Below are 72,089 nucleotides of genomic sequence, written 5' to 3'. Positions count from 1 at the left end.
GTAAAGACCGCATTTTTAAACGGAGATTTAGATGACAAGAGGCTCAAAACACAAACGATAAGGTTTTGGCCGGAAACGACCATGCACGCAAACGTAACTTACTTATTTGGACGTGCTACAATGGTCCACGACTTAAAAATACCACTGATACAAAATCCGACCCCCCAACGGGCAAAAAGGCAAAAATGGACTTGGAATGGAAAACATGGAATCCAAAAATGTAAAATGGAGTCAAATGACCGTTTGGCCATTGGCCACACTTCATACAAGATTAATAAGACCCTATGAAAGAATGAAAATGGAATTCCCACACTCGATGCAACCATGGTGAAGCAATGACTTGCGATTTTTCAAGGTTTTCATAATATTTCATGAAGTTAAAATGTTGCATAGAATACAATATACATGTCATTGGCCTCCGACCTCATCTCATACATATCAAATACATTGAAAGGAGTGTACTTAAATACACATTACATACATGGAATCAAATATACATATTTTAACATATAAGTCTACAAAATGACATTTCATGCTAACATTTGCATGAAATAGAAACTTGAAAACTACACGACATCTAAGGAATGCTAGGCTTCACGAACCAAGTCTTCGTACCTAAAATATACCCCAGTATTGTAGGGGTGAGTAACATAAAGCTACTCGTAGGAGATGAGCATGCATCGACCTAGCATTTTACAAATTTATCACCTTAAGGAGAAACATGTTAAAGGGGTTCATGCCACCTAATGTCTATATCGAAATGAGACTCAGGGAGCATCTTAAGCTACCTTAGAGTGTTTCTAGCATAAGTCACATCATCTATGCCATTTAAACAATATGGAAGCACGTTATACAAAGCAATAAGATATAAGTTCTTAAAGGTATTCACTTGCAATCTCGAATACCGAAACAACTAAAGTGATCATGTCACCTAACGTCTATATTCTAAATAAGTCTAAGGAATCACCCTAGGCCATGCTGAACAATCAAAACGCAAATTACAACTTCAATGCAGTCTAACAACATAAAAGCATATTATACAAGACAAAAAAATACAATTTCTTAAAGCTATCAGCTTGGAATCTAAAGCACGAAAACAACAAAAGTGGGTCATGCCACCTAACGTCTATGCTATAAATGAATCAATAAGATCAATCATAAACTTTATTAGAACGTCAAGACGCGATTTTCAATATCGATGCAATTTAAGCAACATTGGAACTTCCAATACAACGCATAAAGCACAATTTCGCAAAGTTAAAATCCTGTAACTTAAAATGGAACAACAAATAAGGAACAACAAGTTACAACATCATCTAGTTATTAACTTGAAAATGAAATGCGAAATCAAACAAAGTGGATACTTGGACGTCACGCCGGATCAGACCGACAACATAGTTACTTTAGGGTTACTAGCCCATGGGTAACCTCCCTATATGCGCACTAGACTATATATAGAGGGACTATCCCTCGTACTAGAACCACGTCCTAGCCAAAGTCAAACAACGACATCCCCAAGTTTCCAAAATCAACAAGTTGTGCAACAACGCATATATCAACAGGAATATGCAATATAATCAACTATCTACTAAGCACAACCAAATTTGGAAACCTATACAATACATGCTCTAAATCTACAACTAATATGATATGATGAATGTCAAATCTTCAGTGTGCGATTCGTTACACGCTATGCATGAAAGATGTTAAACACGAAGTGTGCAAATCATTACACAAGGCAACAATATATTCAATAAGGAAAACATATTCTCATGAATATAAACATAGCAACTATGTTATCCAATGCTCAAAACATAACCAAATGAATATACAACAAGTCCATGTCCAGGATTTTGATATAAAAACGACTTTCAAGCACAATTAAATCCATGACTCAATTCGATAGAATTTAATTAAATAAAAATAATTAAATTCCCTAGATTCTAATTCAATTCCAAATAACCTGAAATTAATACATATTAAAGAACATGGCATGGTCATCACCTATATCCATTCTCAAACTCAATTAGGTTATTGGAACAACAAAGTAGAACTCTAATTAAATTATGCTAATTTAATTACCAAGGTTCTAAAGCAACTTCAAATGGTCCACAATTAATATATACTAGTAAACAAGTCATGACCAATACAAATATCAAGTTAAAATCTTAATTAAGCTAATGGGACCACAAAATAAATTTTAATTAATTCTTTTAATTAAAATCTCTAGATTTTCAAACTTAACCAAATGCTCTCAATTTAACATATCTTAGAGAACATGCCAATGACTAAGTAATATCACATTACAAGTATATTTCATCCAAGTTACACCTATGTAAATTAAACTTTCACTAAAGTTAAATATAAAATAAAGGTTGTAATTCTCATGCAATTAATCCCAATTTAATATATGTGAACAACCACACCAAAGCTTAATTTTCTAGCATGCCACAATTCAATTCCAAGTTATATATCACCATGAGGATTAAATCTTAAACAAGGAAATTAATTAAATGAAAGGTTTCAAAACCTCACCGAATATTCTAAATCAAATATATGTGAAGTTATATGGCATGTAGATCAAGAATATCAAGTCAGAATTCAAATGGAGTGAATAGTGCACTCGGGGCAAATTAATTAATCAAATTAATTAATAATTACTAATTTTTAAAACACCTCCAATTACTTTCAAATTCAACTATATTGAAGAGCATGCTAAGTCCTAATTTAATATGATAACACATATTAATTTCAAGCTAGTTAAGGCCATGTGAATTAATCTTTCACCTAAGAAAAATATTAAATAAAATCTTTAATACTTATTCAAATGTTCCGATTTTAATACACGACAATGAACATATCAAGGGGCAATATAAAATCATGCTACATATTTAAACCAAGTCATGAACAACCGGGAAAATTAGATCCCGTACAAGAAAAATAAATAATAAAATCTCTAGATTTTATATTTTATCATGCAAATAAGTAGTATAAGCATCACAAGCATGCTATATAACAAAAATTTAAACCTAGAACATCTCCCACCTCAATTTGAGATAAAATCTCAAAGGCCCACCAAAATAAAAGTGCTCTGAATTCGACAATACCAAGAGGTTTTGTCGGGGACAACACCGTGAACAAGAATCCGCAAGAAGCCCCATGAAAATCTCAACTTGACTCCAAACCCGAACTCAAAAAATTGTCGGAAATGGATTCTAATAAGGGCAAAAGGTAGAACACGACGAGGCGAACTACAAATGCTAAGGCCGAAGGATTTCTACCAAGGAAATCAAGTGGAGGAGAAGAAAGAGTGAAGGCAGCCCCTTGGGCTCCCACGGCTGCCAGCCAAGAGGAGGAAGAAGGTCTGAAAATCTGATTTTAAAAATTAGGGCAACCTATTTATAGAAATCTTAAAAAGTGCCCCGAAAGGGCCCTGCCGGTTCCGGAAAGTGGATTTTGAGCAAACGCGCTCAAATGGCTAAACTCTGTGAACAAAAAATATTTAAAATAAGAAAATATGAATAACGGAAGAAACGGCATCAAAAGTCAAGTCCCGAGCAGAAAGTTATGCCCCGAACAAGTTCGGCGGCAACCGGGTCCTGAAACTGGAGAAAAATGAGCAGAAGGAAATTCTAAGAGTCCATGACTCAATGAAATATGAAAATGAATCCCGTACGAGAATCTAGGCCCCAGATGAGACATTTTACAATAACTTTCGTTAATTACACAATGGCCCCTACAAAAAGGGTTAACTACGAAACTATCCCAGAATGAAAATATCTTCCAAAAGATATTTTCTTAGATGCCCCTGAAATAAAATATCTTCAAAAGATATTTACGAAAAACATCCCAAGAAATGAAAAAGATTCTGAATAATTGTACATCCATGCCCCTATGGATACCAAGAGCAACCCGAGTACTTTCTTGCAAAAGTGAAGATAAGTATTTCGAGGAAACCACTCAAGATGAAGACACGTGAAGTCAAAAACTAACTCCGAGCACGAAAAGTGAGGTTGTGCCAAAAACTGACAAACGGAGATAGGACGAAATAAGGAAAATGACAGAATAGGGAAAAGACGAAATAGCGCATAGTGTCCAAAAATAAAAAATACGAAAATGACTCGGTCCTTAAAGGAAGTTGTCAATTCACATGAAAGAGTCTCAGAAACCATTTCCGAGCACTCGAGATGACACTAAGCGACACAAAACAGAGCTCAGAAAGGAAAATTAATCGAAAAAAATTCATTCGTAAAATTTCAGGAAAAAAGGAAAGAAAGGCAAATAACTGGGTCGTTACAAGGTCTATCTAGGAGCGTAATCCTAGATTTGTCGAGGGGGATAGGCTTAAGCCCATAAGGAAGTCACCTTCGAAGGTAACCCATCCTTTGTGATTGGAGATCCCTTGAAGAAGGTTCATTGGGTAGAAACAATCCGTACTGCGTGACTCGTTTACAACTCTTTATTTAGGAAGTTTCTCACGAAGATTCTCTCCTACCCATCCCTATGGCATTTGTGCTGTCTAATGTGATGTTAGGAAGGACATTGCCCTAAATGAGCTGAGGTAAGCATACTCTTGTAAGGTATCTGTCACATGTACCTTTGGAGGACTCACCTAAATGGGAGCCGTCGTGAGGCCACGACTATGAGAATTGGGTTGTTCTTTAGTGACTCTCATGAGAATCAAGATACAAGCGTATGGCCGTTAATAGTACTAAATCGTGAAACCAAGTTTATCATCAATACTGTGTGTGTGATATGTTAAAGTTTGACTCAAGGGCCGAGTTCAAGACCTAGTCTCTCATGACCTTCAAATGAAAACTATCGACACTAAGTGCAAGTTCAAGTCTGGAAGACTCTTGCACCTATTGCATAGTATTCAGTTACCCCAGTATGATATGATGAACACTACAAAGGGTGCATTTAAACCTCTTAAGCTCGAGTATTCTAGGACCTTTATCTATCTTATTTTTCCATTTTAGACTAATTTCATGTTATTGCCCTTTTTAGGAACTTATCCCCAAAATAAGTCAATTTAGCCAAATTAGAGCATAAAAGAAGCAATCTCAAGCTAAATTGAAGAATGGAGCAAAGTGGAAGCAAAGTGGTGAAAAACACCAAGCTTCGATCGATCAGACATATTTTTGATCGATCTCACATTGATCGATCCAGCCCTATTAAGATGGATCAAACCCCTTGTCCTTATCCTCAAGAATTTCTATCTTCGATTGATTCAACTTTCTTCAGATCGATCGAACTTCCTTGATCTTATCCCCACCTACCACTTTTGTCTTTTCCCAAAATATCCCAAAAATATCTCAGATTTGTCTTATTCCAAAAAAACGTTCCCAAGGATTGATCGATTTGGCCTTACTTCGATTGATCTGGCCAGAGTTCGATTGATCTCATCTGAATTCGATCGATCGAACCTCCTCAAGTCTGAAATAAAACAGAGTCCAGCTCATTAAAAGATAGCTCGTGGTGCAATCATTGAGAGGACCCTAACGTACGAGACTTGACCATTGGGTGTGACATTTGAGCTACCTGTATAAGGATTTTGAGCCATTTTTACATATATCTCATATTATATCATAGATATCATATACTATCTTAGAGAGGAGGCTAGAGATTAGAGAGACATACACTATTTGGGAGTTCTTCCATTCTTCTAGGGTTTCCATCAAGAATAAGATCATTCATACCATGGAGATAGCCCTTGAGGGTTGGATGACTACATCAATAAGTGGCTAAACATCTTCTTGGGGCTAGAGTTAGCCCTAAGTATTCTTTCTAGACCTTAATGTTTTGTATTTTGAAGGGATTTGTGTTATAATCATGTCTTGACATTTGATTTATATATGAATCTTGTTTCTACAATGATTTGTGTTGTCTAATACTTTCAATTAATCATTTCATTCTATTCATATATCTATGTATGCTAGAATAGATGGTCATGTGTTTATCTCTTGGTTTTGTGATATTGATGCATATCTATGTGTGTTGATGCTATGAATCTAGAGATTGTCAAGGCATAGTGCTTAAATAGAATACTCTTGTGGTTTGTTTGATGGTTTACACTCATTTCTTGATGGATTGTGCCTCTACCTTAGTTTAGTTAGTTTAATTTTCATGCCTCTAGCTTAGTTATAGTGTAGTTGCCTTATTTTCTTAGATGTGAGGACAATCCATGCTTGTTGTTTAATGTTCCATACTTATGAATGCAAATAGTATAATTCTCTAACTTGTTAGTGGATTGATTGTGAACTTAAAGGAAAGAATAATGGCTTAGTTTGATATATTGTGTTATTCACTCAGTTGTTTAGACATTGTATACTTAATTAGTCAATCCATACTTGTTGATTCAATCAATCACACCTCTTTGTATTGCAACACATATTTCCCCTTATTCATTACACATTGAGTATCTAGAATGGTGATGTTTAGTGGTGACCTCTAGATCCCAAGACCTCTCTCTCTTGTTCTCTACCCTTTATTTATTTTAATTGCTTTGTATTGAATTTATTTACATTGTAGTTTAATTAACCAATCAAAACACCTTTTGATCACTCGACCTACTAATCCGACATTATTTCCATACTAATATTGTCCTCAATCCCTTGGGACGATCCCTACTCACCCTTGCTATATTAGTAGTTAGAGGTAGTAGTGGCACTTTATAAATTTAAACTTGGCCACACTTTTATTGCAATTTGGGGTGTTACGACACGACTGCACCAAGTTTTGGCGCCGTTGTCTGGGATTGATTTGGCAACGCCGTGTTTTAGAAACAATTAGGAATTAGTACTCTTTTGATCGTGTTTTTACTTTATTTATTTTTTTAGTTACTTATTGTGTTTGTTCTTGATTGGCTAAGTGAATTGAGCAAAGGAAGTCAAGCAAGGGTGAATTGAAAAGCAATGAGCTAAGCTAAGTATAAAAAGGCTAAAATATAAAAAATTACAAGCTAAGCAAAAATTAAAAATTGAATTGAAGTTGCTTAAGGACCCTTTGTGAGCTCTCTTAACTCAATCTCTAGTTAAATCGTCGGCCCGCGTGGTGACAAGTTCTTAAATTCTTAGATAAATCGTGAGCCCACGTGGAGGCAAATTTACTTTTCTTTGCATATTGTTGAAAGCATGGGAGTATGGGATCAATGTATGTGGAGGATGTTCTTTGATTGATTTGTTGTGGGGGGCGAAGTGATTGCTATTTGATTGATTACTTGTTATTTGTTTTGTTAGTGCATGCATGGTCATAGGTCATTAAATCCTAATCTTATCCCTCCTAATTTGAATCTTGAATCCATTGTTCGTAATCCTAAGGGAAGAGGTAGTTCTCATGATGACCATGTGGAGGACCTTGGTCACATAAACCAACAAGGCATCCTCCACCCTAATGTGCATCATGACATCATCCAAGTACCATTAGGCATGCCTAGACCATTCATTCCACCACAACAATAAGGCCAAATTCCATTGGGAATGCCTCGGCCAATTTTTGCTCCACAACCTCCCATGGTTCAAGCTAATCACGGTGTTCGTTAAGCACCACTGGTTAGGAATCCTCCCATTGCTTTGTGTGATCATTATGTTCCAAATGAATACAATGTACCGACATGCATTCAATTGCCCCCATTTAGAACACATCATTATGAGATTAAACCGCAAACCATTCAAATGCTTCCTAACTACCATGGACTTCCAAGTGAAGAACCTTACAAGCATTTGGATGAGTTTCTTGAAGTGTGTTCCACCGTGAAATACACGAACATGCCGGAAGAAGTGTTAAGACTCAAACTTTTTCCTTTTACCCTTAAAGACAAAGCAAAATATTGGTTCAACAATCTTAGGCCTTTTTTGATAACTTCTTGGGCAGAAATGCAACAAGAGTTCTTGAAGAAGTACTACCCAGTATCAAAGACCAATGCTATGAGAACTTCCATTCATGAATTTTCTCAAGGGGAAGGGGAATTGTTTCATGAGGCATGGGAAAGATCTTGATTAACATGAAAATGATGTTTGACAATTGTATGAAAGTATGAGTGAAAATTACATGCATAGATCTTTGTCCTCTAAAAATGGTAGAATTCTAGGTGGAAGGAAAAATGTCGGCTTATATCAAGTTGAGAATTCAAATGACATAGCCACTGAGGTGAAATCCTTAACTCAAAGATTTGATCAATTTTTTATCAACCAAAATTTGGCAAATCAAGTGTCTTCCTCCCCTAATCATGTTCATCATGCATCTAATGAATCTTGTATGACTTGTTCTAGTGTCTTACATTCTACTTCCAATTGTCCCCATGGACATGTGCAAAGTGAGCATCATGAACAAGTTAATGCTGCATTTATCAACAAAGGGAATAATCTCTATGGCTCACATTACAATCCCGGGTGGAGGAACCATCCAAACTTCTCTTGGAAAAGCCAAGGGGAAGGCTCAAACCCTCCCCAAGGTAGTTTTCAAGGAAAGTATATTCCACCTCTAATATAAAGCCAAGGTTCCCAAGGTTATAGATCTTCGTTTTAATCATTACATGGAAACCAATTTTCTAATTCTCATTTTCCTAATCAATCATCTTATTCCCAAGGAAATTCTAGGAGTCCCGCTTTTGAGGAGAAAGTGTTAACCGCTTTGGGTACTCTAGAGGCAAACACTCAATTGCTTCATTCCCATTCTCAATCCATTGCTAAGTTAGAAACCCAAGTCGGGCAAATAGCTAGTACTTTGAATGCTAGAGAGAAAGGGAAGACGCCTCTAAATGCCTCACCAAAGCAACAATTTGTTGTAGAAACCAACGAAGGTCACACAATTGAACATATTAATGCGGTGACGTTGAGAAGTGGGAGAATTATTGATGACCAAGTTGGTGTCAAAAATGAAGAAAGTGAACCGGTGCAACCAAAAGTTGACACCCATCCCGTTTCACATTCTATTCCTCCTTCATTGCATGTGCACGATCATTTTGTTGAGACAGTGGTGAAAAATGATTTGAACAATGATTTGAAAACTTCTTGTATTGAAAGTGATTCAAGAAAAGATTTTGAAAAGGTTTTTGAGCCAAAGGCTCCATTTCCAGATGCCTTAAAAGGGTCCATTTTTCTTAAAAAACAAAAAGACCAAAGTGAATGAAATCATTGAGGTGTTTAGGCAAGTGAAGATCAATCTTCCACTTTTGGATGCAATTAAGCAAATTCCGGCTTATACCAAATTCTTGAAAGATCTTTGCACCCAAAAGAGGAAGAACAAAAACCAAGCACCAAAGAAAGTGGTCTTGACCGAGCAAGTGAGCTCTATTTTGCAACACAACACTCTCCCAAAATTTAAGGACCCCGGTTCACCCACTACTTCTTGCATCATTGGTGACTATGTCATTAATCGGGCACTTTTAGATTTAAGAGCAAGTGTTAACCTTCTTCTGTACTCGGTATATGTTAAATTGGGCTTAAGAGACTTAAAACCGACGTCGGTAGTTTTGCAACTTGCCGATCGATCCATTAAAATGCCCCGGGGTATCATTGAGGATGTTTTGATTAAGATTGATAAGTTCTTCTTCCCCATTGATTTCGTTGTCATTGACACGAAACCGGTTCCAAATCCCAATAGCCAAATTCCCGTTATCCTTGGCCGTCCCTTCTTGGCAACCGCAAATGCCAACATCAATTGTAGGACGGGGATAATGAAAATCTCATTTGGCCACATAAAAGTGAAGTTGAACATTTTCAACCCAACCCTGAATTCAATGGCTAAACATGAAGAAGTTTGTGTTGTTGAAAAATGTGTTGAAAATGAACTTGATAAGTTAAGTCTTTGCTTCATGTTGAATATTCCCATGGTTTGCTTACCAAAAAGAGTTCAAAGAAAAATGTGTGCAAAGCTAGTGTTGAAAGGGCATGGAAGCCTAACAATTGCATTGACAAAGGACCATCAATCTCCTTTGAGTCAAATCCAACAAGTTATTTAGGGAACCATTTGTTGGGTTGGATTCAAGGTGCCATTCACCTCGTCAAGGAGGGGATGCACAACAAGATTTTTTATCCGGACTAAAAGAGCTCAACGTCTTGCTAGAGACGTTAAACATTAGTGCTTCATAGGGTTTACAACCCTATTCCTCCCCTATTTCTATTTTACCTTTCATTTCTTACGTCGTCTAGATATATTCTGGGTTCATACACATGGCTAGGGACTTTGGTTGAAAGTGCATGCACTGTCATTTTCAAATTAAGCATTTTGTGCCTTTTTGATCGATCTCAAAATAAGTTCGATCGATCGAACTGCCAACCCTGTATCCAATCATCTCTCTGTCCAATCGAGCGTAAATTTCCTGCATATTTCAGCTTTTTATGTATCATGCGAACTTCATTTTCGATCGATCTGAAATTCTAAGATCGATCCAGTTTTCCCTTGGATCGATCTTCATTCCGTACTTAGAAAAAATTTTGAAGCCTTGAAAAATCACCTCTCTATGTATCGATCGAATATGTCTGCAGGTTTTCACTTGTTGGATCGATCGAGATTTGATCGATCTAAGTTCGATCGATCTCAGTGTTTCCTGTTGACTTTGACTTCTCTTTGAATTTTGTTTTTAATTTTTTATTTATTTAAAAAAAAAAAAACCAAAAATCCGAAAACATTTTGTTTTAAGCTCCAAAAACTCCAAAATTATTTGAAATTTTGAAATTTGTTTTACTTTCAAAAATTCAAAAATTTTCAAAAATACTATGTCATTTTGTGGATTCGATCGATTTGAGTTCCTTCATGATCGATCTTAGTTCGATCGATCTGATTTCTTAGTGATTGTCGAACATGTCGGAGAGCGTTTTTAAAAATATGACCCAAGGGTCACTTGGATCAATTTCAACATCGATCTCAGACCCCATCTCTCTCCCACCACTGTTCATCATCTCTCCCACCTCCGGCAAGTCTCCAGCGACTTTTTCAAAGCTTACAAACTCTTCCTCGCTTCTAGATCTACTCTCTCTCTCTCTCTTTCGGTCTCCACTTTTCTCATTCGATTTGGTAAGTTTTGGATTCTATTTTTAGGTTTTGTGCTTCAATCTTGAGTTTCTATGTTTACCATGCCTAGCTCTAAGCCTTCAATGTTCCATTGTTGCCATTTTGGACTTTTCAAGCATGTATATATATATATCTTTGATTCTAATTTTGATTTAGGGGGTCACGTGCTAGGTTAAGTGACCAATCTTGATGTGTTGAGGTGTAGAGGGACCCACGAGCTTGCTTGGGTGCCCCTGTGTTGTCCACGTCACAGATGTGTGACTTTTTGTATTTTTGCAGAGTTTGATCAATCACATTTTTTTTTGATCGATCAGAGAAAGATCGATCTCACCATGTCCAAATCAATCTAACCTGGATCGATCTCATCTTTTTCCTCATCGATCGAATTTCATCACTTTGCATTTTCATATCTCTGCACCCTCTATAGTGTTCATGCTAGTTTATTTATGCCCAATGCCTGTGTTTTCCACATTGAATGCATTTCATAGTTATAATGTTCAGCATGCTTCACTTATTTGAACATTCGCTGTCCATACCTGGCTGCATTATCACTTGTATAGATTCATATCGATTATTTTGAGTTGTCTATCTTACTTGACAAACATGTTTCTATTTGTGTGCTTTAAATTCTATATTTCATATGTTATTCCTATTACTGACTCAAGTTGCAAGTGTTTCTTTCTTTTGCAGGCCATGGCCTGAGTCAAGACTGTTGTTTGTCAGTAGTATGAACATCGAGTGTGACAACGTGTTGAAGAGCATAAAGAGCCAGCTCCAGCTCAGTCTGAGTGATCTTCTTCTTTTACCTCTGCATCTTCATCTTCATCATTGGCCGATGAGGCTGATCATGTTCCACCTCCTTCATCACCACTAGCACTGCCTCGCCAGGTCCGAGATAGACCTTTCACGAGATATTCACGCCTTCAGGTGGCGCATGAGTCTATCTTCGACATTGCTTTCTTCTCCCGGTCGATTCTGACCAGGGCAGCTTTTAACGATATTGACCGCCGCGGCATCTCAGCTATTTTGGCCCCGGTAAACTACCGGGTTTACCCGCGGCTCGTTCGGTTGTTCTACCAGAACCTTAGACCGGCCCCGAGTAATCTATTAAAGTTGCGGACTACTATTGATAGCCATCTTATCCGCATTACTGTTGAGTCATTGGCCACATCTTCTCGATGCTCACACGTCTGCCCTCCCGGCCTTCATTATCCTATTCTCCGAAGGCCATCCGACGTAGATATGGCTGTTGTTCTGACTGGCCATTACAGTGATGGCAAGACATTCGCTACTCGAACTTATTTACCTAATGATTTATGGTTCTTTGACTTGGTTCTGTACTGAAATGTATTTATGGCGGGCCATAAGATCCAGAGGCATTCAGATTTTCTTGTAGCCCTCTACGCTTTCTATACAGGCCATTGGTTTTCTGTTCTTGCACTTTACTAGAGTGTTATGATGAGGTTATATGCGAGTTATATCAGCAAGGCCAAGCCCAGGTGAGCCACTTTCCTCATATTCGGACATCTTATTACCCAGATCCTCTGAGACCAGCACTATCCTTTCCATGCGGAAAAACATACTGAGTCAAGAGCTTGCCACTATAGCAAGAAGGATTGGAACAAGAGCTATAATACTCTTATAAAGAGTTTAGAGCAGGAAGCCATCTTAGCAGCAGAGGAGGCTGTAGAGGCAGAGTTAGCAGAGATAGAGGAGTAGGCAACAGCTGGAGCAGCAGCAATAGATGATCCAGCAAACCCACAAGTGGCTGCGGATGCATATATGGATGTAGACTTGGAGCGAGAGCCTCCAGCAGAGTCACCACATCACTCTCCAGCAGGGCCGCCATTACATTCTCAGGATCCTAGTTAGGATGTACCTCAGTTTAATGATCCAGTCATCCCTGACGCTCCAGTCCAGACACCTAGCCTAGGAGAGCGTATCCATACATTGGAGGATGCGGTTGTCTCTCTCTGAGTAGACGTGACTACTCTCCACTCTGGTATACTGACTACGCTGCAGGGTACTTCCAGAGATATCCGAGGATCATGCCCCGTTCGCCCGATCTTCTCTGCTAGATCTATATCTCGATCTCTTTCATTATTTTATATATATTTGTGATATATGACTGTTATTTTGATATTGTTATTTTTGCGGCCAGTCTGTTCGCCTAGATCCTGTGTTGTACCTTACATTACTTTTATTTTCTTTATCGTATACATAATATTTTTGGATGTTAGGTTATTATATTGATATATTTATTTGTGATTGACTCTATCATCAGGTACCTTCTAGTGACTTTAGTGAGAGAGTGCTAACCAAAATTTTTCAGGACCATTCTTATTCATCTCTCTCTTTACCTCATTTCTTATCCCATTTACACTTGCATGTCCACTGTGCACTGTTATTATCCCCTTTGTTATCTGATCAGCTTTTCACCCAGTGCCATCTTTTCAGGACCACAGTCAATCCCAAGTTTGGGGGTTATACCACCCACTTCGGATACTTGTGTCCCGGCCATTCTTTGCCTTAGCTGCACTGGTATACTTTTTCTTTTGTTCTCTTTACACATTGAGGACACTGTGCCATTTAAGTTTGGGGGTAATGGGTGTTATTTACAGTGTTTGCTTTCAATTCAAAATTTTGAGCATGACTTATGTAAGAAGGATTTTCTATGATTGGTCTATGGCTAGCTATGATTTTGATCTTTTGAGAACTATATTGCTTAAAATTTAAAATTTGCTTGACTTGAGAGTTCAAAACTACTTGTATGCCTTGTGGATGCCATTTAGGAGTGAATTTTTCGAAAGATTGATATCTTGCTTGCTCTTATGGTCCACATCATCCTGATTTTGTGATTATTTTAAGATTCACTCTAAGATTCTACACCAGCACAGGCGCACACTAGCATTCATTTATGGGGTACATGCTTTGTTGATTATTGAATTAGTTATATCCCAATTGGGATGGTAGTGCATTGAAAGCTTTCATTTTGATAAAGGTGGATAACAAACCCTTTTCATTGAGTAGCCGGGATTCTAGCCTCATCAAGCATTGAACTTCTCGCACCGAAAGGTGGAGGGCCCAAACTCTAGGTTAATAGTTGAACTTGTTTTTACACAAAAATAAATAAATAAATAAATAAGGTCCACTCGATTTTTTTTAGGGATAGAAAAAAAAATCGAGTGAAAAGAATAAGCGCACCTAGATCAATAAAGCTTTAATAAAAGGTTCACTCTTTGTCTTGACGATCGGTACTAGATTTGTGTGCTAGTTTCAGGGTAAGGATGTTATATTTTCTTTAGTTGGCTTAGATAGCAACATATTTGATGTCGGTCCACTCAAAAAGGATTCTAGAGTTGTTTTGATTTGCTTGATCATTTTCTTGATGTGTGGAAGACCATACTTGTTTGCTTAATGTTGAGACTTTGGGAGATTGCTTGGAAATGATTGAAAAATTGCATACTTGAGGTAGTTTTCTCCCAATGCTTGTTTGTAATATTGGTGCCTCTTTAGTGAGAAAGAGCTTAATGTTTGTGGGTATTATTTCTGGAAACTCTCACGAGACTTCACTCGTCCACTAGGGGTAACCTAGGGGTTTAAAAGGCTTGTTGCATACGCTATATGCAATCGTGTTCCCTACGAAAGTGGCATTGTCCATTTATTGCTTTCTAGTTCATAGTTGTATAGTCGTTCATTTCAATCATTTACTTTGTAGTTCATTGCTAGGGACTAGAAATATTTAAGTTTGGGGGTGTGATGAGCACTGAAAAATGAGCATTTAAACCTCTTAAGCTCGAGTATTCTAGGACCTTTATCTATCTTATTTTCATGTTTTAGACTAATTCATATTATTGCCCTTTTCAGGTACTTATCCCCAAAATAAGTCAATTCAGCCAAATTAGAGCATAAAAGAAGTAATCGTAAGCTTAATGGAAGAATGGAGCAAAGTGGTGGAAAACAGCAAGCTTCGATCGATCAGACATATTTTCGATCGATCTCACATTGATCGATCTAGCCCTGCCAAGATGGATCAAACCCCTTGTCCTTATCCTCAAGAATTTCCATCTTCGATCGATCCAACTTTCTTCAGATCGATCGAACTTCCTTGATCTTATCCCCACCTACCACTTTTGTCTTTTTCCCAAAATATCCCAAAAATATCTTAGATTTGTCTTATTCCAAAAAGGCGCCTCTAAGGATTGATCGATCTACCCTTAGTTCGATTGATCTGGCCAGAGTTTGATCAATCTCATCTGAATTCAATCGATCAAACCTCCTCAAGTTTGAAATAAAACAGAGTCCAGCTTATCAAAAGATGGCTCGTAGTGCAATCATTGAGAGGACCCTAGTGCACGAGACCTGATCATTGGGTGTGACACTTGAGCTACCTATATAAGGATTTTGAGCCATTTTTACATATATCTCATATCATATCATAGATATCATATATTATCTTGGAGAGGAGGCTAAAGATTAGAGTGACATACACTATTTTGGAGTTCTTCCATTCTTTTAGGGTTTCCATCAAGAAGAAGATCAATCCTACCATGGAGATGGCTCTTGAGGGTTGGATGACTATATCAATGAGTGGCTAAACATCTTCTTGGGGCTAGAGTAAGCCCTAAGCATGCCTTCTAGAGCTTGATGTTTTGTATTCTAAGGGTATTTGTGTTGTAATCTTGTCTTGACATTTGATTTATATATGAATCTTCTTTCTACAATGATTTGTGTTGTCTAATACTTTCAATTGATCATTTCATTCAATTCATATGTCTATGTATGCTAAAATAGATGTTCATGTGTTTATCTCTTGCTTTTATGATATTGATGCATGTCTATGTGTGTTGATGCTATGAATCTAGAGATTGTCAAGACATAGTGCTTAAATAGAATACTCTTGTGGTTTGTTTGATGGTTCATACTCATTTCTTGATGGATTGTGCCTCCACCTTAGTTTAGTTAGTTTAATTTTCATGCCTCTAGCTTAGTTGTAGTGTAGTTGCCTTATTTTCTTAGATGTAAGGACAATCCATGCTTGTTGTTTGATGTTCCATACTTATGAATGCAAGTAGTATAATTCTCTAACTTGTTAGTGTGTTAATTGTGAACTTAAAGGAATGAATAATGACTTAGTTTGATATATTGTTTAATTCACTAGATTGTTTAGACAAGGTATACTTAATTAGTCAATTCATGCTTGTTGATTCAATCAATCACACCTCTTTGTATTGCAACATATATTTTTCCTCATTCATTACACATTGAGTATCTAAAATGGTGATGTTTAGTGATGACCTCTAGATCCCAAGACCTCTCTCTCTTATTTTCTACCCTTTATTTATGTTAATTGCTTTGTATTGAATTTATTTACATTGTAGTTTAATTAACCAATCAAAACACCTTTTGATCACTCGACCAACTAATCTAACCTTGTTTCCATATTAACGTAACCCCCAATCCCTTGGGACAATCCTTACTCACCCTAGCTATATTAATAGTTAGAGGTAGTAGTGGCACTTTATAAATTTAAACTTGGCCACACTTTCATTACAATTTGGGGTGTTAGGACACAACCACACCATGATATTTTTTTTTTTTTAAATTACGTATCTATTCTATATGATCTTTATTTTTTCAAGTTTTAAAACTTGTGGGGGATTGTTAGAGTTATAAGAGAAGTTTTAAAGCTTCCAACTCTAGAATTTCTATTGGTTGGAAATTCAAAAGTCCTTAACTAATTAACTGCAGATGATAATAATTAAATTGAAGGAAATTAAATTAAATGTTGTAACTGTTAATAACGTTAACAGTAATTTAACCAAACGACACATCTAGGTTTATACCTGTTGATGAAAAGACGTGATAAATTCTATTAATATGTAGGTTTTGATTAGTGGAGAAATTAATAGAACAAGTTATCTTCTACTCTTAGAAAAACTATTGTAATTATATTCTCTCTGTAATCATATAGTCTACTCTTACTATATATATATATATATATATATATATATATATATATATATATATAATCTATTTCTCTGGCGAAACGTGACATCAAAACTTGGTGAAAGCTTCTCTGTGATCGTGCGCATAGGGAACGATTGTAGTTGTATCTTGGAGTCTTTGGTGGATCGTAATTACCTGCGCGTAAGGGAGACTTCAAAGGCTTTAGGATAGCGCATTTCATGCCTCTCCATCTAACAAGCCAGAACTATCTTTCTCTGTTTTGATCTGTTTTCTGTTATGATACAATTATATTTGTTGTTTAATTATTTTTAAGTATTAATTGTTTTATTATAATTACTCTCTTATTTTGAAAACACCATTTCCATTCCATAAATAGAAGTATTTTACAATCTAAAAATTAATATCCCTAACACATACTTCTATCAATTAATTAACATACTTGCCTTCAAAAGAAAAACATATCATCATAATCATCCACGAAATCTCAAGATATCGACTTGTACACATAGCATGCTCTTTAACAAATTTAGTATTTCAAATATACACCCAACAACATCAATAACATAATTTCTTCACTAAGCACATAAATATCATTTCAATTTCCAAAATCATCATTTTGAACATATTTAGCATGAAATCAAAACAAGAAAACTCAAAAGAAGTCAAAACATAATGAGTTAGACATCCCTAACTTAACAAAGCAACTCCAAGCTCCTAGATCCCGAACTCGAATCTCACCAAATGCATGCAAGACCGGTACCAAAACATAGGCCTTGAAAAGCTCTACAACCTTGCTAACTACGGCTTGGGTCAAATCCTTCTCTAAGATATGGACATCTAGAGAGAAGGGAGAGGATTATAGAGAGGAAAAGAAGTGAAGAGAGAGAGAGGGAGTGTGTGGCCAAAAGAGGAGGAGAGAATGAGTGACCCAAAATGAAGCCAAGTCATTGGCTTCTAACACCTTCCAAGTCAAAAGTCAAAAGAACCCCACATTACCAATAATGCCCTTCAATGATCATCATAACTACCATTATGCCCCAAAATATCTCCTCTTCACATAACCACACCAAAAACCACATAACAACTATATATATCTTAAATAATTAACTAGTAAATGAAATAAAATAGAAAAGAATATCGGGACCCACATGGCATGCAAACCAATGTGCAAAAAATAATTAAAAAAATAAAGTTTCATAAAAATCACGAAATGTTACAAAGCTGTACTCATTGTTGTCTATACGATTAATCGAGTTCCATATCATGTGATTAATAACCAGTCACCCTATGAATGTTTATATGGTATCCTTCAAGTTTTTGAATATGTTTGTTTTGTCTTACTTCAGCCTCACTTGGGCTCATATTCATATTTTTTTAGGTTACGAGATTAAACACAAAAGATACAGGTGGTGGGATCCTTATTCCAAACGTCTTCTCATATCTTGTCATGTCATCTTTTGGGAAGACAAAATGTTTTTCTCCATGTCAAAATTTCATCTACCATCTAACTCTCATACCTCTTTATTCACAAATACTTCTGTTGGACAATTTCCTACTGACTTTGCTAGAGGATCTTCCTGCAAGCTCACCAGTATGGTCTCTCCAGAGTTGTCTGCTCAAGTTGATGGTCCTGCTCTTGATTCATTTGGATTCTCTCATCTAGAGACTCATTCATCGTTCTTTTTTCTTGATGTTGATACTACTGATACTATCATTTGTCATTCTACTCAAGCAAGAGCACCACTTACTCATCTTCGTGATTTTCACTACTTTTCTACCATTCTTTCTCACCATAAGCCTCGATCTTATTGTGAGGCTAGCTCTACCCCTCTTCGGCAGCAAGCAATGGTAGAAGAGTTACATGCATTGGATAAAACTCACACATGGGATTTGGTTAATATCCCTTTTGGTAAATTTACTTTAGTGGTGCAGCGTAGTCGTAAAAAGTTGTTGTCCGGCAACTGTAGTAGTGCAAAACCATGAAGGAAAGGGATTTCTAGCAATAAACAAGCAAAAAATGGAGACGTAAGCAACATAATTGAATTTGGAACGTAAATGGGAGAGTTCTAGGGCAAAAAAACATGAGAGAAACTCTAAATCTGATTTTCTAGAATAAAAAAACTGCATACAAAGTCTCTTTATAGACTATTTATACTAAGGTTATAGTAGCCCTAACATCCTAGCCCTTGATTACTTCAATAAGTAATAAATCCTAACCCTCCAAAATATATTAAAAAAAAAAAAAAAAAACTTGCATGACTGTCACATGACTATTAAAAAAAGACTTAGATTATAACAATCATCTATCAATTAACATAAAACCTAAAAAATTCAAATAAGACACATAGAAAATAAGTAAATAACTAAAACCCTGAGATAACTAGAACCTAAGCCTAGTTGGCTAGCGGGCCCAATTAGTCTTTGAGAGCCTTGTAGATGCTCCTACATTAACTCCACCCGGTTGGGAAAAATTCAAGTTTGACGAGAAAGCCTGCACAACTTTAGCATATATCTCTGGATCAATTCTTTCAGCAATTCTTCATAAATCCAAGTACTATCACTATAAGGTTTACTTAACCATTTCACTAGAAATTGCCTATACCGGTTACTCCTTAATTTCACCTCTTTAAATCTAATAGATCTTTGACAACATCCGGATGCACTTTTGGAAGGCACTTAAGTTGTGCCTCTGGTGAAACCGATTCACCATCAAATCCTTCAAACAAATACAGATCAAATGCATTGAAGATTGGGCTTATTTGGAGGTTAAGTGGCAGCTCTATCAGGAACGCATTGGAGCTAATTTTCTTCAGCACTTTGCATTACCCAAACTTCTTTGACTTTAGTTTATGGTAAGTGACTTTTGGGGATTTTTCCAGCTTCAAATGCACCACAACCATGTCACCCTCTTTAAAATCTTTGACTTTCCTGGCTGTTGTTACATAGGATTCATTACTAGCCTTTATCGCTGTCCTTAGTTCTTCATACCCTCCTTTAATATGATCTGCAAATGCCTCTCCATCATCACTCACTTTTACCTCTTGTGGTAGTGGAACTAGATCAAGAACATGTTGAGGTTTTAGTCCATAAGCAGCTTCAAAAGGTGTCTTCTTTGTAGATCTATTCACGGAATTATTGTATGCAAATTAAACTTGTAAACCATCGGCTGAAACAATAAAGCCTAGAAACACAACTTTATTGCACAGAAAATAGCACTTTTCATACAACTTCTCCTTACGGAGAAACTCCATGACTTGGTCTAAATGGACTAAAGGCTCTTTACTTGTATAACTATATATTAATATATCATCAAAATAAATAACCACAAATGAGCTTAAGAAAGGTTTAAGTACCTTTTATTATAATTCGCATAAATGTGCTAGGAGCATTAGATAGTCCAAATGGCATCACTAACCACTCGTAAAGTCCATTTGGAGTTTTGAAGGCTCTCTTCCTTTCATCACCACTGCTTATACGAATATGATGATACCCACTTCTCAAGTCTATTTTGGAGAACACCTTGGACCCCACTAACATATCAAGTATGTCCTCTAATCGAGGGATAGGAAACCCGTATTTTATTATAACGTTGTTGATGGCACGACTGTCCACACATATCATCCATGATCCATCTTTTTTTGGTGTTAGCAATGCTAGAACAACGCATGGACTCTTGCTCTCATGCACAAAACCCTTAACAATCAAGTTTTCCATTTGCCTTTAAATTTCAGCTTGCTGTATGGGTAGAATTCTATAAGCAAGAAGGTTTGGTAAAACTGCATCCGGCACAAAGTCAAAAGCATGTTGAATACTCTTCATTAGTGGCAAACCTATTGTGGTTTGTGGAGTCTTATTAATTTTTTGGAATGTTTAATTATATAGAAACTTCAACACTGCTGAATTTTAAGGAAAATTCAGTTTCCTGATCTGTTTTAACTTCCTTATTGGTTTAGGAAAAATTCAGTTTCCTAATCTGATTTAACTTCCTTATTGGTTTTGGATTCTACAAAAGGCAAGTTCTTATAGGACAAGTTTGGGGACTCTGTAAATATCAACTCTAATCAGATTTTAAAGTGTGTGAGAGTTAGAGATAAATTTGTGCCAATACAAGAGAGAGCAACTGAGAGAGATTGGGAGATAATTGTCCATTATAATTCTTCATCTTCTTCATAGTGAATTTGTTCAGTGTGCTCCATAGACATGGCCCTAAGATTTGAGTGAACCATGTATATCTTGTGTTCTTGTGTGTGATTTTTTTTTTTTTATTCTTTGTGATTGCTTGTTTATTCCTTGAATAGTGTTGTTTATTTTGCGTTTCCGCCACAACAACTGGTATCAAATCCGGTTGATTGTGCAGAGCAACTCTAACAACTGGTATTAGAGCCTTTGGTTGAAAACCTAAGGCATAGAAGGTGTTTGACGAAATTCTGAAAGTTTTTCGATCAGATATGTCCATTTGAGTGGGAGTAATGGCATCAGAAGATAAGACATCCATATCTATGATCGAGATGTTCGGTGGCGCAAACTTTGATCTCTGGAAGATACAAATTGAAGACCTTTTGTTTCAAAAAAATCTGTATCAACCTTTAGGAGAAAAGCCAGGGGAAACAAAGAATACAGAATGGGAATTACTTGATAGGAAGGCTCTTGGCACCGTCAGATTGACGTTGTCAAAATCAGTTGCCTTTCATATCAAGAACGAGAAGATAATGAAGTCTCTTATGGCAGTCCTTTCTAGTATGTATGAACAGCCTTCTGTAGCGAACAAGGTGCACTTAATTAAGAAGTTGTTCAATATGAAGATAGTCGAAGGTGGTAAGTTCATCGAACATCTAAATGTGTTCAACGAGACAGTTGGGCAATTAGAGTTTGTTAATATCGACTTCAAAAACGAGGTCCGAGCACTGCTAATTCTAGGGCAGTTACCAGAGAGTTGGAGTGGCACAGTTACAGCGATCAGTAGCTTTGCAGGGAAGACCAAGTTGAAGTTTGATGAAGTTGTGAGCATGATTCTGACTGAAGAAATCATAAAGCAAACAGTAGGGGTTTCCACCAGTGGTTCGGCATGAAATTTTGAAAGCTGAGGCAAGGGTTCAAATAAGAAAAAAGGCAAACGGTAATAGAAACAAAGGTAAATCCAAGTCAAGGAATAAAAGGACACAGTCTCAAAATTTTACGAATTCCACAGATCTCAGTGATGTTGAGTGTTGGAATTGTGGAAAGAAAGGACATTACCGTGTTGATTGTAGACTTCCAAAGAAGGGAACTGAAGAAAAACTTAAGCAAATGTTGTCTCAGAAGAATCAGATGATACATTGATATGCTCTTTGGAGAGTAAGACGGAGTCATGGGTTTTAGATTCCGGCGCATCGTTTTATGGCACCTCAAGCAAAAAGCTATTTAATAGCTATAAACTGGGTAACCTTGACAAGGTGTATCTTGGTAATGATCAGCTTTGAAGCGTCGTCGGCAAGGGTGAAGTGCAAATCAAGTTGAATAGGTCAGCTTGGAAGTTAAAGGATGTGAGACACATCCCTGACTTGAGGAAGAATATGATTTTGGTGGGACAATTTTCAGATGAAGGTTTTGTTACAACTTTCAATGAAGACTCGTGGAAAGTTTCCAGGGGTGCTATGACCATTGCACGTGGTAAAAAATATGGTACTCTCTACACAACTACCAGTGCTTGTGGGTCTATAGCAATTGCAGAAAACAGAAAAGATCACAACCTTTGGCACCAGAGACTAGGTCATATGAGTGAAAGGGGGCTCAAGATTATGCCCTCAAAGGGGAAACTACCAGGTATACGGGCAATTGATATTGACTTCTGTGAGAGTTGCGTGATGGGCAAACAGAAGAGGGTCAGTTTCAAGAAGAGTGGTAGAGATCTCAGAAAGGAGAAACTTGAGCTAGTTCACACAAACGTTTGGGGCCAGCCACTATCTCATCCATTGGCGAAAAATCCTACTTCATGACTTTCATTGATGATTACATGAGGAAGGTATGGGTTTATTTTTTGAAGCACAAATTTTAGGTATTTGATGTGTTCAAGAAGTGGAAGGCTATGGTGGAAAATGAGACAGGTTTGAAGATCAAGAGGTTGAGGTCAGACAATGGTGGTGAGTATGAAGACACTGGATTCAAGAAGTTCTATTTTGATAATAGGATTAGATTAGAGAGGACTGTGCAAGGAACCCCACAGCAGAATAGGGTAGCAGAACAAATGAACCGAACATTGATAGAGAGAGCCAGAAGCATACGTATACATTCGGGTCTACCCAAACAGTTTTGGGTAGAAACAGTCAATACAGCATCCTACCGAATAAATCATGGACCATCAGTGCCTTTGGAGCATCGAATACCATAAGAGGTATGGAGTGGCAAAGAGGTAAATCTTTCATAGTTAAAAGTTTTTGGTTGTATTACATATGCGCATATTAGTGACCATGCTAGGGGAAAGCTCGACCCCAAGCCACTAAAATGCATCTTCGTTGGGTATGGCGGAGATGAGTTTGGTTATCGACTCTAGGATAATCAGAACAAGAAAATCATCAGAAGTAGAGATGTTATTTTCAATGAGAAGGTGATGCACAAGGATAGAGATGCAGCACAATTAACTAGTCTTATATAGAGTAAGCGTAAGTTTGTTAAGTTGGATGATGATCTAGAGAGCATTGAAGTGGAGTAGACAGATAAGGGTTCTTGGCCAGAACTCACAGAGCATAGTTCACCACAGATTCCAACCCCTATGCCTGCACCTAAAAGGTCTACGCGACCTCATGTACCGAATAGGAAATATTTAGATTATATGTTGCTCACAGATGATGGTGAGCCTGAATGCTATGATAAAGCATGTCAGGTTGAAGATGCTAGCAAGTAGGAGTTTGTAATGGAAGATGAGATAAAGTCCCTTATCTCCAACAAAACATGGGAACTAGCCAAGTTGCCCATGGGGAAGAAAGCTCTTCACAACAAATGGGTGTACAGGGTGAAAGAGGAATATAATGGTTCCAAATGATACAAGGCAAGAATGATGGTCAAAGGCTTTAAGCAAAAGCAAGGCATTGACTACACAAACATTTTTTCCTCGGTTATGAAACTGAGTACCATTCACTCAATTTTTAGCATTGTTGTAGCAGAAGGGTTGCACCTTGAGGAGTTAGATGTCAGAATTGTTTTCCTCCATGGTGACCTAGAGGAGGAGATTTACATGCAACAACCGGAGAGTTTCTCAGTCAAAGGGAAAGAGAAACTAGTGTGCAAGTTAAAAAAAAAAAAAGCTTGTATGGTTTGAAGCTAACCCAAGGCAGTGGTACAAGAAGTTTGATGGTTTTATGAAGCGACATGGCTACAACAAGTGCAATACTGACCATTGCTGCTACTTCAAGAGGTTTAAGTCAAGTTTCATTATCCTTCTACTTTATGTTGATGACATGTCAGTGGCAGGTTCTGATTTTGAAGAAATCAACAAATTAAAGAAGCAATTATCTAGTGAATTCGAGATGAAGGATCTTGGTGCAGCAAAGCAGATTCTTGGGATGAGGATTAGCAGAGACAAACAGAAAGGTACTTTACAGCTGTCTTAGGCTGAGTACGTTGAACGGGTTCTGAAGAGGTTCAACATGAATAATGCTAAGGCGGTGAGTACTCATTTAGCTAATCACTTTCGATTACCTCAAGATCAGTGTTCGAAGATAGAAGATGAGAAAAACTTCATGGCTAAAATTCCATATGCCTCAGCTATTGGAAGTTTGATGTATGCCATAGTGTGCACAAGGCTAGACATTGCATATACAGTGGGAGCAGTAAACAGGTTCATGAAGGATCCGGGCAAGCTACAATGGGAAGCAGTAAAATGGATATTGAGATATCTACCGGGTATGACAGACAGATGCTTATGTTTCAAAAGGGGTGAAGTGAAGCTACATGGTTATGTAGATTTAGACTTTGCTAGTGAGGTGGACCACAGAAGAAGTACTACAGGATATATGTTCATGGTGAGTACAATTGCAGTTAGTTGGGTTTTGCAAATACAGAGGATTGTAGCGTTTTTCTACTATAGAGGCAGAGTATGTGGCGATGACAGAGGCCAGTAAAGAGATGATTTGGTTATAAGGTTTGTTGACAGAGTTGGGATTCGAATAGGTGAATAATTTTTTGTACAGTGATAGTCAGAGTACGATACATCTGGCAAAGAATTCAGCATTTCATTCAATGACCAAGCATATAGGACTTCGGTATCACTTTATCAGATCTTTGTTAGAAGATGGGGTGCTGACACTTACAAAAATACTTGGCACCAAGAATCCGGCCGATATGTTGACCAAGACAGTGACCATGGAGAAACTGAAGTTGTGCGTAACTTCAATCGGTCTTCTAGCTTGAAGACAGAAAGAAGCGCACCGATATGTATGAGACATGCATGAGAAGAAGATGAAATGGGTTTACAAGTGTTCCAGCCTCCAAGTGGGAAATTGTTGTGGTTTGTGGAGTCTGATTAATTTTTAGGAATGTTTAATTATATGGAAACTTCAACACTGCTGAATTTTAAGGAAAATTCAGTTTCTCGATCTGTTTTAACTTCCTTATTGGTTTAAGGAAAATTTAGTTTCCTAATCTGATTTAATTTCTTTATTGGTTTTGGATTCTACAAAAAGCAAGTTCTTGTAGGACAAGTTTGGGGACTCTATAAATATCAACTCTAATCAGATTTTAGAGTGTGTGAGAGTTAGAGATAAATTTGTGCTAATACAAAAGAGAGCAATTGAGAGAGATTAAGAGAGAATTCTCCATTGTAATTCTTCATCTTCTTCATAGTGAATTTGTTCGGTGTGCTCCATGGACGTAACCCTAAGATTTGGGTGAACCATGTATATCTTGTGTTCTTGTGTGTGATTTTTTTTTTATTCTTCGTGATTGCTTGTTTATTCCTTGAATAGTGTTGTTTATTTTGCATTTCAGCCACAACAACTGGTATCAAATTCGGTTGATTGTGCAGAGCAACTTTAACAAAACCTTTGGTAAATAATAACTAACCAACTCTTGGAACTCCATTAGTATATGCTGAATTTCAATTGTATACTCATCAAATTTTGAAGGCTGGTCCTCTTATACTTTCTTAACAACACACGCATACATAACTCCCATCTCCTTGTTCTCAAGTTCAAACTTGTGGGCTGTCAAAAACCCATTAACTTTGGTTGCCTTAAACTATCTCCAATGCAAAATGCCATTTTGGGCTGCCAAATCTATATTTTGAAAAGAACTACAGTGTCAAAATGCTATATTTTAGCAATTCTGCTCCAATGGTGCATTTCATCCAAAATGCTATTTTTTTACACAATCACCATTTTTTTTTTAACTACCATTCTCAACTACCATTCTTTTTCAACTACTATTTCCAACTACCAAACCAACAATTATCTATTCTTCACAAAAGTCCTTCATGGACTACAAGAAAATTTTAATGGGACATAAGATTAGATCTAGTTGAAAAGAAGACAGAAATCTTCACAGAATTTCTTTTTTATTATTAGTTTTTTCTACCACAAATCAATACTAATAATATTATTATTCAAAAACAGAAGCCGTACAATCAGAGTTAATTACAATTACAAATTTACAAGTCATGAAGGCCATTCATCAATATCAGAATCACAGGAGCCCATTGACTTGACTTATGTTCCACTGTATTGTGTGAGCTTTAGTAGTCCATTTAAGTTGGAAGTTTACACCAAGTTGTAGACAAAGTAGAGATACTTCTAACACCGGTGAGAAGAACAACATCAATATTCAATTTAAACCAACCATCAACAACTGGAGACCGGAGACCAACCATCAGTAGTTGGAGACTGGAGACCAACCATCTTCCAAATTGTCCTAACAACTGTGCAATCACACACTGAAAAAAAGATTCAATTTTTCTTTTTTAATTAAGAAAAAAGAAATGTCAGAAAATCAGATGGACAATTTAAGTTCAAGAATAAAACCCAATAATCTGTCCACATATAAAGAAAACAGGACATAATGTAAAATTGTGAATGCATAATGAGTGGATTGTTAATGACTTAAGTAATGGCAATAAGAGTAAGAGCAATACTGTATTTAATCAGTATAATTTAATCTTATTCAATTTAATACAGGCATTAAAAGAGGACACTAACCAATTCTTTGTTGTCATCCCCAGTTTTAAGATCCCCAGTTTTAAGATCTATGGCTATGTGCTTAGAATTGCCATGAACTAAAAATCAATCCCTTACTTTGGCTATGTGCTTAGAAAATTCCAATTTAATTAATCAGATTATTTTAAGGCAATTAACACCATCAGATTATTCCAAGGCAAGGCAATTAACATCTACAGTTTGAAAATTATTAAAGTAAGATGGACCTTTCCATTGTATTTGCCTAAATTAAATACTATCTTTTTATAAAGGAAACTAAATTCAGTTACCTTCCTTTCTTTTTCCACAAAAAATGCACAAATCTTTGACCTTTCTACAATGGAAAAGAAAATTAAATTTAGTTACCTTCCATTCTAACAAAACCAAAAGATAACCTAGCTGTTATTGTCCATGAAATCATATGAAAATCCTACACAACCAAGCCAAATTGGAAGTGCGAACAACCAAATCAAATAAACCTTCAAACCAACACAACCAAATCCAACAGGGCAAATTATCAACCCTCAACCAAAGCACAGAAAATTAGAAGTTTGAACAACCACATCCAGAACAACAAAAAGTTGTTCACTGAAAATTGATACTATGAGAACTCAGTTTTTGAAAGAACATTGTTAATGTGGATGGTGCCATTTGATTACTCTGCAGTTGTTAATCAAGCAATTATGGTTTCTCCACATTTTCTAGTATCTATAGATTGAAGAAAAGAACAAACAGTATAGCCTCACTGATTCAATTATGGTTTCTTTGCAGTTGTTAGTGAAGGCATTATGATTCTATGACCATTATGATTCGAATAAGAAAATTACTGGGTCTTTTTTGAGCTCATGTCCTCATTCAATGATTGAGGTTTGATAATATCACGTACTCAATTTGACAGATAAGGGTGGAAACTTATCATGAGAAAACCCTCGTTGTCGAATAAATTTCAGAAAAGAAGCATCCAAGTATTCTGACATGACAGGATCGCTCATGCCGGTTCATGTAGTGCATATAAATCAAAAGAATCAATTTTTTGTGTTTTTATTAGAACATACTGATGCATTTGGAGAGGTAGATTATGATCCTAGGCGGAATTGAGTTTTTCAAAATACGGATTTAGGGAGAGAAAGAAAAAGTGAAAGGGGGGAAGCATATCAGTTACCTCTTGATGATGAGCACTCACAACAGTTCCTCCCTTTATCAAGATCTTCGAATGAGATAACAGAACTCCACACTCAGAATCACCATATCCAGCTTTAGCTTCACATAATTGTCAACAAAATGAATCAAAAATCTTCACTATAGACCCAATTCCTTCATTTAATTGCAGAGAAAAAATTGGCAACAAAATTACCGATCTGAGAAGAGAGAGATATATATATATATATATATATAGATCTGAGAAAAGAGAATTTACCCGGTCGGTGTTCGTCACCTTTAAGTGCCGGTCGCCGTCGATAATTGCTGATTCGTTGCGGATGAGAGGGAGAGAGAGAGGACAGGGCAACGAAAGGGACAGATTGAATGCAACGAAGGGTAGAGGAGAGGCGGATAGGATTGAGGGAGAGAGAGATGAAATTGCGTCGCATAGAGAAATGAGAGAATTGCCAAAAAAAAAAAAAATTTGGCAGGTGTTACATTTGAGAGTAAATTTGAGAATGTCAAAATTTGAGAGCCCAAACGAGAGTACATTGGAGAGCTATTTTTTTATCACCTCTCATAATTTAAGTTTGAGAGCCCAAAATTAGAGAGCATTGGAATTGCTATTAGGAGTGTCAGGTGATTTCTTCTTTAAGTAGTTAAAAAGTCAACTTTTTTCCATCTTAATGAAATGAGTGTCGGTGATTTCTTATTTAGGATGATATTTGTATCCAAATTAAAATGATTTAGATTAGGGAATAGTTGTTTTGGCATTATATATTTTTTAATTAGTTGAATTTTGACTTTTTTAACGATTAATTAACGAATTGAGGTGTGAGGACAAAGTTAACCAAACATGAGTGAAGGTTTGAGCTTATTTTTTCACTAGTTTAATTTGTGAATAATAAAGACAAACATAAAGGGGTGTCGAAACATTTAACCCTTTAACTTTTCAATTATTATGTTCCATAATTTTAATTGCAAGACCTGGATTGATTAAAATGGGACACAAATAATTGAATGTCGTGTCGTATGAGATAGAAAACTCTCAAGTACGATTTTAAGGAAAAAAATTTGAACCGCCTATTCCGTTCAACAAGAACAAGCCATTCATCAAGTAAATTATGAAATTGCAAAGGTTTAGTTTGATCAATCCGTGAATAATGGAAACAAGCTACAACTTCGAAAAAAAAAAAAAAAAAAAAAAAAAAACCGTTTACTCATAATAAAAGCAATTATTGCTATAATTTTTTGTCGTAAGTGAATGATAAGATGCCAATATGGGTAAGAATCTTGCTATAATTTTTTGTCGTAAGTGAATGATACGATGCCAATATGGGTAAGAATCTTAGCACCAAGACACTATGGTTGTTTTCCATCACATGTTCATAAAAGATTCTCAATTGGACAATACGAGTCATGTCAATTATATTGTGAGCATCGTCGGTCGATTTTTTAAACTAACAAAATCACTGCTATTGGATTAATGAACTTGCAAGTAGACACACATCCAATTATTATGGTTTAGTAAGTTTTGAAAAGTAAGTCTAATAGCAAATGTCTCGATGGACAGGAAGTTAATAGTTTCAATAGAATTTGAAGTGTCAAATCTTGACTTTCTGTATATACTAATTTAATTTTTGTATCCCTCCTTGCTTTGTGTTAAAAAAATTAAAATAAAATAAAATGTAAGCCTAACCGAATTATTTAGATCAAATTTTGTTAACATTAAATCTGCCCCTTGAAAGTAGAATTATAAAAGACTACATTAAAGTTTCAATTGATAAGATGGCGAATTCCAATTTCATGACAAGAATTTCATCCGAAAAACTGCTTGTTTTAAAGCGCCCCCTGTTTTTGGACCCAACCTGTCCACTCCCTAGTATGAGTCCCACGGCTTGATTTTGTTATTCTTATTTGGAAGAAATGGAGCATCTTGGACATGTTTGTGGTTTATCCGTTTTAGAATAGATGTTTGCGGTAAAAATTATGAATTCCTTTTGAAAATTGTAAAGTGAGTCACAGTTTTTAAAGTAGATATTTAAAGTAATAATATTATACAATTTTAAAATAATTTTTTTTAAATTCTGAATTAGTTGTTGACATTGTCTTATTATATCACTTAAATTTGTTAAATCACTTAAATATGAATGCGGATAAAAAAATAAATTGGAGTTTTTAATACTTATCTCTTCACCTTTAAGTGAAATTTCCTTATTCCAACTAATATGTCATGATATTATTGAATCAATTCTCAGCATTAAAAAATAAAAAATAAAAAATAAAATCTATATTTTGTTATGTGAATTAAACTTATACCAAATCTACTAATATGATCCAAAAATATCTAAAACAAGTAAAGAGAACGTTCTTCCTATCTATCGCACAGGGTGCCTAGTGTTGGTCTTTTAAAAGTGAGAACAATACAACATTAATATTCTTAAGCCTGACAAACCAATCTCCTCCTTAAAGCTAATGCTATGTTAGCTAAGAAAGGGAGGAAGAGAAGAATAGATATCAGAGGCATTACTATTAAAGAGATTGTGTATTTTTTTTTTCTTTTTGTTCGGTTAAATAGATGAGAAGAGAATAAACTCATAATTTACTATGTTTTTTTATGTACGGTAGAAAGGAATGAAGAAGCGTGGAGAGAAAATATGAAGTAATGAATAAATTTCTTTTGTTGGGTATGAATGATACAAGGAATTAAAGGAAAATAGAACAAGTGGATTGTTATAGAAATTTTTAATTGAATACTATTCAAAATTATACAAGTTTTAAGTTACAATACTATCCTATACAAATTATAATATTATAAATATTATTAGATATAATGCTAAAAACAATTAAAACTTTCTCTTTCATTCTCTCCTATTAACGAATATATGAAATTTTAAGTTTTTTCTCCTCTTCTATTCAACAGAAAAAAAAAAAAAAAAAAAAAAAAAACAAACTTAAGAAATACACAATCTCTTCCTTAGGAATGTCTCATCCATCCTTTCTTCTCTCCCTTCCATCTAATTTTTTTTTCTTCCCTATCGAACTAAGTGTTGAAAACGAGGCATACAAAATTGAAATTTTTGATGAAATTTGGAGTAGATTTCGCTAAGAAGACGAACGCGTTCCTCTCCGCAAAGAGATGAACGTGGTATATTTATTTTTTCAAATCTGTTTTCGGATGAATGAGAAATTAGCTCCAAAGTGAGGTGTTTGATAAGCCTAAATAGGTATGCAAAAAGTGAGAAATGCTTGTCCCACGTGGAAAAAATGATAAAACCAATTGGAGTTTAAATAAGCCAAGTTTGGGAATTGGGTTTACCTAGGCAAACTTGGGTCCAAATTATCTAGCACACGTGTGTGCCCCGCTGGCCCGACCCGACCCGACCCGATCAGGGCTTGGGCTTGGTTGTAAGATGTGGTTAATTTTTTACTAAACAAAATTGGGCCTTTAATTTTTGCTGGCGGTCTTTTGGTTTGTATTTGAAAGGGTGTGACGATCTGAACCAATGCTTCAATTTGAATTTAATTCAGTTTTTGCTGCCTATATAAAACTCCCCTGGGATCATTAGTAAAGCACACCAATTCAGAATACATCTTCTCATTTCTAAATTCTCTTATTCCTCCTCTCTTTTTGTGGGTTCGAGCCTTAGTCTGTGGGTTCAAGTCTTAGTCAGTGAGTTCGAATTTGAGTCTGAGTTAGAGTCGGAGAGTACTACACCGAGTCGATTCGCCTATTTATCCGGTTTGCAGTACTACTACTAAAGGAAGACAAGTTGTTATATCCTAGGAGATAGACGCCACTGAATCCGTTAGCACCATAGCAGGGTGAATCTGTCTTAAAGATATACAATCAAATTCTAGCATCGACTTATAATCAGATTCCTTTATATTGTATAGTTTTTTTTATTATTATTTTTTATTATATAAAACTATATATTATAGATTATTGTTTTTATAATAATAATTATATATATATATATATATATATATTATATTTTTACAAAATATTTAAATACTAATACTATAGTATATGGTATATTTAAACCATATTTTTGGACAACACAAAGCATAAAACAAAAGGAAAGAAAAAGTTTTAATTGTTTTTACCATTATATCTAATAATATTTATAATATTATAATTTATAAAGAATAATATTGTAATTTATAACTTGTATAATTTAAGATAGTATTTAAATTAAAACTTCTATAAGAGTTCACCTTTCTTCAACCCATTTTTTGATGGATAAAAATTTATAAAGGAAGAAGGATGAATCCTCTTTTCTTTTCTTACATCATCTCCGCCGAACAAAGGAACACCAATTCCTTTGTTTCTACCAAACACAACATAAATGCTAATGTATCACCACCATATTATCACATGTCTTTGTATTTATTTTTTAATATTTAATTTTAAAGAAATAGTAATATCATTAAGAGTACTCTTTAATTACAAGGGTGATGAGCTTTACGTACTTAGTATGGAAATATGTATTAAATAATTTATTTAACTTTTTAAATATGTCAAAAAATTATTTGAATTGCCAAACGTAAAAAGGGTCAATCAACCTAACTTGCATAATGATTGTTGAAGTACTCTCTCTGTTCATAAAAAATAAATAAATAAGAAGAAGAAGAAGAAGCAAGTTTTATAAGAAAGTTCCCAAAAAAATTTCAGAAGGATTTATTATACTTGGCCTTTACCTTTACCTTTACCCTTACCTTGATCATTTATGTAAAATATAAGAAAGTGTGAAGCGTCATTTCCAATTAAAAGCATTCTGTCAGCCAAATTTTTACACTTTAAAAGCATTCTTTAATAAATAAATTGTGTGTGTGTTAGAATGATTATGTTGTTACTTTACGTGGCATCTAAATCATGTAGATTCGATAATATCATCTAAAATTTCTGAAGTGGATACAAAGCTTGTTGTTTACTTAATAATAGTATCTTCTAAGAGCTATTTACTGTGTTGTAGTATAAATTTTGCTTGATTTGGTAAAACTACTGGTCTTATTTAAAAGTAACCATACTAATATGCTAGCCAACACACCTCCTAAGAAAAATATCAAAGTCCAAACCGACTTCTCAGAAAAACCAGCGACTCTGCACTCAGATTTCATGCTGTCACAAGTTCCGAACACCACAGAATCTATCCACCGACCAAACAAACATAATTATTATACTATATATTTATTAAAAAATTCTCTCTGATCGATAGATATACATCTATATATATTACGTACAAACACACACCAAGTTATCCAATCTCTTTGTTTCCTCAAATATGTCCTCCATAGTCTCCAAAAACAACCAACCACTCTCAGAATCTGAGAACAGCAACAATATTAATATCTCAGAAGATCAAGAAGAGAGTGCTGAGCAGCCAATTTCAAGACATCTGTACTTGAAGCCCACTCATTCTACTGGAACCCTCGACAAGGAAGTCGTCCTCCGCCGGATTCGTCACCGCAAGCGCGTCAACAAGGTCCGGTCCGCCGTGCAAGCTCTTCTCATTTCGCCTTTCGCGGCCAAGTCACCTGAGATGAGATGGGTCGACGACGCTTTTGCTGCCCCTTAGCTGCTAGCTTCAGCTGCCGGCAAATGGCCAGTGACCGCAGTTGTGTCAGATTCCGGCGGAGTCCTTGTGTGTCAGACACCAACAGTTAGTAGTTAATATAGCGTGCAGCTCCCTAAGTGGGGTTTGTGCAAGTTCGACGAATACCACCTCCCCTAATTTGTCAGGAAAAAACTCTTTGTACCGGTTAAATTTTAAAAGCCTTAAAAACCTTGTGTTTTGTAATTGTAAATATGTGTCAGTTTTAAGAGATGTTTATTCTCTCTATTAATTACTGACAGAGTTTTCAGTGTTGGTGGCTTAATTTAATGAAATGGTGCTGTCTATTTTATTTTTTTATTATTGTTTTTTTTACTATGCATGCTAATGGGAGAAGCACCAACACTTGCGGACAACGCGTGCGGGACACGACAGAGGCTGTTAATCCTCTCCGTCATCTCGGGCCTGGTGGTGCCGGGTCATCTTGCTGCTGCAAAAAAGAAGGGGGGTGATGCGTAAAATAAGGTAACAGCAAACCCTAGGGAGGAGGAGAAAGAGAGATTGCAATCTTATTTTTTTTGAACGCATTTGGTTATAAAAATAACCTAGGTGGCACGGATATAGGATACTGATATTGCGATACGCGATAATAAAATAATAATATAATTTTCTTATATATAAAAAATTATTCATAAACCATTTAAATTTCAGCTAGTTAATATTTCATATTTTAATATATATATATATATATATACACACAATGGCCCATCATATAACCCCATGCGCCCAAATTTGTACAAATCTTATATCCAAAAGGGATATGGTTAGCCTTGTGACCAAACAAGTAGTCACATCAGATAAGATTACAGTACAAATCTTATGATCACTTGCAATACAAATCTTATCACCCCTCTATTTTCATCTCATTTTTCGGGTTTTCTCTGTCTTTTGCTTCTTTCATCTCTTCAACTTCTTTCATCTTTTTTTTGTTTATATTCTCCTTTGTCCAAACTTTCATATCGGACAAAGCTAGTATAGAAGAACACGATACTGGCAAATAGATCTGTAAATTTATTTATATTGTATCAATTTATACTTTATTTCATTTAACAAACTTTTTTTTTCAGTCTATTATATAGAGATGAATATATGCACATCTATGAAGGTGATATGATATATCATCTTCTCCTCTTCTTGCTTTTTTTTTTTTTAAAAAAATCTAAAAGATTCGGTTGCCATGTCCTATCCCGTGTCACCTGTGTATCCTATGCCAGTTTTAACAAAATAAAAGCAGAACACGGTTATAAGGTATCGTACATGTGTCAGGTACAGACACGCACTGAGTGCTTCATAGAGAATACCAATTCCAACTATAGATACAAATATGTATCTCTTTCTCTTTTTGTTTATAATTTAAAAGTTCTTGGGCCAATATTTTTCAAGGGTTCGTTTAGTTAGCAAGAACTAGCTAGAAAGGAAAAGAAAAGGAAAATATTTAAAAAATTTATGCGTTTGGTTAGATGGAAAGTAAAATTTTTTGGGAAAGTAAAATTTTTTGGGAAAGTATGATTCTCGCTGTTATGAATTTTCCCTAAAAATTTTCCAGTATAAAACACGCGAAAATTTACTTTCTCACAAAACTTAGCCACTTTATATCTTAGTTTCCTCTTTTGCCCTTGTCGGTTGTTTCTCCCCCCCTCTACTCTGTTATTATCTCCACTCTTCAGTTTGTCACAAACTTTACACAATATAGATTTTCTTCTGTAAATTGATGTAATCCTAATTTAATTATTTATATTTTTATATATGCATATAAAATTAATTTATTATTATTATTATTATTTTGGGTTCTATATTAATAGTGATTGAGATCCAGTAGTATACATACATGTTTTTTTACTGTTGGTGTTGTAGGCAATTAGGATTCTTAGTTTGATTAGAAACTTACGATCTCCAGATTTGGGTTTTACAATTGTTGTGTCTACAATTTAGATATTAATAAAAATAATTATATTATTATTTTAATAACATATTATTTTACTTTCCTTTTATTTTATTTTATTTTGTTAAAAATGGATATAAACAATTAAGTATAAAGTGGTTCATCAAACACAAACTTATTTTATTTTAAAATATTTAAATTCCTAACGGTAGTTTTGGTAATAGAATCATTTTCTTTTCATTTTCATCCTGTCCAAACTAACAAAGTAATATTTTCTCATAATTTTTTTGAAAATTTTTCCTCCTAGCCAAATGCACACTGTAAACTTAATTTTCTTTTCCTTTTCTTCACTTTATTTTACTTTCACTTTCTATCATAAATTTCTATCTAACCAAATGGACCCCAAGAGAATGCTGGGCTATTTGTTATTGGGGTTAAAGGTTATATTTATTAAATATAATTAAAATATATATTATTATTTTATTGCGATATTCTTGGTGGGTCCGTGTCCTTGTATCTATGTCATATTATACGGATATCTCGTTTCATGTCCATGTCCTATAGCATCGCTGTATTTGTGTCGTATCGTATTATATCGATATTCCGTTTCAGACATGTGGATGGACCCTAATTAATTTACAATAAAATAGCACTATATTTTTGTTAGAAGCCCGAAGTTTGCAAAACTAACTTTGCAAAAGTTATAATTTTGGAATTGTATATTTAATAAATATGTAATAATTTTAATACATGTCAACTATATATTATTAATAATTTTTTAATTAACATACATTAAGTTCACACTATCCACATTAAGAGTTGTGCCATGCCATGCAAAATGGAAGGGTTATGGTCTTTAGATAGAGCTTAATAGAAAAAGGGGATTCATTAGGGGATTCATTTAATCCCTTTAGGTATGGAAAATGCTTTGTTTAATTGAGTAATTTGTATGGTTCTTATAAAATCTTAACTCATTGAACTCTCTTAATCTGTTAAGAATTGCGATTTATATTTTAAAGATGCTTTTTGTTTTATATTGTGAAAACAATGAATTCCAGAGCTAAGGACTCTGTAGAAACTTCATCTACATGTCAATACCGAAATCAGAAAGTAAATAGATCCAGTCATTGACATAAGCGTAATAGTAATAATAATAAAATAAAAAATAGAGGAAAAAGAAAAATTGACCATCAGAGAAGTTTAGGCCTTTATTATATGTATGTTGTTCCCTTTTTTATTTTTTTAGCAGAAACATGTTTTTTCTTCGCTTAAAAGATTGATGCTCTCCGAGAGTTGCAATCCTTGTACTTTATTTAAATAAATACCATGTTTGAGTGAATGATGAATTCTTATTGGAGAAGTGTCCAACTTTAGATGACAGCCGGCGAAGGGGACAACTTTTTCCGAGGAAATCCAAGAAGATATGCTCTGCTCTATTTTTCAGACCAAGCATATATTGCTTAAAAGGTCTACAATGTTTAGATAATACCATTGTACCATTTGGAATAATTTTGCTCTGGCATTCGTTTGATTTTGTGACGAAAGTTGAAGCGATAAACATTCAGAAAAGAAATAGCATTACAAGAAAAAAGTTTTTTACTACGCACTTTCTATCACGGTCTAAAATAACCGACGTAAAAAATAATAGTAGTAGAAAGGGTCTTCTATCACGGTTATTTTAAAACCATGGTAGAAGAGCCTTTCTACCACGGTTATAAAATAACCGTGGTAGAAAGTAAATTTATTTCACCACAGTTTTTCTTCGCTTATTGTCGCTCTTTTTACCACTGTTACTGAAAAACCGTGATAGTAATTTATTCCCACCATGGTAGATGAATTATTTTCACTTAGTTGTACGTGGGTCTTATTCCTGCTAGTTATTTAAAATAAAAATAAATAAATAAATAAATAAATATATATATATATATATATATATATATATATATACTCACACACGCACAGACCACACACATACAATTTTAGGGGCAAATCATTTCAGCCTCCCCAATCGCCTCCATCTCTATTATCCTTCTCAACTCTGAACTTGCCCTCTCTCTGTCTCTCCAACTGCAAACTACAAAATCTACAAGAATCAGAAATTCAAAACCCATATAATTCAGTTTATATATCTGTTTGCAAGAATCAAAATGTCAAAACCTATTACCTATATAAAAACCCATATCGGCACATCATTTCAGATTGTTCAAAAAATCAAAACCCATATCCTTCAGTTTCCATCGCCGGCTGCTGTTCCAGTTCGAGTTCGCCTTTTGCAAGCTTCAGCCGCTGGCCTGCTATCTCTCAACTCTCAAGCCCCTCTCTCTGCAACTGCTAACTGGTAAGTCATTTCTTTAAAGGTTAAGTGCACTAAACCTCCCTGAACTATGATCTCTCTCCCTAAACTCTCATTTTGACACTTAACCCTTTCAACTATCCCATTTGTTGCAAACCGTTAAACAGTCGTCTCAGATTTAACGTAAGTGGAGGCACGTGACCTAGCCAAAATATAGAATTTCAAATTTGCCCTTATGACTGTTATACATATACAACTTATATATATTGAGGTAGAACCCCCAAATTGATAAAACCCTAAACATTCAATTCCTAACAATTCTCTCCTCTACGCTCTCGATTCTCTATAATTAATTCATTTGGTTCGGCATCTATACCCATAACTTTCCTCTCGTTCAATCTCGAATCTCCATCTTTCGGTGGCTCTTTATCGCCCTCTAAATTCTCTGCATATTTATCTTCAGGTAAATCTCTCTCGCTCACTTTGTTCTCTCTCTCTACATCTTCTTCTTCAATATCTGCAACGAATATATATATGGTTTGAAATTCAAAATTTCATTAGTTTTTGAGTTTTACTTGGGTTCCCAAAATGGGTTTCCCAAATTGAATTATACACTATAATTCCTTGTAACCCAAAGTAGTTTTTTTTTAAAAAAAAAATCAGTGGTTTTGATGGGTTTTGAGATGGAATTAAGGTTTACTAATCCCATTTATGGTTGTATATGAATCCAATATAGGAATTTGTTTCAAAGACTATTAAATTACAGGAAACAAAGTAAAAGAAAGACACCCTTTTGGGGGAAATCCGGTATAAATTATTTTCTTTTAATTTAAATGGGTTATATCAAGTTTTGGATTGGTATTGGGGAATTTGTTTTTGGCTGAATTAAGAGAAGATTGATATTGGGGAATTTGTTTTTGGCTGAATTTCAGATTCTTGAGACGAATGTGTAGATATTTATTAAGCTCAAGTGTCGAAGTGAGTCTTGCAAATATTATAAATGGGAGAATCCTCTAAGTGAAAATGTTACATCAGTAGAGCTACCATCAACACTAGCATCAGCAACACCTATAATTGGCCCTATGATGGATTTATGTCTTACAATTGTAAAGGCTCTCTTCATTAGAAGCCTATTTTTATTTTGTCTCTTTGTGCTGATGTTGGTTTGTGCCTTTTTGTATAAGTGATGGGGGTAATCATGTTGAGGTGTTGGTGTTGGGAAACGTGCAATTTTTAAAAACTTTTCGAGGGATTTTGATTCATAGATCTTGATTCATCACATAGAAACAAGTTTTATGCAAAAATAAAAATATAATGTATCATTCAATTAATGGATTGAATACTTACATCAAAGGTCTGAGTAAATCTTTAAATCTTTCCTCTAAAGTGAATGTTCTCACTTATTGTAGATCCCTGAGCAAGATGCCTTCTCCTTGAATCTCCATCTTCTTGGTAATTATTTTGCCTTTAGGAATCACTCATAAGCCTCCATGAATGACTTTGGAAAACTAGGCTTGTGGGAGCCTCCATTAAATGAGAACATAAATTCTAATTTTCTAGAGAGAGAATATATATTTCTTTTTCCTTCTACTAAAAATCACCCCTAAAATATACATAGACCATGTATATTTATAGGCAACATAAAGGTAAAGAAAAGGAAACAACTAATCCTTCTCAATCTCTAATTCACATGTCTCAAATCTAATATGATTCCAATATCAAGTTGGGTTATGAGTGAGAATCCATTAGGTCTATTATTTTATTGGTTACAATGAATTAATAATTGGCTCGGTCCATGGACCCAATTCAATTAATTCATAAATTAATTTCTACTTCACTAAAAGAAATTAATTGAACTCCAATTAAATAATAAATAACCTCTAAGTCAATATTGCACTTTGACCCCTCTATGCATAATTAGTTATCGGATAAATAAAGTCATCAATCCGACTACTTAATTAATATATTTATTTTGGTACCTTTGATTATTTCTGGCTCGATCACAATAAAATATTTGTTTGACAAAAATAATAATTTAAATATATAATAAATCATTTTTGTCTAAAAACACACGAAGGCATTCGAATTTACTTTGTGATCAACCATAATCAATACAAAATAAATACAAGTAGCAATGATGCAAATATTGAAAATATAACCCTCTAACTATTAATTACATAACTACCCAAAGTGTCGGTCTAAGGATCCCGAAGAATCCGCCGAACAAATCAAAGTAATTATTAATTAATAAAAGAGTCTATAATTTTCTCATGCTTAAGAGTCAAATGCCATGACGGTGATAGGGAGCAATTGTATACGACGGCTCTCGCAATATATCTCAACCTAACGCGGATCCAGTTCAAATCTTAATTAATTATGAGTCCATCCATAATTACCGACTATGAACCATTTATGATTACTATTTATATATCATGCATTGATTGCCATCACATACATATATTTAAATATCTCTTGTAATCAAATGGACACTATCAATTCTATAATGAATTGAAATATAATACATTGAATTCACCAATTGTATAAAACATAAATATTTCAGAAACGTCAGGAACATATGTCACTTTAATCCAAACAGGAATTTGCTATGCTAGGGCATATAAATCCCAACAGCTCCCACTTGCCCTCATAGCCAATTCAAATTGCACCTAACTCCAATGTTATCCAGATGATGATCAAAATTATTGATCAATGACACATTTGATAATGGATCAACAAAATTGTGTTCCAATGCAATGTTTTAGCTACAAGTACATTTTCTTGCCGGACAATGCACTATTGTCACAACATAGCTCAATAGGCAGGCTAGTATACTCCACAACCTCTAAATCAGTGAGATCAAACCAATAGGCTTCCTTTGCCGCCTTTAAGGCTGCAATATATTCCACCTGTAGGTTTGAGTCAGCAGTTGAAATCTGCTTAACAATCTACCAACTGATCTTCCTTCCATTAAGTGAACATACACTAAGTCATGAACCTCATAATATCTACTTCTGATTGAAAATCAGAACTAGCATACCTGACTAGGACCATATCATCACATCCATAAATGAGTATGATATTCTTGGTTCTTTTTAGGTACTTAACGATATTTTTCACAACAGACCAGTTCTTAAGTCCAGGATTGGACTGATATCTACTGACTATTCCTACTATATAACGGATGTCCTGTTTGGTATAGACCATGGCATATATGAAACTTCCATATGCCAAAGCATATAGTTCAAGTCTCATTAACTCAATCTCCTCTGCTAGTCTTGGAAAACTACTTACTAAAGAGAGCAATGCATATCAATAAAACAAGAACTCATTCTTTAAGTTATGCATACCAAACCTGGTCAAAACTTTATTAATGTAGGATTATTAAGATAAGCCTATTTTCCTTTTAACCTGATCTTGCAAAAGCTTGATCCTAGGAATATAGCTTAAATCTTGAAAATCCTTCATTTAAAAGTAATTAAACAACTACCTCTTTATTGATGACAAAACTTCCACATTATTCTATATGAGTAGGATGTCATCAATATATATAGAATCAGAAAAATAATGACATTCCCTTGTACACTCATGATTTATTCACTAAGAAATCTTCTGGTATCTTTTTGTAGATTAACTTGCCTTCCATAGGAATCACCCTACTAGAAAGTTCTACAAGATCTCAGAATTTATTAGAATACATAAATTCCAACTCTGATTTCATAATAACTCGCCAAAACGATCTGTATCCATATCGGTTCACGCTTCCGTGTAGTTTACTGGGTCCAACTCGTGTTTAACAGGGATGTCCATAATGGTCTCACCTAAAAACATGATTATGTCGGATTAGATAATTATCCTCCAACTACATCAATGTACCAATGAAGGAAAATGTGTACTAGATGATGCTGACACATCAATAGGGAATTCATCTATAATTCTAAATCTATATACTAAGTGTGTTCATATGTGGTACATCTGGTACTCATACCATATTCTCTAACACTATGCTACTAGGTATGTGATTCATAATATGATTCTCCTATAGATAAACAGTGAGTGTAAACAATCAACTTTAATCAATGAGATCATAAAATAATCCGTCCTAGTGACTTTTAGAGTAGCTATCAAATCTATCATGCGTATGATCTGTTTCCAACTTACTTGTCCATATCAAGCGCACATGTGCAAGACTACCCCATATGTGCATGTGATTCAAACTAAGATTTAGTCAAAAACACAGCTCAACGGTATCCTTGAGACAGACTAAGATGGAATGCAGTTCATAATGCGCATCGATGTCATTAACGCTAAACTCTTAAATAAAAGAGATAATGTGGCATAACTGATCATAGATCTAACCATGTTAAGTGAAATTCTATTATTCTTATTTGACACTTAAATCCATTTAGCGTCAATTGCGAAAAACTGGTACACAACACCTCATTGACCATATAGTCTTTGCACTATCCCAATAAATACTCATATCCTCGATCAGATCGAAGTGTCTTGATAAGTTTACCTAATATGTGCTCCACATCAGTCTTAACCTTCTCAGAATATACCAAGAGTTTAAGACTTGTGTTGCATCAGATAAACTTATCCAAAACGTGAGTAATCTTGCTTGGATGTTCATAAGACCACACGTGTCAGTGTGTACCGACTCCAATTGTCCTTTATGTCTATTTCATCTGGCTGATTAAACCCTTAGAGTTATCTATCATTCAAAACAGGATTCACAAGTTTGGTTTAGGCTCCTCTGCCTCACTAGGTAATTAACCTTCTTTGACCAATCTTTGAATCTCATTTTGACTGATTACAACCCAAAAATAGACATTAAAAATACAATGAGTCAGGAATAACAAATTTTCTCTTAACATTCAATTTAGAAGATGCAACATTAGTTTCTACATCCTGCAAATCTTAAGAGCTTGTGATTATAGTATATTAACCATCTTTCAATGCACCAGAAGCAATCGCATATCTATTCAATTTTATAAAACCAGTTTTACAAAATAACAACACAGTTTTTATAAACCAAAAGTGAAACAAGAATTAGATTGCGTTTAACATTTGTACATAAAAATAGTTCTCTAATACTAATATCCTCATACTCTCTAATTTCAGATGTAATACTCCCACTGACTTAGCTACAACCTTGACATCAGGTTAAAAGACAAATATATATCCATATCATTGAGGCTTCTAGATTCCTGAAATCCTTGCAACAAATTGCAAACATGTTTAGTGGCTCCAGAATCTATCCTTCAGGAATTAATAGATACAACCACATAACATGGCTCAATAATTAAATATATATTTTCCTATGCCACGTCATTACTTAGACAGTTCATCCTTTAGTGTCTTCGTTAGCAGCAAAAGAAACAATTTAATTTGCCCTCAACATACACTGCCTTATTCCCTTTAACCTTTTGGATACCCATGTTTTGTGCTAGCCTAGTCCTATTATCATCCTTCTTCTTTGCTTTGCCTGTCCACTTGGGCCTAGAAGAAGATGGTATAGACTAGGTTAGATTGATAGGAACGCCCATACTCTTGATTATCCCTTCATCTGTTACCAATTCTATAAGAATATCAGCGAGTGTGAACTCAAACTGATTCCTTATTTAGTTCACTCTAACAGAGTCGAACGAGTTTGGTAACAAGGCAATAATCATGTCAACTTGAAACTTACCACCCAAGTCAGCCCTATTGATCTCCAGCTAATTTTTTAAATAATAAACAATCATTTTCCAAAATTCGATTTCATACTGGAGTTCCTTATATCTTGATGGTATGTAAATTTGACACAGTACTCAGGCATATCCTCTATCTAATCTCACCAAAACATCTCTTTAAGTATCCTAAAGTAAAGGAATTAGGTATAGGAGTATTAAATACATTTCGTACCCTTACGTTGTGAATAAAATATCTAAGTTCCTTTTCCAGTCATTATAAATGAGGTCAAAAAATATTAAATATGTAAGCAAGCAGATAAAATGGATAAGACATAAATAATCTGAATATAAATGCAATCATACAATATACAAGGTGAATTATTAATACTGTCATGCATATTTAAAATTAAAATGAGTTTGTTAACCACATAATATAATAAATCTCAATCGAATAAGAGATCATTATCATTATTGGTGAACAATTCCTTTTAATTAATCCGGGTCCCTCAACTCTGTAGCATAATAAATCAACCAATCAATATGTCAATAACTTATCCTGTTGGAGGAGTTCATTATTACTATTGTTGAGATTCATTTACTATTAGGCGAGTACTTCCGTTAAAATAGTATGTGGGTTCCTTAAGCACTACATGAAAAATTGGATAACCAATACACCAATAACTTATTCGGTTGGCGAAGTTCATTATTGTTATTGGCGGGCAAATCCCATCATCTCCATATTTCTTAAGACAATGTCTTGTCTATCTATATGAAATGATTCCCGATTATGTTTAGCCTTTCTAAAATCATCTAGTGTAGACCACTCCGTTGGGGAGCTAACACTATTGATTTTAGATTGAGTGTATAACGTTATTAAAGCTCTAATGAAAAATAAAATATTAAATATCTTGTCATTATAATCTAGACTCTTTAAATCATGCGTAGGGCCTTATTTTTAAAGATCTAATTATAATGAACATTTAATATTATTATTTTCATGAGATAACCATTCTTGTAATATTAAGACTCTTCAAATCATGCGTGGGGTCTTATTTTTGAAGATCTAATTACAATGGTGTTAATAACAAAGGCCATGGGGCAATGTATAAAAATCCCCGCTCCCACTCAATTTTTAATCATTCATAATTAGGGTTTTCATTTTATTCATTTACATGATATAATGCATGCAAAACGTCTTGATTTTAATCCAATTAAATTTAGAAAATATTTGGACTTTAAACGATTCACTAATATTTAATTTGAAGCACACTTTAAAAATAATTTACAAAAATAATTTTGCGTTTCCCAATATGTGCCCTCAAATTAATTAGTAATCAAATCCAATTAATTTTCATAACTTAATTAATATAAATCAAATCATTTAAATAAATATCATGGATCCAATGCATAAACAATAATAATAAACAATTAATTATTCCATGCATCAGATAAATAAATAAATAACCGACAGAAGCAATTTAAATGGCCATTGGATTTAGCTTTTAACATTTAATTACTCTAAGTATTGTACAGGCGTCCTCTAACAGCTTGTAAACACCTGTAGGGAGCTGGTACGCGCTTACGGAGGCAAAACATCACTTGGAACGCGCCCGGAGGGCCCCACACGCGCTCACACGCGCCTGGGGCATGCACCAGGTAAAGGTACGCGCTCCCACGTGCCCCCACGCGCTGGGACGTGCCTGTGGCGCGTGGGACGAGCCCCCACGCGCGTGGGAACAATTTCCCTTGGCTGGCGCGTGAGATCCACGCGCCAGCCCATGTCCACCTCCTGACGCGTGTTCCACACGCGCCAGGTGCACTTATTTGCGTCGCATGGGATAACTTCTAATCATCCAAAAGCTCAGATTCCAGTTGGACCATATAATTGTGTTCCGCGAGGCATGTGATCATCAGTCCTCCTATCTCCAGCCAATACTTCGCCGCCGGTAATTTTCTGGTCTCCGGAAAAATGTCGAAAATTCCAGAAAATATTAAAAAATTTCAGAAAATATAAATTAAGCCAAAAAAAAAAAAAAAAAAAAAATTCCAGAAAAATTCCAGAAAATTCCTAAAGCCTAATTTAACCTTTTTGGACCTTCTTGAAGCTTTATAGCACCCTTTGATGAATATTACATGGCTTTAAATAAATTTACAATTTGAAATACAATGGAAAAAAATTAAATTACATCATTGAACTTTCAAACGGCTAAATCAAAGCCTTAATTACATTCATCCAAAGATAAAATTATATTAATTTAACCTATAAGCTTCATCCATGGCCCAACCATACATTATCATTCATTCACAATTATTCATACATCATCATGTATCAATATATATCAACATATTAAATCATACATCAACATACATCAATAAAAATATATATGAATATAATTTTGGATCCATGAATGATGAATTTCATAAAATCATGATCTCTAGTAATGAATCAAACCATGCTATGATACCACTGTTGGGAAACGTGCAATTTTTAAAAACTTTTTGAGGGATTTTGATTCATAGATCTTGATTCATCACATAGAGACAAGTTTTATGCAAAAATAAAAATATGATGTATCATTCAATTAATGGATTGAATACTTACATCAAAGGTTTGAGTAAACCTTTAAATCTTTCCTCTAAAGTGAATGTTCTCACTTATTGTAGATCCCTTAGCAAGATGCCTTCTCCTTGAATCTCCATCTACTTGGTAATTATTTTGCCTTTAGGAATCACTTATAAGCCTCCATGAATGACCTTGGAAAATTAGGCTTGTGGGAGCCTCCATTAAATGAGAACATAAGCCCTAATTTTCTAGAGAGAGAATATATATTTCTTTTTCCTTCTACTAAAAATCACCCCTAAAATATACATAGACCATGTATATTTATAGGCAACATAAAGGTAAAGAAAAGGAAACAACTAATCCTTCTCAATCTCTAATTCACATGTCTCAAATTTAATATGATTCCAATATCAAGTTGGGTTATGAGTGAGAATCCAAAGGGCCTATTATTTTATTGGCTACAATGAATTAATAATTGGCCCGGTCCATGGACCCAATTCAATTAATTCATAAATTAATTTCTACTTCACTAAAAGAAATTAATTGAACTCCAATTAAATAATAAATAACCTCTAAGTCAATATTGCACTTTGACCCCTCTATGCATAATTAATTATCGGATAAATAAAGCCATCAATTCGACTACTTAATTAATATATTTATTTTGGTACCTTTGATTATTTCTGGCTGGATCACAATAAAACATTTGTTTGACAAAAATAATAATTTAAATATATAATAAATCATTTTGTCTAAAAACACACGAAGGCCTTCGAATTTATTTTGTGATCAACCATAATCAATACAAAATAAATACAAGTAGCAATGATGCAAATATTGAAAATATAACCCTCTAACTATTAATTACATAACTACCCAAAGTGTCGGTCTAAGGATCCCGAAGAATCCGCCGAACAAATCAAAGTAATTATTAATTAATAAAAGAGTCTATAATTTTCTCATGCTTAAGAGTCAAATGCCATGACGGTGATAGGGAACAATTGCATACGACGGCTCTCGCAGTATATCTCAACCTAACGTGGATCCAGTTCAAATCTTAATTAATTATGAGTCCATCCATAATTACCGACTATGAACCATTTATAATTACTATTTATATATCATGCATTGATTGCCATCACATACATATATATAAATATCTCTTATAATCAAATGGACACTATCAATTCTATAATGAATCGAAATATAATACATTGAATTCACCAATTGTATAAAACATAAATATTTCAGAAACGTCAGGAACATATGTCACTTTAATCCAAACAGGAATTTGCTATGCTAGGGCATATAAATCCCAACAGTTGGGCAATGATGGTGTTAGTTTGGGTTCTTTATGTATCTCTATTTTATTAAGTTGTTAATCTCTAGTAATAAAATGGTACACTTTTAGCACAATCTCTCCTATATTAGTACAATTTTATATGAACTTGTTATGTTCCAATCAAATTTCGCATGTCATTCTCAATTTAGCATAACATGACACAATGTTATCATGATCACACATTTTCTGCAATGTTATCTTGGTCAAACATTTTCTACAAATTACTAACACATTCTTTAATAACATATTGCCATTCTCTAATACAATATTGTCATGGTCATCTCCCCATTGGCACCACAGTGGTGCCAATAACCAAGTGTCATGTATGACACTTACACAAACTACATAAGTGACACATCACAACTACTACAGAAGTGCATACAAGCCATATTGAACCATAACCATATTACTCAAACACATTAGGATAGATTATAAACCTAATATATTAATATAGTACCACAAAAAGTTATCATCCACATTAAACCAACATCATTAGTATTTTCCACCAAGCATAAAACGATGTCTAAACCAAAGGGGCTTATTTACAGACCAAAAAAGCAAAAAAAAAAAAAAAAACATTGTAATTCATCAAATCAAGGTCTTCAACAGTTAACTGAATCCACTTGCCCCTTAACAGTCAACTGCATTTTCTTGCCCCTTCAACACTTCAAAAAAACCACCAAAAACCCACTCCTGCTTCACCAAGTAGCATACCCATCATTCATCATTGACCTGCAAAAACATTTATTTATATGGGATGTTTGTAATCTGCTAAATGTAATTAATATTTTTAACCTGCTAAATGTAAGCTTGGCTCACCTTAAAGCTGATGCTTGGCTTTGAACTAACTGAGAATATGAGATGTTTGTAACCTGCTAAATGCAATTAACAACATAAGATTCAGTTTACTCATTGGTTTTCTTCTTCTTCTTTCGTTTTTTTTTTAAATAAATAAATAAAATTGAGAAAATGAGTTTATTTATACCTCTTGAGATTGCCTTGAAGGTGCAGTAGTTGCCTTTACACCCCTTGTAGTTGCCCTTCCACCCCTTACACCCTTTCCAGTTGCCCTAACACCTCTTCCAGTTACTTTATCTGCTGATGGTGGCCTTCTTCCCTTTTTCGGTGGAGGTTTCTCAATAACAACTTGCTTAGCCACTGTGCACCTTCTTGTATTATGCCCATAATCCAAGCATTTTGAACATTTCAATGCTTCTTTTGACCTGCTCAATTTGGTTAAACTACCAGGATCATCACTTTTTTTGTTTCTCTTCTTCTTTGGTCTACCAACTGGCTAGGTTGGAGGTAAGATAGGATCTGGGGGCTCTGTTAGTAGCAGCCTTCTCATAGGCATGGGGTTGATTATGTCACCATAGGCTTTCACATATGTGTCTCTGTGATAGTAAGGATGAACATGTATTTTAGGCATTTTATTCCTCATGAAACAACATGCTACTACATGGATATAAGGCACACCAGTAACATCCCATTGCCTACAGTTGCATGTTTTCTTAGCAATATTTACTGCATCACCAATTCTCTTACATTGCACATCATATTTCTCATACCCAGCATACTTAACTATACACATTCTTGCTTCATTTTTCCTCTTGTTCAATTCATTCTGAATGTATGGACATAACAACCCACTTTTAGAACTAATCCACTGCCTCTTACTTTCAAACCTCAACATAAGATGTCTTCTAATCCACTCTAACATGTATAAGATGGGATTGTCTCTTGCAGGAAGGGTCACTGCATTCCAACACTCACACATATTGTTTAGTACTAAAGCATATTTTGAATTATTAGTAAATTTAGACCTTGACCAAACCTCAGGTGGCACCTTTTTCAGCCATTCATAAGCTTCAACATTCATGTCTTTGATCCTCTTCATATGCTTATTAAATTCAGCATCTGTGTATGATTGAGCTGCTTCCGTATGATTGAGCTGCTTCCCATAAGGCATTTTTCATATTTTGCCCCTTATATTTCAGCTTAAAATTTTCAAAGAGATGCCTCACGCAGAATCTATGACTGCCCATACAATATGTTCTCAAAACAATCAATCAAGCCCTGGAACCAAAAAATGAACACACAAATTATGACTGAACTGAAACAAAAAATTAAAGGTAATGCCATGATTGAAAATGAAGTAATGTAGTGAAACTGAAATACTTACGTTTACATAAAATTAAAAGTGAAAATCCATCACAGAAAACTAAAAGTAATGTAATGTCATCATTGAAAATGAAGTAATTAATGTAATGAAACTAAAGTACTTAATTTTACATAAAATTAAAAGAAAAAAAACCATTACAGAAAACTAAAAATGAAAATCCATTACAGAAAATTAAAAGTGAAAACTGAAAGTAATGTAATGTCATTATTGAAATGAAGCAATTAATGTAATTAAACTAAAGTATTTAATTTTATATAAAATTAAAAGAAAAAAAAAAAACCATTACAGAAAACTAAAAGTGAAAATCCATCACTGAAAACTAAAAGTGAAAACTGAATATAATGTAATGTCATCATTGAAAATGAAGTAATTAATGTAATGAAACTAAAGTACTTAATTTTACATTAAAAAAAAAAAAAATACCATTACAGAAAACTGAAAGTGAAAGTCCATCACAACAAACTAAAAGTGAAAACTGAAAGTAATGTAATGTCATAATTGAAAATGAAGTAATTAATGTAATGAAACTAAAGTACTTAATTTTACATAAAATTAAAAGGAAAAAAACCATTACAAAAAACTAAAAGTGAAAACTCAAAGTAATGTATGAAAATGAAGTAATGTAATAAAACTAAAGTACTTACTTTCTGCCTATCTGACATGAATGTAACGTCATGATGAGGGCCCACAGCATCCATCAACTCTTCCATAAACCAATGCCATAATTCTTTTGTTTCAGCCTCTACAACTGCAAATGCAACAGGGAACATTTGGTTATTTCCATCACATGCCACAGCTGAGAGCAAATGACCACCATATGGACCCTTTAGAAAGCAACCATCAACCCCAAGAAATGTCTACACCCTTCTTTAAATCCCCTCTTCATTGCAGCATAAGAAATAAAAATTCTCTTGAATGTCCTAACTGAATCATCACCATCAGTGGGGCCAGTCCACACTTTTACAGTGCTTCCTAGATTTGTTTTTAGGATTAGTTCACCATAATCCCTCATCTTAGAATATTGTTCAGCTTCATTGCCCTCTATAATGCTCAATGCCTTCCTTTTTGTCCTAGACACTTTGTATTTGGACACATCAATATTCAGCTCAGCAGCAATAGTACTCCTAAGAGACTCATTGGGTATAGTTGGATTTAACCTAATCTGCTCCAAGTACCTATTTGCTAAATAAGATGATGTGGCTTGGTTGCTTTTGTGAACCCACAAGAAGTTGTTGTGTTCAGGTTGAAATATCTTGATTATCAAACATTGTTCATCACTTGGTATGCTTGCATGGATCCCTCAACCACAGTCATACTTACACACTGCAGTGATTTTGTCCCCATCATTTCTTTTGAATTTTATATCAAACTTCCCCTTTACAACATGGTCCCTCAATGCAAGTCTGAAGTTTGCAGGTGATGCAAACCTCAACCCAATTTGTAGTGGATTTACACCCAAATCCCTTGAAGGAATGAAGTCCATATAAACAGGACCTTGGACTTCCCCATCATCAGATGAGTTACAAAGGCTTACCAACTCATCACTGGGAGCATATTCAGATTCCACCTCAGTAAATGCAAAGTATGCCTCACGATACTTATCATCATCATCATCATTTAACTAATGATCATCATCATGTGAAGCCTTAAAGGGCATGTCAATTTCTTCATGTTCAATTACAATTTTCTGGTTACTTAACTGATCTACCTGTGCTTACATGCCTGGCTTTCTTGATGCAACAATGTAAAGGTGGATTTCCTTCACTTCCTTAAATGGCTCAAAAATAGAAAACATATTCATCAAATCTAGGTCAGACTTGATTTCTTTGAATCCATCACTACCATCATCGTAGGGCATTACATAATAGGCTTCATTAATCTTTTCATATCCAATCCTTTCTACCATATCCTAGACCGCAATGTAAGACATTAGGTCTAGATCCAAATTGTCAAACTGAGATATTTTAGGTCCTATGTACGCCATATAGGTTTTTTTTATGAAAAAAACCCATAGTGCAAGACAATGGTGTACATCTTGTACATCTATAATAAAAATAATTTTATGTCAGAAGTCATAGACAACAATAATTTATTCATGAACAATAGTCAATAAACAATCATTAGTATGTGGTAGATTTAATATTGAACAAATGGAAAAGGACCGAACACACACAATATAATCAACTAATGCACATGAATATACAATAGGTACACCATTATAATGCATAGTCAATCTGTCCAGAAAAATTCAACAACAAAAGCAAAAGAAACATAAACACCTGAACACAACTGGACATATTTACTACAAAGGGACCACTTAACTAATAACAAACCAACACAAGTGGAAAATATTTTATACCACTTGGACCACTAATTCAACAAAAATAAGCTGACATTTATGAATTTTAAATAATCAATATTAAAGAAACATTTATGACTAAAATAAGGCCTTCCATCTATACGTACAACAATTATTAAACTTTTAGAGTCAATTTATGAGCTTCTAATGCATTATATAAAAAAAGATAAAACAGAAAATACATAACACACTAAAGATACAGGACACACGTACATAGAGAATCTTTGTCAAAATATTTTATCTATTCTCACAAAACCATTGATAAACACAACAAATGGGACACCATATTTTTTGTTTCGTAAAACCACACACATGTCAAACAAAACCCATCAAAAAGCACAAGTAGACAAGAATAACTTTTGCTTTGCTAAACTATTGACATGACGAACAAATACTTATAAAAGCATAAGAAAGCAATTTTTTTTGTTCTATCCAACAATCCAAATGACAATAACAATTATTGAGATCACCTTTAGGTTTTTCGTATTAGAGGCGCGCTTAGCTTAGGGTTTCCTTTCAGCCGCATTCATTAGGGTTTTTAATGAGCATTGATTGTGTTTGGGAGGCCTTTTATACTATTAAGGGCTGTTTGGCGCCAAAAATTGTGAGGATGACTTGTTTAGCGCCTTTTTAATGCAGTTGGAGATGTTGATAAGGTTAGGATAAGGTTAGGTGTCGCTTTTCTATTGGTTCTGGAGATTATATTGCCGCATCAACCCTTAGCAACGTAAAACAGCTTAAACGATGTCATCCAATTAAAGGTTAAAAGTAATTTTATTTTCCTGTTAACGACTGAATGATGGCACAACATCAAGTGCAACAAATTGATAGTTGAGGGGGTTATTTTTAGTTTAGGGGGGTTTAATGCAATCATAATGCAACCAGCTCATAGTTCAGGGGGTTTAGTGCACTTAACCCTTTCTTCAATTGTTTAATATAAATATTTTTAAGGCAAATCATTTCAGCCTCCCCAATCGCCTCCATCTCTATTCTCGTTCTCGACTCTGAACTTGCCCCCCCCCCCCTTCTCTCTCTCTCTCTATGCAACTGCAAACTACAAAATCTACAAGAATTAGAAGTTCAAAAGCCATATATTTCAGTTTATCTATCTGTCTGTAAGAATCAAAATTTCAAAACCTATTACCAATATCAAAACCCATATTGGCATATCATTTCAGATTGTTCAAAAAATCAAACTCCCCAATCGCCTCCATCTTTTTTATTTTTATTTTTTGTTGTCAATTATGTCTACAAGAAAATTTGAATCTAGGCATGAAAAAAGAAAAAAATGGTTACGTGAATGAGGAGATTTTTATACTTCAGAAATGGAGATTAAATTATATGCTTACGTGAATGTGGTTCCCAATTTTGTTGCTCAGCAAATGGAGAAAAACAAATTAAACAAAAATTTAGAATGTTATTTAGACAAATTAACTGATAGAAAATTGAGTAGTTGTATTGGCCAGTGGACTATGTTTGTGGAGTTCATTGTTCTATGAGGTCTTGAATGATTAACAAATTAAGTTCTAAAATTTTATTTTATTGCCACTATATTTTCGGAGCTCGTTAATGGATTATTGTTGTGCAAGGCGTCTTGGGTCCCCGTGAATCCAATCAAATCATAGGCCAATGGGAAATAGGGAGCACACAACATAGGGGATTAATACAACATTCCAACCAAATTTGAATACAAAGAATGTAATACCGTGGAATGCGAATGAATGCCAATGTCACTCCCCATTTTCATTCTCAAAATCAACACTTTCAAACGGTTAATATTGTTAGGATATGTGTGCCCTAGCATAGCAAATTCTAATTTTGGATTGTAAAAGTCATGGTTCCTTATCTGAATATTATTATTAAAGTATTATACAATTGGTGAATAGAATGTATTATTTTTCGATTCATTATGGAATTGATTGTGTCCACTTGATTACAAGATATATTTATATATGTATGTAATGGCAATTAATACTATGTTATAAATTAGTAATCATAAATGGTTCAAAGTCGGTAATTATGGATGGATATTTAATTAATTAAGACTTGAACCGAGTCCACGATAGATTGAGATATATTGCGAGAACTGTCGTGTGCAATTGCTCTCTATCACAGTCATGGCTTTTGACTCTCAAGCATGAGAGAAGTATAGACTCTTTTATTAATTAATAATTACTTTGATTTGTTCGGCGGATACCTCGGGATCCTTAGATCGACACTTTGGGTAGTTATGTAATTAATAGTTAGAGGTCAATATTCTCAATATTTGCATCAGTGCTATTTGTATTTATTTTGTTTTGATTATGGTTGATCACAAATTAAATTCGAAGGCCTTCGTATGTTTTAGACAAATGTTTTCTATATATATTTATTTAGTAAATTATTATTATTGTCAAATAAATATTTTATTGTGATCGAGCCGGAAATAATCAAAGGTGACAAAATAATTATATTAATTATGTTGTCGGATTCATGACTTTAATTATCCGATAAATAATTAAGCATAGAGGGATCAAAGTGCAACATTGACTTAGAGGTTATTTACTATTTAATTGGAGTACAATAAATTTCTTTTAGTGGAGTATAAATTAATTTATGAATTAATTGAATTGGGTCTATGGTTTAATGGACCGGACCAATTATTAATTTATAAGAGCCAAGAAAATAGTAAGCCCAAAAGGATTCTCACCAATAGCCCAAGTTGATATTGGAGTTCTGTTAGAATTGAGAAAGTTGATTTAGAGATGGAGAATGATTTATTGTTTCCTTAGTCTTATTTTTATTTTGCCTATATATACATGGGTCCATGGATATTTTAGGGGTGACTTAGAGAACAAGAAAAAGGAATACACTTTCTCTCTTTAGATTTTAGGATTTTGTTTTCTCTTCTAAAGGAGGCTACCACAAGCCTAGATTCCAAGGTCATTCATCAAGGCATATTGGTGATTCCTAAAGGGAAGATTATAATCAAGAAGAAGGAGAAAGGATCTTGCTAAAGGGATCTACAATAAGTGAGAACATTGATAAGTGCTTAAATGTTGCACATTTCAGCACCTAAGCTAAGGTATTTCAGTCTTCGCATCTATCTTAATTTTATGTTTTATTCCTAATTTATGTTTATGTGTATTTCAGGGCAATAAAGTTAAAATGAGCTAAGAACGGTCCAATTAAGCCTTTTTGGAGTTAAGCAAAGATTTTCAGACAATGGCACAAAGCGGTCAATTTCGGGCCTTTGATGATGGCACAAAGCGGTCAAGATGGAGAAGCAAACCAAATAGCCCGGGGCAAAAATGGAGCTGAATAAGGCTTAAAGGAATTTGTCAACTCTGGGGGGATCGATCCCCAGGGTGGGGGATCGATCCCCCAGGACTTAGCAACATTACAGTTTTTATTTAATTTTTGGGCTCATTTTGGGAACTGTTGGGCTTTAATGAGATTGTTACTTAAGGCCCAGTGAGCCATTAGATTAGGGGTAGTTTTAGTTTTTATTTAGGTAAAGATTATTAAAAAAAACAGAAAGGTTTTATTTTTATTTTTTTCTGTATCGTAGTATCGTATTTTATCTCTGGAAAAACACGCGAAAAAAGAGAAAAAGTAAGAACAGGCTAGGGTTTGGAAGAAAAGTTCAGAGAAGATGAAGCAGATGATGGGGATTGTCCTGTCTTCGACTCCATCAACCATGAGTGGCTGATTCTTCTACTTAGGGTTGGATAAACCTTAAGCATGTAACCTATTCTCTCTCTCTTTTCATACTTTTTGGGGATTAATTTATGTAATTAGTGTATATTCTTGAATATTATGAATTAAATTCTTCCAATTGATTATCTGTATTAATCTCATATTGTCTTATGTGTGGTTGATTGATAAACAAATTTTACACATGAATTCTTTGTTAATTGATTCTTGTGATGGCTATGCATGGTATTGCTTAGTTGTAATTGTGTTTCAAATTGATGAAAAATGCTTCCATTTGATGGATAGTACTACATGTTTAGGTTAATTTGTTGTCTAATTAGTTTTAAATTCATGTTTAATTAGTTTAATTTAAGTTTAATTAATTTAATTGCAATTCAATTATTAGGTAAGTAGACCATCCATACTTATGTTTGAATTCCATACTTTTTGTCACAATTGCATTATCTTCTAGATTAATGTGTGTTAAATTTGTAACTTGGATTGATAAATCATGCTTTGAATGGGTGAATTGCACTACACTTAGTTTAATTGTCATTAGGTAGTTGATTCATGCTTGAAATTGATGGTTTACACTTTTCATTGCACTTGTTAGCCATATATAGATTACGTAGTATTATTTCCCCAATTAGTTGAAAGTGAGTAAGTTAGGGAATGTGCTTAGTGGTGAATCCTACACCCTAAGTCTCTTTCCAATCTCTTAAACTCTATTTCTTTATTGCAATCATTTTGTTTAAAATTAGTTTTAATCACAAACAAAACCCTTTTGGCAATCACATAAGCACTAAAGTAGAATTCAATTCTGGAAAACCTATAATTATTTAGATCTCTTAGGACGATCCCTGCTCACTTCATACTCCATAGTATAAGTGTTTAGTGATTTTATAAATTTTAAAATATGGTGCACACTTGACATTATTTCTAAACCTAAAGTGTTGTGCATTATTTTCTACACACGCTCGGGTCGCACCATAGTTTTGGCGCCGTTGCCGGGGATCTAACGGTTTTGAAGAATTGAATTAAACATTAGTTCTTTGTTAATTGTCTACTTTTAAGTCATTTTAATTTTTAATTTTTATTTTTATTATTTGATTTGTCAATTAGGTACTTGAAGCAAAGTGGAGCAAATGCTGGACTTAGAAGTAATTAAAAAAATTTAAAGTTGCTTAAGGACCATCTGTAAGTTCTCTTTAATTTTAGTACTTTAATTGTATACCAATTTGCATGTTGTGGACAGCCCAAGTGGAGGCTTAAATTGAATTGTTTTATTTTTAAGTCTAAGCATACCTTCTTGTAGAAGGCATCGGCTCATGTGGAGGCATTTATTTGTTTTAAGTGCATTGATATTATTGAGGAGTTTGGGAACATCGTATGTGGAGGTTGAAATTTTGAAATGTTGGTGTGTTGACTTGTTCTAGTGCATGCATGGTCGTAGATCACTTAATCGTCCTCTTGCTCCTGTAAATCAAAATCTCGAAATTTTTCTTCGGCGTTTAAGAAGTTGTACTAGAGATAGTCATCTTAATATTTCAAATTTTGATCTTCCATCACCTTTAATGGAAGATCCCATTGTAGATCTTGGTCATGTGGATCATAATGGTGTGCACCACCCACCACAAGTTCATATTGTGGATCCTCAAGGTGTGCATCCACCCTTGGGAATGCCACAATCAGTTAATCATGCGGTGCAACAACCTAATCTAGGGATGCCAAGGCCAAATGTTGTTCCCCCAATTGGTGAGCAACAACAACAATATGTTCAAATGGCATACCCTGAACAAGGTCAAATGGCATATCATTAACAAGGTCAAATGCCATATCCTCCTCTCAATCCTCCAATGGTCCTTAGGAATCGTTACACTCCAAATCAATATAATGCACCCACTTGCATTCAATTGCCAAATTTCCGTGCTCATCATTATGAGATTAAGGCTTCCACCATTAACATGTGCCCCCTTTTCTATGGGTTGAGCAATGAAGAGCCTTATAAACATTTAGATGAGTTTTTGGAAGTCTGCTCCACCGTGAAAATCACGGATGTTCCGGAAGAAGTCCTAAAAATGAAGCTTTTCCCTTTCACTCTTCGGGATAAAGCTAAGTATTGGTTCAATAACTTGCGGCCAAATACAATCACCTCTTGGGCACAATTGCAACAAGAGTTCTTAAAAAAGTATTACCCCGCAAGTCGAACTGATGCCATGAGAACTTCCATTCGTGAATTTAAACAACAAGAAGGAGAACCCCTTCATGAAGCATGGGAACGTTTAAATGACTTGCTACGGAAGTGTCCACATCATGACATTCCTAAGTGGCAATTAGTTCAATGTTTCTTTTCAAGTTTATCCGATGCCAATAAGGGCATTGTTGATGCTTCTTGTGGCGGAAGCTACATTGAAAGAAATGAAGATGAAATTTGGCAACTTTTCGAAAAAATGAGTGAAAACTCAATGCATAGATCTTCATCTTCTAGGGGTAGTCACCTAGCACATATGGGAGGAAAGAAAGCTATAAATTAAATAGACTCTTCCATGGAAATTGCTGCTGAGGTCAAAAATCTTACTCAAAGGTTTGATACATTCCTTTTGAATCAAGGTCCGGCAACTCAATCATATCCTCACCATTCCAATGAAATGTGCATGACTTCTTCTAGTTACACTCACCATACTTCAAATTGCCCTCTTGGACAAATTATACCAAGTGAGTCTCAAGAACAAGCAAATGCTGCTTTCATTCATCAAGGGAACAACCCTTATTCCAATACTTACAATCCGGGGTGGAAAAATCATCCAAACTTTGCATGGAGAAATCAAGGAGACGGTGAAAACCCTCTTCAAACTCAAGGTTACCAAGCAAAGTATGTTCCCCCACATCTCCAAAATTAAAATCAGAATTCTCAAGGTTACCGTCCTTCATTTTATCCTCAAAATGTGAATCAATATTCTCATCCACAAGCATCAAATCCTCAGTTCTACTCTCATCCTCAAGCATCAAATTCTCAATCTTACTCTAATCCAAATCAAGCGCCTCCTAAAAGTTCCGCTTTTGAGGACAAAGTCTTGCAAGCTTTAGGTAATCTTCAAAAAGATAATCAACTGTTTCATTCTCACTCTCAATCAATTGCAAAGCTTGAAGCTTAAATTGGGCAATTAGCTAATTCTTTAAATGTGAGAGAGAAAGGTAAGTTGCCTAGTCAAACTGAGACCAATCCTAAAGGGCAATTTATGCACAAGCAAGTCCTTCATCAGAATTTTCTGGAAATGAGCAAGTTCAAGCAATTACTACCTTGAGGAGTGGTAAGAAAGTGGATAATAAGGTAGAGGTACCTAAGGAGGATAATGAATTGGCACAACCAAGTGGTTGCATCTATCCCATTCCAAATTCTATTCCAATTTCCTTGGATGCTAGTGGTTCCAAAAAGGACATTCCATCATCTTCATCATCATCTCCCCAATTAGAGAAGCCTTATGAGCCAAAAGCTCCATTTCCTCAAGCTTTGAGAGAGACTTCATCATTTGGGAGACAAGAAGGGAAAATTCATGATATGATGGAAGTGTTTAAACAAGTAAAAATCAATTTTCCTCTTCTACATGCAATTAGGCAAATTCCACCATATGCAAAGTTCTTGAAGGACTTGTGCACACAAAAGAGGAAGAGCAAGGGAAGGGACCTTAAGAAAGTGCTTTTAACAGAACAAGTGAGTTCCATCATTCTTTCGAACACTCCTCCTAAGTTCAAGGATCCGGGTGCTCCGACTATTTCTTGTGTTATTGGAAACCAAGAGGTTCGTAGAGCTCTCCTTGATTTAGGTGCAAGTATCAATCTCATTCCATACTCTGTTTACTTGCAGTTAGGGTTTGGGGACTTGAAGCCAACATCGGTAGTAATCCAACTAGCCGATAGATCAATTAAGAAACCAAGGGGAATTGTTGAGGATATTCTAATTAAGGTTGATAAATTTTATTTCCCGGTTGATTTTGTGGTACTAGATACTGAGCCAGTCCCTAATCTCACCAATCACATTCCAGTCATCCTAGGAAGGCCATTCCTTGCCACTGCCAATGCCACCATTAATTGTAGATCCGGCATTATGGATATCTCATTTGGCAACATGATGGTTAAGCTTAATGTATTCAATGCGAGTCAACATCCCACAGATGAAGACGAGCGTTTCCTAGTGGATGTCTTGGATGAAACCATAGAGGAGACTCTTCCCTCTATTCTATCTAAGGACCCTCTTGAGGCGTACCTTTGTGAAATGTTTGAAAGTTGTGGTTTTGACACAGAAGGATCCATAAGTGAGGTGAATGCTTTAATGGACTCTGTGGCCACTTTGGATTACCCACCTTGGAAAAGCAAGAAAGAACCTCTTCCTTCACTCTCTAGTACTCCACCAGTTCCATATCTCATCTCTCCTCCTATTCTTGAGCTTAAGCCTCTTCCATCAAATCTGAAATACGCCTTCTTAGGCCCAAAAGAGACTCTTCCGGTCATCATTGCTTCCAATCTTGAAAATGACCAAGAGAATGATCTTTTGGAAGTGCTTAAAGCTAACAAAGAAGCCATTGGATGGAGTGTGGCTGACCTAAAAGGCATTGACCCTTCTATTTGTATGCATCGCATACACATGGAAGAGGATGAAAGGCCATTTAGGGATGCTCAAAGGAGATTGAACCCAAATATGAAGGAAGTTGTCATGAATGAGGTTGTGAAACTTCTAGATGCAGGAATCATTTATCCTATCTCTGATTCCAAATGGGTTAGTCCAACTCAAGTGGTTCCCAAAAAGTCAGGAATCACAGTTGTTGAAAATGCTAAGGGTGATCTCATCTCGAAACGCACCGCCACTTCATGGCGTTTTTGCATAGATTACCGAAAGCTGAATTCTGCCACTAGGAAGGACCATTTTCCATTGCCTTTCATTGACCAAATTTTGGAAAGATTGGTTGGGCAACAATACTATTGCTTCCTAGATGGTTACTCGGGGTACAATCAAGTGGCCTTAGATCCATTGGATCAAGAAAAGACCACATTCACATGTCCTTTCGGTACATTTGCTTATCGACGGATGTCTTTTGGATTGTGCAATGCTCCTGCCACTTTCCAAAGGTGTATGATGTCAATTTTTTCGGACATGGTGGAGAAGTATTTAGAAGTCTTCATGGATGACTTCTCGGTTTTTGGGTCCTCATTTGATTCGTGTCTCCAAAATCTCAAAAAAGTGCTTCAAAGATGTCGTGAGACTAATCTTGTGTTAAGTTGGGAAAAGAGCCATTTCATGGTTCAAGAAGGAATCGTGCTTGGACATGTCATCTCTAAAAGAGGAATAGAAGTAGATAGAGCGAAAGTTGAGCTAAAATCTGAATTGTCCCCACCTACTACGGTGAGAAAAATCCGCTCCTTTCTAGGACATGTCGGTTTTTATCGCCGATTCATCAAAGACATTCGCAAAATTGATAGACCCTTGTGTAACCTTCTTGCCAAGGAGACTCCATTTGTCTTTGATGAAGCATGCCTAAATGCTTTTCATCAACTTCGCACTCTTCTATCATCCGCTCCTATCATGCAACCTCCAAATTGGTCCTTACCATTTGAGATTATGTGTGATGCTTCCGACTTCGCAATGGGTGCTGGTTTGGGGCAAAGGGTAGGTAAACTACCATATGCTATATACTATGCGAGTAAGACTTTCTCAGGTGCCCAATTGAACTATTCTACCACTGAGAAAGAGTTACTTGCCGTAATATATGCCCTTGATAAATTTCGGTCATATCTCTTAGGATTCAAGGTAATTGTGTTTTCCGATCATGCCGCTCTTAGGCATCTTTTAATGAAAAAGGAAACCAAACCTCGCTTGATAAGATGGATTCTACTTCTTCAAGAATTTGACTTTGAAATCAAGGATAAAAGGGCTCCGACAATGTCGTTGCCGATCATCTGTCTAGATTAATGGTTAAATTTTCTCCAAATCTTGAAATTCATGAATCATTTCCGGATGAACAACTCTTTCAAATCTCAAATGGGACGTTGCCTTGGTTCGCCGACATTGTTAACTATCTTGCAACCAGCAAACTTCCCATTAACTGGTCAAAACAAGAAAAGGACCGATTCTTTACTAACATCTGGAAATACTATTGGGAAGATCCCATTCTGTTTCGTTATTGCCCGGATCAAATCATCAGGAGATGTGTGCCGGAAAGTGAAGTTCCGAGCGTCCTTGCATTTTGTCACACACTTGCTTGTGGTGGGCATTTTAGTGGAAAAAAGACCGCTTTGAAGGTTCTTCAAAGTGGGCTCTTCTGGCCCACTATCCACCGAGATGCCTATAACTTTTGTAAGGTATGTGTTCGGTGTCAAAAGTTGGGATCAATGTCAAAGAGAGACATGATACCCTTAACTTCAATCTTTGTAGTTGAAATCTTCGATGTATGGGGCATAGACTTTATGGGACCATTCCCAATGTCTTATGGCTTTCAATAGATCCTCGTTGCCGTTGATTATGTTTCAAAGTGGGTTGAGGCTTGTGCTACCAAAACGAATGACCATTCCGTGGTAATTGCATTCGTTAAATCAAATATCTTTGCTCATTTTGGTATGCCAAGGGCTATGATAAGTGATGGAGGAAAACATTTCTATAATCAATTCTTGAAGCAACTTTTCTTGAAATACTCCGTCACACATAAAGTGGCCACTCCCTACCATACCCAAACAAGTGGGCAAGTCGAGGTGTCAAATAGGGAAATCAAGCATATTCTTGAGAAAACTGTCAATCCGACCCGAAAAGATTAGTCAAGAAAATTGAACGATGCTTTGTGGGCTTACTGGACAGCTTACAAGACTCCAATAGGCATGTCTCCATATAGACTTGTTTATGGGAAGCCTTGTCATCTTCCGGTTGAGCTAGAACACAAAGCACTTTGGGCAATAAAAAGGCTCAACTTTGATCTTGATAAGGCTGGAAAGGACCGTTTACTCCAACTCAATGAGCTAGAGGAATTGAGAAATGATGCCTATGATAGTTCAAAAATTTACAAGGCAAGGACAAAAGCATTTCATGATAAACATATTGAGAAAAAGTCCTTTGAAGCCGGTCAAAAGGCTTGGTTATTCAACTCTAGGCTCAAATTTTTCCCTTGAAAGCTTCGAACCAAATGGGAAGGCCCTTATCAAATTATCTCCGTCTCACCTCATGGGGCTGTTGAACTTAAAAATCTAAAAGATAAAGGGACCTTCAAAGTTAATGGTCAAAGGCTTAAACCATACATTGATGGACAAAATTTTCAAAGAAATGTGGAATCTGCCCTCTTGGTAGATCCCATTTACTTTGAAGATTGAGAACATCTCACGTCTTTCTAGCGACGTTAAACACTAGTTGTATCGAGTTTCTCTTTCGTTGCATTTTAATTTTCATTTTATTATTATTTTATTTCTATTTTTCCTTTTGTACATTTATGCATTTTTAAATTTAAAAAAAAATTAAAAAAAAAAAATTGTAAATGAGTAATGTAGGTTGGTGTTTGATTTTATTTCTATTTTATTATTATTATTTTTGTATACATTTCATGTTAATTTTGATTTATTCAAAAACATAAAAAAAAAATTTTAAAAAAGTATTAATTAGTATAGGTTGATAAGTGATTTTATTTCAATTTTATTTATTATTATTTTTATTTTATTTTTTATCTATTTTTCATTTTAGTGTATATATTCTTTTTAGTTTTGTTTTGTTTTATTATTTTGTCTATTTTATTTATTTATTAATTATTATTATTATTATTATTTTTTTTTTAAAAAAAAAAAAAATTGAAAAATTGAAAAAAAAGGAAAAAAGAAAGAACGATCCCCAAAATGGGTAGGAGATCGATCCCATTTTCTTGGCAGAGAGCAACAAAAAAATAGGCCAAGTGGATTGATCCCCCGTCCAAATGGATCGATCCCATTTTACTTATGTTTCTCCCTTCTTATTAAACAGTGAAGGGGACATTTTATGCCTAAAATTGTCGATCCCCCGTCAAAGCAGATCGATCGCCCCTTAGCTTTGTTGTGCCCTACCTTCAATCTCCAAAATACATTCCTTTCTGTTCTCCCAGTTTCGAGTCGCCACTCTAAATTTCCTCCTGGCGTTCACGGTGTACAGGAACCCACAATCTTCCGCTGATCTCTTCTCCTCTTCCACGGTGTCGCGGCTGTTAAAAACGGCGCCATGGTTCTGAGTTCTTCTCCGCCGACGGTTTGAGTTCGCCATTGGCTTCGCCTTTTATTTTCCGACGCGGCTGTTCGTTACTTTCCAGCGAGCGTCTGGGTCGTCTTTCTGAAAAAAAAATAAAAAAATAAAAAAAAAAACAGCAGCGGCGTTGCATCTGTTTTCTTTCCGGCGTCGCATCTGTTCATCTTCCAGCGCCATTTCCTGGTTCTTGTTTAATTCGTCGGCGTCGCGGCTGTCCGTTTTCTTCCGGCCGTGCTTGAATCAGTCCGATTCCGGATTGGTCCTCTCCGGCGAGCTTGTGACTCGTCGTTTTCCCCAGCGATTCCGGCTGCTGGTTCATCAAACGGCGTCGCGGCTGGGTTCGTCGTCGATTACAGCTTCGCAGTTCTCTCCGGTGATCGCAGCTGGGTTTTTCTCCGGCGATTGCTGCTGGTTCGTCCAACGGCGTAACGGTTGGGTTCTTCTCCGATCGCTGCTGACTCGCTGTTCTCCGGCGAATTTCGGTTGCGTCTCGCTGGCGGCTTTTGATTGGGCTTTCTCCGGCGAGCTCATGTTGTCAAAAAAAAATAATAATAATAAAAAAAAAAACAGAAGAAGAAGAAGAAGAAGAAAGAAAGAAAAAGAAAAGAAAGAAAGAAAAAGGAAAGAAAAGAAAAGAAAAAAAAAATATATATATATATATATATATATACACATAAAAAAAAAAAGAAAAAAAGTTGAATTGTTGATTAAAAATAAAAAAAAAAAAAATAAATTGCATTGATTTTATTTATTTATTTATTTAAAAAAAAAGTGTTGAATAGATGATTAAAAAAATAATAAAAATAAAAAATAAATAAAAATAAAAATAAAAATTAAATTGTTGATTGTAAAAAAATTAAAAACAAGAATCAATTCAGTAGATTTTGTAATAAGGTTTTTATTTATTTCTTTCTTTCTTTTAAAATAAATACAAAAAAAAAAAAAAAAAATCAAAAGTCCCAATCCGTCTTGCTAGAGACGTTAACCTTAGCCCATTTTATTTTTTATTTCTTTTGTAGGTTGTGTACGCATAATCTTTTTCTTTGATTTTTTTTTTTTAAAAAAAAAACAAAAAAAAAAAAAAAAAATTCAAACATAAAAAATATATTACTAATATGCCCTTACGCTTGTTTATACATGTTTCATCTTTTATCTAGAGTTTCATCTCATATCTCTTTGCAGCATGTTATATATTGTTTTGGACTGTAGGTATTGCTTATCCCATATGCTATTTGATGTGAGTTTGCTAGTATGGTTATACAGCTAGGTTTTTGCATCCAAGTTTGGGGGAGACATCTTTCCTACTGGATCACTCCTGGACTTCATAATCGTTGCCATCATGGTATACTCTTTCCATCATTTTACATTGTTCTCATTGCACATTGAGGACAATGTACAGTTTAAGTTTGGGGGTAAGGTCATCATGCTTCACTCTATTTTAAGTTAAGCTTTAAATGCATGATGAGATTTGAGATGTGTTTGGCAATGATTTCGAACTTTTGAAGCATAGTGCCTTTGAAAAGCAAGTTGTTAGAGTCTAATATTTCTTGTATGCTCTAGGATGCCATTTAGGGGTAAATTTTTAATTTTTGATATCCTGTTTGCTCTTGTGGTACACATCATCTTGTTGGCTGAAAATGCTTTGAGAGTTGATTCTAGAATTCTACACTTGCACTTATACACACTAGCATTTATTTTGTGGGGTACATGCTTCGTTGATTATTGTCTTGGTTTGTTCCAATTGAGCCAGTATGCTTTGAAAGCTTTCATTCTTGATAAAATGACCTTGTAAAGAAAAGAAAGAAATAAATTAAAAAAAAAAAAAAAAAAACTGCATTCTTTCAACATGTCAACTGATTAAAAAGGAAGACAAGGAAAAAATGTAAGATGTATGATTAGTTTGAGTTCGTAGCCTAGTCATTCTGAGTCATTACGCCCTTAGGAGTGTCTTTACACTTAACGCCCTAAGACCATCTGGTTTGGGAGTCGTTGGCTCAACGCTTGTTACATGGGGTGATTAGAGAGCTTAATGAACTTGGACATTGCACATAGTCATACATAAAAAAAAAATAAAAAAATAAAAATTAATTATAAAAAAAAAAAATGAAATCAATAAAAAAAATGTTTGATTGAATAACAAGGTTCATTCAATGTCTTGATGTCTGGTACTATATCTGTATGCTAGTTTGAGGGTAAGGCTATGCCATTACTTTGATTTGCTAAGATAGCAACATATTTTGATGCCGGTTCACTAAAAAAGGATGATAGAATTGATTCAATTTGCATGATTAACTTGCTTGATGTGTGGAGGACCATTGTTGTTTACATGATGTTGAAATATTGAGAATAACTTAGAAAAGGCAGAAATTTGCATACTTGAAGTAGTCTACTTTAAACACTTATTTGATATATGTCGTTGCTTCTCAAGTAAGAAAGAGCTGTTGATGTTTGTGGGTATCATTTCTGCAAACCCTCACGAGACTTCACTCGTCCACTAGGGGTAACCTAGGGGTTTAAAAGGCTTGTTGCATATGCTAAATGCAACCATGATCCCTACGAAAGTGGTGTTATCTTTATTTGCTTTATTAGTTCATAATTGTATATATGTTTGTTTCATTTCCATGCTGTAGTTTATTTCTAGGGACTAGCAATATCTAAGTTTGGGGGCGTGATAAGTGCTTAAATGTTGCACATTTCAGCACCTAAGCTAAGGTATTTCAGTCTTCGCATCTATCTTAATTTTATGTTTTAGTCATAATTTATATTTATATGTATTTCAGGGCAATAAAGTTAAAATGAGCTAAGAACGGTCCAATTAAGCCTTTTTGGAGTTAAGCAAAGATTTTCAGACAATGGCACAAAGTGGTCAATTTCGGGCCTTTGATGTTGTTCCCAAAGATGGAGAAGCAAACCAAATAGCCCGGGGCAAAAATGGAGCTGAATAAGGCTTAAAGGAATTTGTCAACTCTGGGGGGATCGATCCCCAGGGTGGGGGATCGATCCCCCAAGACTTAGCAACATTACAGTTTTTATTTAATTTTTGGGCTTATTTTGGGAACTGTTGGGCTTTAATGAGATTGTTACTTAAGGCCCAGTGAGCCATTAGATTAGGGTTAGTTTTAGTTTTTATTTAGGTAAAGATTATTAAAAAAAAAGAAAGGTTTTATTTTTATTTTTTTCTGTATCGTAGTATCGTATTTTCTCTCTGGAAAAACACGCGAAACAAGAGAAAAAGCAAGAATAGGCTAGGGTTTGGAAGAAAAGTTCAGAGAAGATGAAGCAGATGATGGAGATTGTCCTGTCTTCGACTCCATCAACCATGAGTGGCTGATTCTTCTACTTAGGGTTGGATAAACCCTAAGCATATAACCTATTCTCTCTCTCTTTTCATACTTTTTGGGGATTAATTTATGTAATTAGTGTATAGTCTTGAATATTATGAATTAAATTCTTCCAATTGATTATCTGTATTAATCTCATATTGTCTTATATGTGGTTGATTGATAAACAAATTTTACACAATGAATTCTTTGTTAATTGATTCTTGTGATGGCTATGCATGGTATTGCTTAGTTGTAATTGTGTTTCAAATTGATGAAAAATGCTTCCATTTGATGGATGGTACTACATGTTTAGGTTAATTTGTTGTCTAATTAGTTTTAAATTCATGTTTAATTAGTTTAATTTAAGTTTAATTAATTTAATTGCAATTCAATTATTAGGTAAGTAGACCATCCATACTTATGTTTGAATTCCATACTTTTTGTCACAATTGCATTATCTTCTAGATTAATGTGTGTTAAATTTGTAACTTGGATTGATAAATCATGCTTTGAATGGGTGAATTGCACTACACTTAGTTTAATTGTCATTAGGTAGTTGATTCATGCTTGAAATTGATGGTTTACACTTTTCATTGCACTTGTTAGCCATATATAGATTACATAGTATTATTTCCCCAATTAGTTGAAAGTGAGTGAGTTAGGGAATGTGCTTAGTGGTGAATCCTACACCCTAAGTCTCTTTCCAATCTCTTAAACTCTATTTCTTTATTGCAATCATTGAGTTTAAAATTAGTTTTAATCACAAACAAAACCCTTTTGGCAATCACATAAGCATTAAAGTAGAATTCAATTCTGGAAAACCTATAATTGTTTAGATCTCTTGGGACGATCCCTGCTCACTTCATACTCCATAGTATAAGTGTTTAGTGGTTTTATAAATTTTAAAATATGGTGCCCGCTTGACATTATTTCTAAACCTAAAGTGTTGTGCATTATTTTGTGCACACGCTCGGGTCGCACCAAACATTCACCTTAGACGAAAGATTAAAAGGTTTACTCAGACATTTGATGTAAGTATTCAATCTGTTTATTGAATCATACATCATTTTTTATTTGTTTTTGCATAAAACTTGTCTCTATGTGATGAATCAAGATCCATGATTGCAAATCCCTCAAAAGTTTTTTTAAAAATTTGCACGTTTCCCAACAGTGGTATCGGAGCTATGGTTTGATTCATTACTAGAGATCATGTGTTTATAAAAATCATATTCATGGATCCAAATTATATATACATATATAGAATTATTGATATATGTTGATGTATGATTTATTATGTTGATATTTATTAATACATGATGATGTATGTATAATTGTGAATGGATGATGATATGTGTTTGGGCCATGGATGAAACTTATAGGTATATGGAATGTAATTTTATCTTTGGATGAATGTAATTAAGGCTTTGTTTTAGCCGTTTGAAAAGTCAATGATGTAATTTAATTTTTTTCATTGTATTTCAAATTGTAAGTATTTATTAAAGCCATGTAATATTCATCAAAGGATGCTATGAAGCTTCAAGGGGGTCCGAAAGGGTTAAATTATGCTTCAGTAATTTTCTGAAATTTTTCTGAAATTTTTTTAGGCTTAATTTAATTTTCTAGGAATTTTTAGGATTTTCTGGAATTTTTCCGGCGTTTTTTCGGTGGCCAGAGCTTCGCCGGCGGCGAGAAGGGGCGTCGGAGGAGGCACGGATCAATTTTATCTTTGGTTGGTTCAAGACATGTTGGCGCGTGCAATGCACGCGCCAGCCAAGGTGGCTTTTGCCTCCACGTGCGTAAAGCGCATGGAGGGGCATCCCACGCGCCCCAGGCGTGTGGGAGCACGTGAGGGCGCGTCCCGCATGCCCCAAGCGCGTGCCTAGTCCTGCAGCCTGCCCCAGGCACGTGCGAGCGCATGTGGAGCCCTCCGGGCGCGTTCCAAGTGGCGTTTTGCTTCTCCCAACGCGTACAGGCTTCCTATGGGTGTTTACAGACTATTATAGGACGCCCGTACAACAAGAATAGTATTTAAATGTTAGAAGCTGAATCCATTGGCCATTTATATTGCTTTTGTCTGTTATTTAATTATTTATGTGATGCATGGAATAATTTAATGCTGATTATAATTGTTCATGCATTGGATCCATGATTTTTTATCTAAATGGCTTGATTTATATTAATTAAATTATGAAGATAAATTGGATTAGATTGCTAATTAATTTGAAGGCATTCATTCGGAAATGGAAAATTATTTTTGTAAATTATTTTTTGCCTCAAATTAAATATTAGTGAATCATTTAAAATCCATATATATTTTCTAAATTTAATTGGATTAAAATCAAGGCATTTTACATGCATTAAATCATGAATTGAAAACCCTAGTTTTATATTATTAAAAATTGAGTGGGAGCGGGGATTTTTATACATTACCCCATGGCCTTCGTAATTATAACAATTGTGATTAGATTTTTAAAAATAAGGCCCTACGTATGATTTAAAGAGTCTAGATTACAATAATGGTTGTCTCACGAAAAAAATATTTATTAAATGATCATTATAGTTAGATCTTTAAAAATAAGGCCCTACGCATGATTTAAAGAGTCTAAACTAATAATGGCAATATATTTGATATTTGATTTTTGTTGGAGTATTAATTACGTTATACACTCAATCTAAAATCAATAGTATTAGCTCCCCAACGGAGTGGTCTATACTAGATGATTTTAGAAAGGCTAAATCAAATCGGGAATTATTTCATATATAGATAAGGCATTGTCTAAAGAGATATGGAAATAATGAGTTGTTCTCGTCAATAAGCAATAATGAATTTCGCCAACCGGATAAGTTATTGGCATATTGATTATCCGATTTTTCATGCAATGTTGTTAAGGGACCCATAATTAATTAATTATTTTATTCTTGTATGATTATTTTTATTCACTTTATTTATTGTATGAATGCTTTTATTTTCAGATTTATCATGACTAGTCCATTCAGTCCACTTGCAAACATACTAAAAGAAAATCGATTAACTAGACCTAATTATATCGATTGGAAAAGGCAACTAGATATTGTACTCACATATGAGGGGTTGAATTATGTGCTTACTACTCCCAGACCTTCTCCACCTTTGCCTGAGGATCCTCCTGAGGAGCATGAAGTTTTTAAGAAATGGAATAAAACAGATGAGATGACTAGGTGCTACATTCTTGCTTCACTCTCGAATGTACTCCAAAGTCAAAATCTTCAATATCTCACTTCTGCAGATATCATGCTTAACCTCAAGGAAATGTTTGGGCAAATTGGTAAGAATGCACACCAAAATGCTATGACAAACTTGATGACCATCAAGATGGTCCAAGGTACTTCAGTTCGGGAACATGCTTTAAAAATGATAGGTTTTCTAAATGAACTGGAGATCCTTGGATGCAACTTGGATGGTGAACTTCAGGTTGACATGATTATCGCTTCATTGCCAGACTCATTTAACTCTTTTAGGGTTAATTATTCTATGAATAAGCTTGAGTACACACTCGCTGAACTTCTGAATGAGTTGGTAACCTTTGAAGGGATAATCAAAAGTAAGGGTGCATCTATCAATTACACTCAATCTGCTGGACCATCCACTTCTAGGCCCAATAGGAAGGGCAAGAAACAGAAAAAGGATGGTGCCAAAACTGTGGTTATGCCAAACAAAGTAATCCAAAAGGATAAGGGAAAGAAGAAAGTGCGGGTTGAAGGAAAAGGAAACTGCTTCCATTGCGGTCAACCGGGTCCTTGGAAACCTAACTGCCCAACACTTCGCATGCAAGGCAAAGAAAAAGGTATATTCATTGTTGAGGCATGTAATGTGGTTGAATCTATAGATTCTTGGTGCATAGATTCTGGAACCACTAATTATATTTGCAATTCATTGCAGGGATTCCAAGAGTCCAGAAGCCTCAATGAAGGAGAGATATACTTGCATATGGGATCTAATGCCAAGGTGGAAGCTAAAGCAGTGGGAGTGGTTCATATGTAGTTTGATAGTGGGAGGAGTCTTATTTTAGAAGATTGTCTTTATGCGCCAAATGTTAGGCGCAATTTAATTTCAGTTTCTTCTTTGGTTTGCAAAAACTATATTTTTACTTTTGGAAAAAATGTTTTAATTAAATTAAATGGTTGTGTTATAACTTCTAGTGCATTGAAAGATAGACTATATGTTTTAACTCCTAGCTCATATCAAATGTAAAATTATGAATTAAATGCAACTTCATCTAGATTGAATGTTAAAAGAAAAACAGTTTCTCCAATCTCATTGTATCATTGGCATCTACGATTGGGTCACATCAATCAAAATAGGATTCAAAGGTTGGTTAAAGAAGGTTTATTACCTTGTGAGGCAGAGGAGCTTATGTCAACTTGTGAATCCTATATTGAAGGAAATATGACTCGGAGGGCTTACTCAGCCAAAGGATATAGAGCCAAAGAATAATTAGAGTTGGTGCACACAGATGTGTGTGGTCCCATGAACACCCAAGCCAGTGGAGGGTTTGAGTATTTCATCACTTTCATTGATGATTATTCACGTTTTGGATATATTTACCTAATGCGACACAAGTCAGAAGCTTATGGAAAATTCTGTAAGTTTTAGGCGGAAGTGGAACGTAGATTAGGTA

General features: G+C 34.9%; 2 protein-coding genes and 1 non-coding gene across 6 annotated transcripts; all 3 read right to left on the bottom strand.

Annotated features, from left to right (window-relative positions):
- Positions 1-19,805: 19,805 nt before the first annotated feature.
- On the bottom strand, positions 19,806-20,697 carry LOC132277510 (uncharacterized). Its single transcript, XM_059779363.1, has 3 exons — positions 20,399-20,697; positions 20,209-20,274; positions 19,806-20,103 (listed from the first exon to the last, which is right to left on the bottom strand). The coding sequence occupies exons 1-3, from the start codon at positions 20,695-20,697 to the stop codon at positions 19,806-19,808; spliced, it is 663 nt and encodes a 220-aa protein (XP_059635346.1).
- Positions 20,698-26,498: 5,801 nt separating this feature from the next.
- On the bottom strand, positions 26,499-28,886 carry LOC132279426 (uncharacterized). 4 transcript variants are annotated; one of them, XM_059781401.1, is made up of 3 exons: positions 28,561-28,875; positions 28,306-28,403; positions 26,499-26,869 (listed from the first exon to the last, which is right to left on the bottom strand). In XM_059781401.1, the coding sequence occupies exons 1-3, from the start codon at positions 28,730-28,732 to the stop codon at positions 26,699-26,701; spliced, it is 441 nt and encodes a 146-aa protein (XP_059637384.1). In that variant the 5' UTR covers positions 28,733-28,875; the 3' UTR covers positions 26,499-26,698. The 4 variants fall into 4 exon arrangements, 3 of the variants coding, with proteins under 3 accessions (XP_059637384.1, XP_059637383.1, XP_059637385.1); XM_059781400.1 differs by having other exon boundaries at positions 26,499-26,884; positions 28,561-28,868; XM_059781402.1 differs by lacking the exon at positions 26,499-26,869 and adding an exon at positions 26,915-27,477 and having other exon boundaries at positions 28,561-28,886.
- Positions 28,887-58,079: 29,193 nt separating this feature from the next.
- On the bottom strand, positions 58,080-58,186 carry LOC132280349 (small nucleolar RNA R71). Its single transcript, XR_009471556.1, has one exon. It is a non-coding gene; the product is annotated as a small nucleolar RNA R71 (small nucleolar RNA).
- Positions 58,187-72,089: the final 13,903 nt, after the last annotated feature.

The sequence above is a fragment of the Cornus florida genome, unplaced genomic scaffold (assembly GCF_030987335.1).
Source record: "Cornus florida cultivar Cherokee Brave unplaced genomic scaffold, ASM3098733v1 CherokeeBrave_3.0.0_Hap2_Chr10, whole genome shotgun sequence".
NCBI lineage: Eukaryota > Viridiplantae > Streptophyta > Magnoliopsida > Cornales > Cornaceae > Cornus > Cornus florida.
This window is presented reverse-complemented; position numbering and strand designations above follow the sequence as displayed.

Coding starts and splice junctions, on each gene's coding strand:
- LOC132277510 (XM_059779363.1), bottom strand. CDS start 20,697: ATGGAAAACTTGATTGTTAAGGGTTTTGTGCATGAGAGCAAGAGTCCA. Junction 20,275..20,398: donor CCAAATGGACTTTACGAGTG/GTTAGTGATGCC, acceptor ATTAATATATAG/TTATACAAGTAAAGAGCCTT. Junction 20,104..20,208: donor TTTCTCCGTAAGGAGAAGTT/GTATGAAAAGTG, acceptor TTCCGTGAATAG/ATCTACAAAGAAGACACCTT.
- LOC132279426 (XM_059781400.1), bottom strand. CDS start 28,732: ATGCGACGCAATTTCATCTCTCTCTCCCTCAATCCTATCCGCCTCTCC. Junction 28,404..28,560: donor AGGTGACGAACACCGACCGG/GTAAATTCTCTT, acceptor AATTATGTGAAG/CTAAAGCTGGATATGGTGAT. Junction 26,885..28,305: donor TGAGTGCTCATCATCAAGAG/GTAACTGATATG, acceptor TCTTTTTTTCAG/TGTGTGATTGCACAGTTGTT.